At 34.6% G+C, this 72,089-nt stretch overlaps 2 protein-coding genes across 2 annotated transcripts in view; both read left to right on the top strand.

The window, feature by feature from the left end:
• The first annotated feature begins 19,280 nt into the window (after positions 1–19,280).
• LOC149409865 (uncharacterized) lies at positions 19,281–50,595 on the top strand. The gene is made up of 6 exons (XM_089649352.1): positions 19,281–19,384; positions 29,840–30,962; positions 33,544–33,606; positions 33,938–34,081; positions 34,366–34,579; positions 37,499–50,595. Exons 2-6 carry the CDS (start codon positions 30,507–30,509, stop codon positions 37,750–37,752), a joined length of 1,131 nt encoding a protein of 376 aa, XP_089505478.1. The 5' UTR covers positions 19,281–19,384; positions 29,840–30,506; the 3' UTR covers positions 37,753–50,595.
• A 10,123-nt stretch (positions 50,596–60,718) lies between these two features.
• Ca-alpha1D (Ca[2+]-channel protein alpha[[1]] subunit D) overlaps positions 60,719–72,089 on the top strand; it is a 229,062-nt gene continuing 217,691 nt past the window's right edge. Inside the window, exon 1 of the mRNA XM_089649395.1 lies at positions 60,719–60,995. The gene's annotated coding sequence lies outside the window, so the exon portion shown is untranslated. The remainder of the gene's footprint in view (positions 60,996–72,089) is intronic.

Below are 72,089 nucleotides of genomic sequence, written 5' to 3'. Positions count from 1 at the left end.
TTACATCCATGGTCACATAAATTATCTGCCTACCACTCAATGGTACATAGGCTTACTAACATCCCACTCGACAAGAAAGCATACGAGAAGGAAAAAAATACAATCCTAACTATTGCTAAAAATAATGGCTTCAAGGGTAGAGACATCGAAAAAATAATTAATAATAATAAACACAAAAATAACCTTAAATTAATTTACCCAGTGACTAATAATAAGACGAATAATAAATTCGGGTGTTTAGAATTCATCGGACAGACATCTAATAAAATTGCCAAAGTCCTCAAAAAATGTGGCTTAGATATTGCCTTCCGCACAAATAACAACTTAGGATCATCTCTTAAAAACTCAAAAAGTAAGGTACTCAAATTACAAAATAGTGGCATTTATAAACTCCAGTGTGACGAATGCAACGCTGTTTATGTTGGACAAACGGGTCGGTCCTTTAACACTAGGTTCAAAGAACATATAAGATCTTTTAAAAATAATAATAAAATGCAATCTCAATTTGCCAAACATCTCCTAGATGAAAATCACTCACTTAATGATAATAATAAACCAACTCCGTTACACGTACAAAATAAAGGCCGTAAACTGAATCTTTTAGAGCAGTTAGAAATTAACAAAAATTCTAATAATCCGAAAGCTATTCTAATTAATGAACAAACCAATATAATTCGTTCACCCCTACTAGATATCTTCAAACCTAGTGCAAATACGAGTGCACATTGAAGTACTTAATTATACTATTAAAATAACCCTATGAGTCATCGTTTGGGAATAACTAACATTAAGACATTCAGTCAAATTTAAACATTACACTAATTGGGGAAACTTTACTAGGGTAATAACCATCAATAATTTCTAACATTTTTACACATAAATCAATTAAGAAATCAGTAATTTAAATTAAAATACCTACATAGAAATAATATAAATGTATCGTCTGTAAGTGGGCTACCCACAGTTTGATAATGCCTTTAGAGGGCGAAACAGCTGTCACGCGTAATAACAATTACACAGCAGAACTTGTTTAAATATAAACTGTTTTTATAAACCCAATAATAATATTATTGTATATATAAAAAAATAAAAAAATAAAATGGAGTTCTACAAATTAAACTTAATAACAATAAATAAAAAAAATCTATAAATCCTATTGATCCCTCAATATAAATATTTAAAATATCTTTCGTTATCCTACATGTATTTAAAATGACTGATTTTTGCATTTTTATATATAAATTCTTTGACAAATCTAATACGCCTAAATTTTGAAAGAGAGAGCTTAGGTATAATACCAGTAGCCGAAATAACAAATGGTAATATTTTTATAGTCTGAGAATGCCAAATTCTTTTGATTTCATTTCCTAAATCTGTGTATTTTCTTATTTTTTCAGAAAAAGATTTTTGAATATTACAGAAATTTGGAATAGCGACATCAATTATATAAGATATTTTTTTTTTAATTTTGTCTTGTAAAACAATGTCATGTCTATTATGACTAATCGTTCGTTCTGTAAGTATAGTTTTATCATAATACATTTTCTAAAAATTAATTTGGTTCGTATTCATAATATGGTATTATATTACGGCAGTCAATCAAGTTATGTTTAATTACCAAACTTGGGTGAATTATTTTTAAAACTTGATTGTGATTTAATGTATACTCAGACGGCGCTAATACAGAACATCCCGATATAATATGTTCTATTGTTTCCGGAAAAGCTAAAATTTTGTACATAAATATAAATATATATGTATATATATATTAACTATTATTTGTGTTATTTTTCGTCATTTTTAATCCATTAATAATGTCATATTGTGAATATGGTTTAATGTTATCGGAAAAGTGAGGTTATATCGGACATATTAAATGTATTACTGTTTGCAGACGATTTAAAACTATTTAAAAAAGTAAAAACCGTTGAAGATTGTATCAGTCTACAAAATAAAACAGGTTAATTAATTGGTGCACTCTAAATAAACTATATCTCTATATAAATAAGTGCCATTCAATAAGATTTTACAAAATAAGTCAACCAATTATTTATTCATATGAACTTAATAACTCAACCCTTTGTCGAACAAATTAATGACCTGGGCATCATTTTCGACTCTAAATTAAACTTTATATCTCACATAAACTCAATTAAAAAATAAAAAGTAACAATAACATTGTGGTATACAGTAGTGAATGGTGGTAGAAGTCGGTGGCGCCCGAGAAAGATATAAGCAATAGCGAAGCATTGCGAGGGATCCACTAGTATCTTATATATCTTTCCATGAACTATCTTATGTCAGTTTTTATTTTACGTTTCAAATTAGTAAGGTTTTCACATAATAAAATTTTCACCGCGTTTTTTTAGGGCGCATTTTTTTTTCGAGAAAGTTAGCACTTACAATGCCTTTCTCATATAAAATAAAGTTGGTTGTTTTCAGGTGAAAAAATGTAACAAGCAGTAATTGACCGGAAATCGAAAGGACACGGGTTCAAGTCCCGTTGGCGTCATGTATCTTTTATCAGGAGATTTTTCAATGTGGATGAGTGTTTCAGGCTAATAATTATTGCTTATAAAAATAATTGTTACCCTTTGTGCTATGCATAAAAAAAATTGTCTTAAAACATTAGTTTACCAAAAAAATAATAATTATTATTTGACAAGTTCTAGTATTTTCACCAAAAAATGTAGACAATTTGTCTCGACGCCATCTAGTGAGAGAGTTAGCACTTACAATGCCTTTCTCATATAAAATAAAGTTGGTTGTTTTCAGGTGAAAAAATGTAACAAGCAGTAATTGTTGAATGAAACACTAGTATATATTGAATTATTTCGGGGATAAGAGATAAGCCGCCATAGCTCAGTGGTCAGAGCTGTCGACCGGAAATCGAAGGGACACGGGTTCGAGTCCCGTTGGCGTCATGTATCTTTTAACAGGAGATTTTTCAATGTGGATGAGTGGTTCTAATAATTATTGCTTGTAAAATAATTGTTACCCTTTGTGCTATGCATAAAAAATCTTGTCTTAAACATTAGTTTACCAAAAAATAATAATAATAAAAATAATGTATTACGGAATTGTATATCTTGAATAGGCATACAGAAAAGTCTGCCATGGTATATGTCTATCTCCTAAGGATAACGCCCAGTAACTCCAGGTACACGTCACCTAGTCTTATTTAATTAATTAACTGTAAAATAACACAAATTCATCAAATAAATTTTTCAAGCAACCTTCGGATTGCTAGTCAAGAGTTTTACTCCTCGACCACGGAGGCCGTCAAAAAGTTGTAGTTATTTTTGTAACCCAGAAAGATTTGTCTTTCTTTAAAAAAAAGCCTTGGAAGCACAGACATAGGAATTATTAGACGAGAAGATAATGGCGAGGGGTAAAATCAACTGTTGAAGAACGAAGGGAGTGAAGCTGACTGTGATTCGTCAATAAATCAATCTGACAGTAAATAGGCATCTCGCATTATAATATCACCATTTACTTCTTAAAAGTAAAATCTGCTTTGGAATGAATAGACATTTTTACATGGGAGCGCAAATTACTCGCCACGTTATGAACAAATTTGCGAAGTCCAAATTCGGCAAAAAAATTCGGTTCATTTTCAGAGTCGAATATTTCGTTTAAGTATTTAGTTAAGACACTTTTATAAATGTTCATAATTTACTTCCCAGCAACTAACCAGCTTTGTGTTTCGCGTCCAGACGTTTCTCGATGTGATAGTAACAACTGATTCATATTATACGATGTGAATATGCTTAAAATAAAGTAAAATAATGCTTATATATGGAATGTAATACGACAATTGGGTTTATTCTCTTTTTCACATCTATTTTTACAAGTTTTCATAGTACAAGTCAACATTTTGCCGTGTTATTTCGTAAAATGAACCGATGATGCCTCGACCATAGTTCGCACAAGAATGATGACGTCACGTTTTCAAATTTCACTTGAGGCCATAAGCGAGCACAGCCGGCTCCAATGGAACCGGTATGGGGAGTGGGGATAATACGCTTTTAATCACTTAGGGCAGGTCTACTAATATTCATATGTCTATGCTTGGAAGTAATAAATATTTGTATAAAAAGGTAACACGTCTTGAAGTTTATCATTGAAAGGAGAAATTCTGAGAATATTTCAAAATGCTGCGATGCCAAAACAGAAAAACGTTGGCACATCTTTCCGTTGTTTTTACCGAACAAATTTCCTCCAGTTTCTAACCTTGAAGTTTGATAAAACAAGAACACGTTATTTGACGTACCGCCTTTGGCATTCCCACCAGTGCAGTGCGCGGCAATACAATCTAGTTCATGCTTCACCCCCTGCCCTGACCCAACCAAATTGTTTTCTTCTGTCGAACATCTCGCTCCCCTCGATTTTTTAGTTTAAGCATTACTACAGGAAATGCAAACTACTAGACGTAGTTTTGATTTCACTAATAAAAAAGAACAGTTACAAAATAGTTAATTACAAAGCAAAAGAGTTACAAAATAAAACAGTTACAAAATAGAACCGTTATAAAATAGAACAGTTATAAAACATAACAGTGATAAATAGAACAATTACAAAACAGAAAGAAAGGTGAAGAAAAAAAACAACCTTAGATGCATGATTATCGTGATTTATTTTTGGGGTATTATGCCATTTCACGCTACCTTCTTTTAGTTAAGATTTCTGACAGCGTTACATACTTAAATACTAATTATACATCTACCCCGATTGTGGACACTGTAACACTCTCTCAAACCTTACATTTGCCCTGATGATGGACACGAAAGCTGTTCGAAACGTTGGCTAAAGGGGGTAGCGTAACACGAAATAATACCCAAAAATTAATCAAGATAATACTTTTGGCCCTGAAAATCTCAAATCATGTCAAACCTAACCTAACCTAGCCTAAACTAACCTAACCTAACCTAACCTAGCCTAAACTAACCAAACCTAACCTAACCTAGCCTAAACTAACCAAACCTAACCAAAACCAACCTTGCATAACCGATTTCTCCATCCAACCCTGTTGTTACCCTCGTAAACCATATACACCTATCTGACATGTTTTCCACTCTCCAAGATAGATCGGCAATGTTAGGCAGAGTATTGGCACATTGCTAGTCAGTCAAGGGAGCCTGCTATGCCTCAATACAAAGGACTATCCCATCAAATCTGTGGTTTCAACAATTCCCCCATTTTCCAAAAAAGAAATTTCCTCACTGATTCGAATGAGTATTGGACATTGTTCCGTTCATTCTTACCTTTGTAAAATCCACGTGCTTGACTCCTCAGATTGTACATTCTGTGGTCTAGAAGTGGGAACTTTAGATCACATATTTTTGGTTGTCCCTCTCTAAACAAATATCATCTCTTCTTTCAAACCTCATCTAAAATTGCCTCCCCTCCATTCAAGATCTCATCTCTTCTGAAATCGAGTCCAAACATCCATATAATTTTGAAAAATGTTCATTCACCTTCCCTCTCTCTATAATTTAAATTGATAGCCTAGAACACCCTTGAATAGTGAAAACCAGGAACACTAGAAAAAAAACATTACCCAACCTAATCTAACCAAACCTTATCTAAACCAACCTAACCAAAACTATTCTTTTGTCACGATCGGGAGAATGCGGGAGAAAGCTTGTACAAAAAACCACTGGTACACGGGCACAACACAAGATTTACAGAAGGAAAAGGGCTAAAAACTCCTCGAATTTTAAATAAGTATGGAGGCCGTACTCTTGAATACTTGGTACCTGTGATCTTCGACAAACTAAATAAAAATTTACAAATTGTTAATAATGAGAGACCCTGCCCTAAAATCATAAAGCTGTGGTTAATAAATGATCAATCCATGTATCTTTGAACACCTTAATGTAAATTTCCAAACTCTTTGTTTTTAGTGAGGTGCATTAGATATATTATGTATTTACAATTACTCGTTAGAAATATATTTTGCGAATGTCTGCAATAAAATAAAATCTGTGAAATAAAAACCTACTTAGAAATAAGACTTACTCATGTACACATAATCATACAATGTTATAGACATAGACTTAAGATATTTTGATTCGGTGGATTCTGCAGCCAAGCTGGCATGTGACAGCTTTGTTGTTCTACCTATTTTGTTAAGTAAAAAAAAAATATAAAAATATAAAAATTTTAAAAAAATAAAAAAATATAAAAATATAAAAAAAATAAAAAAAAATCTAATTTGTTTCTATATATTTCCGGTCACCTTATTTTTTAACCAACCCGAAGAAAATAATTGTCACTGCAATCATTATTAGTGCCAGAGTGGTTTGAATTTGTAAAAGAAGTCGGGGACACCCGAGGAATACTTGAGGGAAAATCTCTGCACCAGAATGATATACAGAGTCGACTTAAAGTCAATGTAATGTAGTTTTTTAACAGTAACCTACACACAGTATACAGTAGTGAATGGTGGAATAAGTTGGAAACGTCTGAGAAAGTCATTAGCAATAGCGAAAATACAGTGGTTCGAAAAAAGTGAAAATCTTTAATTATTTTTCTTTTAATTTGCAATCTCTTTTAAGGCGATGCCATACGTAGTAAAATGCAAAATCATGTGTTTTTGGTTTGAAAATTTGGTCGCCTAGAAATGTTTCAGATGCTTTAATTAAATACTGCGAGTAGAATACATCTTGGCCTTTGAAATGATTAAGTATTTTTTAGATAAGTCATTTTATAAGCCCAGAAAAAAATAATGTATAAGGCCTATGAAAACTGCTTTAAAGTTCAAAATCTCCTACTTACGAACCCATTTTCGGTTATTATTTTATTGTATAATGTGGCAAATTAAGTTATTTATAAAATGATCGAAAAAAAATTAAATATTTATGCCTGAACATCCACAAAATAAAATAAAAGGCACTTTTTGGCCATGTTTTTATCTTGCATAAATCAAAACAGGCGGATGGTGTTAAGCGGGAATTTAAACCTTATCGCCATCTACGTAAGGGTTGTTATTGATAGCGGCTCAATTTAAAATATTACACGACGTAGTGCATCGCCTTAAGTTAGAATCTTTGAATACATACGTATACACATATACCAGAGCGAATCATATAGGACTTTTACTTTTCTATGGACAAACGTTTCTGTTTTACTATCATGACACTGTGCGGTTCTCGCTGTCGCACTCGCAAAGAAACTTATTTTTAGATTACGTTCAACAAGGTTCTATCTGCGGTATGTAAAAAACTCAGACATTGAAGTAGAAAGTTAAAATAAAGTTATTTATGTTTCAGGACCTCGGCTAAACTTGGTAAAAAATATATAGAACCTTGCTGCTTCGAAAATCAGGAACCGGGTTCTATCCGATTAATGTAATTTTTTTTTGGCTTAACATCATCCTTTTTTTACCTAAATATAATAAAATTACAATACGTTCTGCATGTCCACTCTTTTAAATGTGGCTGATGACCAGTTTGTTGTCTATTGTTCGAAGAACAATGCAATCAAAAAATTATTATCTTCCTTTTAAATAGAGTTTATGATATCCTCACCGGTGAGAATCATTAAAATTCAGTATTATGCATAGCATGAAGTAGTTTTATACATATTTGTAGTGTTTTTTTACAAATATATTACATGGTGTTTTTAGTGCACTTGAGTGTTTTCGGTTTCAGTATGTATTTGGTATTAGTAATTGTTTTGTTATGACGTTTGTCATTTTTCTTGCATTATCAGCTTTGTTCTGCTCCCACCAACCATAGAGCAGGAATTCAAACTCCGCGCTTGATTTTGGTACATGACAGGAAGCACTTGCTCGCCAATTGTGTGCATTGGCTCATGTAAAAAGTGCGCCCCCCGCTGGACATCAAACCAAAAAATAGCCAACCTGGTAAGTACAGAAATCTGGCCATTACTTTATGTGTTGGTTGGGGTAGCGCAATCTCATTTTCAAATTACAAGTCTCCTGGAACCGAGAAAGAATAACACCTTTTTCTGTCCCAAATCGCAGTGACGCAATTCCAGCGTCATCGCACAGAATGTTTAATTTATTTCTGATCTACCTACGTTTTGTATCCAGCTTTTTATTTGAGATTTGTATGTTATAATATTGTTATAAATTTTGAATACGAGAGGGAATTTGTTGAATAGTTTAGTATCAAAGTTTAGAAAGCTTTAAATGGAACCATGTTGCTACAAAAATATTTTATCTATGGCAGATGGAACTAAGATTCGCGTAAAATTTTCAAATGGAACCATGTTGTTCTAAAAACATATATTTAAAATAGAACTTTTTTGCATAATTAACTATCTGCAAATTTACATAGGAGTTGGACATGTTTTAGAAATAGTTTTAAATAGAGAGAGAGAGAGAGAAAAATCTAAGAAACACACAATTTTAGCCTAAATGTCAGATAGAACCCTGTTGTCTCAAGATAAATAAAATAATTTAAGTCAAGAGTGTCATGTTTTGTTCTCGCGATTAAAGCCTGTGAAAGACCACGCTATATTTCCGTGGCTTGGCGTATTTCAGTGTATCGCTCGCAATGTATTCGCATTGGTAGTGTATGGCGAGCGATATGCTGAAATAGACCAAGCTATGTAATGTGTTGCCTACCTGAATTCAACAAACACTATTATTTTTAATAACTACAAACTACTGATTTTTCAAACGATCTTATTTACATTCTTGCTTATAAAAATAAGTATTTTGTGCATACTTATACTGTCGGATACATAATATAATATGCACAATCTTTGCAAATATAGCTTGTGTTTATCGATAAACTTCGCCGGTAAAGGTTTAGTCTGTCAACAAAATTTATAAATTTATTAAAATGGAACTTAAGAAATTTATTTATAATATTTTGGTGATTTGTATAGCGCCGTTTTGTGCAAAATTACCTCAAGGGCGCTTGGATAAAACAGATTTTTTAACAAATTATAGTGGATTCATATGTTAGCTTATGTTTAACATACGAATATGGCAGATTGATTTGGACCAAGGCTCAAATGTGTTAAGTAAATATTTTCTACGAATCTTGGATTTGGACAATATTGCGCATTCAAATAGAAGAAGAAGATGGTTTGAAATGGAGATAATATGTAAATACGAAATACGTTTTTCTAAAAATCTAACACATATGTGTCTTAAGTAGCATTTAAGGCCCTGTAGTAAGCTTTGAAAGACGGTTTGAAAGATATGTAAATACAAATGTTAGAGGGAGCGCGCTAATATTAAAACAGTGGCAAATTAAGTTATTTATAAAATGATCGGAAAAAAATTAAATATTTATCGCTGAACATCCACAAAATAAAATAAAAGGCACTTTTTGCCCATGTTTTTTTCTTGCATAAATCAAAACAGGTGGATGGTGTTAAGCGGGAATTTAAACCTTATCGCCATTTACGTAAGGGCTGTTATTTATAGCGACTCGATTTAAAATATTACACGACGTAGTGCATCGCCTTAAGCGAAAATGGTGAAATCATAAGATTTGTAAGTAGGAACGTAATTACTCAACCACTTATTATATTATTTGTTAATTTTTTTAACATTTCAAATTAGGAACTACACAATTTGTCGAAAGAAACAATCAGTTGTCAGTTTCTCAATTACAATTCTCTTTTCAAACTTACAGGCAGGTAGGTACCGCATGTGACTTCAAGTCACTAGAATGTTTGAACACACTGTACACATCTTTAGTAAGAAGTCAAGTAGAGTATAATTCGCCTATTTGGTCCCCGTTTTATAAAGTACATTCCAACAATATTGAAAGGGTACAACACAAATTTTTAAGATTTATTAACTTTAAACTGAATATTCCAATCCAAAATATAAATTATATCCAACTCATGCATCAACTAAATTTGATTACGCTATCAGATAGGCGAATTATCTCCGACCTTGTTCTACTAAATAAAATTATTAATTATAGAATCGACAGCCCTGAAATTCTTGCCACAATAAAATTATTTGTACCTTCCAAAAATACGAGACAAAATTCCACCTTTTTCTGTGACAATTTCAAATCTAATTATCAAGCGCACATATCGTTAAATCGAATACAAAATTTTGGTAATAAATTTGGTAATGTTGTTGATATATTTAGAGATTCCGTAGCAGTGCTTAAACGAAATCTACATAAACACTTTGCTGAAATGTATGACTTCTCCACTCCATAGTGAAAAACCCATTTTTTAGCTTCTGTTTTTTTCACTCTGTTCTTTTATGACTTTTTAACTTTAATATATATGTTTTAACTTTACAAATTAATATTGTAATTTAAATAACAATTCGAATATGATTTTAAGTCCCTATAAATGCTGATTAATTTCAATCCATTTATTTTTCTAAGTAAGTAAAAAAAAAAAACTGTTCTCCATAATGGTATTCTGTATTATTTGTAAAACATTTATGTACTACAGATATAATAACTATTTTATTTATATATGTACGTAAACTTTTAAATGTCACATAGTTAATGTAATAACACTAATAACAATGTATGTAAAAGCCCAATGGGCGTTTAAATAAATAAATAAATAATACAGGGTTTTCCAATAAGAGGTGTTATTTTGAATAGCCCTCCATTTCGGTAGATGTTACTTTTGAAGCTGTCATTTTTGATATTTGACAAGTAAAAACTACGCCATTAATAAAAATGGAACGATACACGCTTCAACAACGCATTGAAATTATTAAAATTCACATGAGTAAATCAAATGCAAATCATCTTGAGTGATGAGACCCATTTCCACCTCAGTGGCTTCGTCAACAAGCAAAATTATCGCATCTGGTGCTCGGAAAACCCAAGAGTTATTGTTGAAAAGCCTCTTTATCCTAAACAGTCACTGTTTGGTGCGGTTTATGGTTCGGCGGAGTCATTGTATTTTAATTTTTTGAAAATGAGGCTGGAGCAACAGTTACGGTGAATGGATTGCGCTATCGAGAGATGATTAATGATTTTTTTATGGCCGGAATTGAATGGTATTTATTTGGACAACGTTTACTTTCAACAAGACGGCGCTACGTGCCACACAAGCAACGAAACCATTGATCTTTTACAATTGAATATCAAAATAACACCTCTTATTGGAAAACCTTGTATTATTCCGATTTGAAAATTCGTAGAACCATCATTTTATAGACTTTCATGACGGGTCATGGTCAGGTACTTTAAAAAAATAGGTTATGGCTTTGGCAGGATTATCAATCATGTAGGAGAGTAATCAAAAATGACAAATTAAATCGATATTTTTTCTGAGACGCATTTCCACGGACATGAACCTTTTTATTTCGTTACCGGCTTACCAGTCTTACCACACGCGATAGATGAATTAGCCGATAAAAATCGTAACATTTTATTAATATACTAGCTAATGTGTACCCGGCATAGACATATGAATATTAGTAGACCTGCCCTAAGTGATTAAAAGCGTATTATCCCCACTCCCCATACCGGTTCCATTGGAGCCGGCTGGGCTCGCGTATGGCCTCAAGTGAAATTTGAAAACGTGACGTCATCATTCTTGTGCGAACTATGGTCGAGGCATCATCGGTTCATTTTACGAAATAACACGGCAAAATGTTGACTTGTGATATGAAAACTTGTAAAAATAGATGTGAAAAAGAGAATAAACCCAATTGTCGTATTACATTCCATAAGTAAGCATTATTTTACTTTATTTTAAGCTTATTCACACCGTATTATATGGATCAGTTTTAGAAACATATACTATCACATCACAATGTAGCGATTCTCAAGTGTGCTCATCGTTGTTTACTGGGGTAAGTAAATTATGAAACATTTGTAAGTGTCTTAACTAAATACTCTGAAACTAACTACGACTCTGCAAAAAGAAGAAATTTACTTTGCCGAATTTGGACTTCGCAAATTAGTTCATAACGTGGCGAGTATTTTGCGCTCCCATGTAAAAATGTCTATTCATTCAAAAGCAGATTTTACTTTTAAGAACTAAATGGTGATATTATAATGCGAGATGCCTATTTACTGTCAGATTGATTTATTGACGAATCACAGTCAGCTTAACCCCCTTCGTTCTTCAACAGTTGATTTTACCCCTCGCCATTATCTTCTCGTCTATTAATTCCTATGTCTGTGGTACCCGGCTTTCCTGGGGGTTATCCTTAGGAGGTAGACATATACTATCGGGAACTCTTCTGTAGGCCTGTTCAAGACGTACATTTCCGTAGTACATTATTTTTATGTATCTCATAAGGTTTGACCAGCGTTAGCAATGTAAACAGAGATGTGCAAAATGGGTACCCAAAACCATTTGAAATGCAAAATCTAAATGGGTCAAAACTTTTCCATTTGAAAATGCAAAATGCAAAATGGTTTTTAGAAAAGCATTTCAAATGCAAAATACCTATTTTCAAAATGCATTGAAAATGCAAAATGGTTTCTCAGGTCAAACAATTAAAATAATTATAGAATTTTTTCTTTTAACAACAATTTTGTCATTTAATAATGGACATCAATGTATAACAAACATATTACATGATGGTAAATCCAAAAACACCACGACTACAGATTATGAAACCACAAAAAATTTGCGCGGGACTAATGTTGCCAACGTAAAAACATAGAAACTGCTATCTTATATTTAATATTACAGCGTCATGGCCCCATGTTCAGTATTTTTTGTAATGATATCACTCAATTGCCAGGGCTCCTACCAGGGAGCGACTTGACAAATTTAAATTATCCCTCATAGCGAGGTTGAGGACCGACTGATATTTGGGGCTTATGAAAAAAAGATTAGTGGAGATAGTAGGAAGAATGTTGCAAAAAAGCATTTAAAATGGAAAATGCATTGAGAAAAGCATTTAAAATGCAAAATGGAAAATACCCATTTTGCACTTTGCATTTCCATTTGAAATGGATTTATTTGAAATAAAGCACATCTCTGAATGTAAGCTACCGAAAATATTTTTTTACGACTTTATTACAAAACATCAACTTTTATCTACTTTTTATAAATATAGTATGCATGTATTGTATATATAAACCTTCCGGAAAAAATTGTCTAAATGATATTGAAAACCAAAGATATTAGAAGAACGAGATGTGCTATGCGCAGTTCGTACTGAGTGGAATTGTTTTGCCGAGTGTCGCCGGTTTTGTTCACCAATACTACTGCACACCTTCGCTTGCGCTAAGGTATCCGCACTAATCCATAGAACAGATTTCTGTGCGTACACGTCCCGATACCGTTCAAAGTACCCTAATTAGGTAGTACTCCGGCTACGGTCCGGCGGCCAACATAGCATATCTCGTTCTTCTAATATCTTTGTTGAAAACTCTATAAAAATCTATTGCGTAGTTTAGAAGAACTAAGCGCACAAACAGACAGACGCGGAAAGCGACTTTATTTTATACTATTTAGAAATTATTGAAGTAGGCAGTGACAGTTTGTGGGGTTGAAAAGTGGGGAGGCACAAACATATTTTAGTATTATGTTACCATGTCCAATTACAGCACATTACATATTACACGAAATTAATGCAAGGAGAAATGTTGCAATACAGAATAATTTTAAAAATTACTGCTATAACAAAAATATGGGACAAAAACAATAAAGATAATGTCAAGTCAAGACAGGAACAACATTTTGACGGAGTTCACGACTTCTGCCACAACATTATAAAATATTACTTGCATAATGACTGACAAAAATAATTAAGGTTTACACACAGACATATGAATATATAGACTAGAAATTAAAGATGAGGGGTAAAATCAACTGTTGAAGAACGAAGGGGGTAAAGCTGACAAATCAATCTGACAGTATATAGGCATCTCGCATTATAATATCACCATTTAGTTCTTAAAACTAAAATCTGCTTTTGAATGAATAGACATTTTTACGTGGGAGCGCAAATTAATCGCCACGTTATGAACAAATTTGCGAAGTCCAAATTCGGCAAAATAAATTTCTTCTATTTTCAGAGTCGAATATTTCGTTTACGTATTTAGTTAAGACACTATTATAAATGTTCATAATTTACTTCCCAGCAACCAACCAGCTTTGTGTTCAGACGTATCTCGATGTGATAGTATATGTTTCTACAACTGATCCATATTATACGATGTGAATATGCTTAAAAGAAAGTAAAATAATGCTTATATATGGAATGTAATACGACAATTGGGTTTATTCTCTTTTTCACATCTATTTTTACAAGTTTTCATACCACAAGCCACCATTTTGCCGTGTTATTTCGTAAAATGAACCGATGATGCCTCGACCATAGTTCGCACAAGAATGATGACGTCACGTTTTTTAAATTCACTTGAGGCCATACGCGAGCACAGCCGGCTCCAATGGAACCGGTATGGGGAGTGGGGATAATACGCTTTTAATCACTTAGGGCAGGTCTACTAATATTCATATGTCTATGGGTTTACACCAAAAATTCAAGGTCCTGACTTGAGTTGCCATTCTGGACATTGGCTAATGAGTGTTAATTGAGGAAAAGCAAATCATTATTTCTGAGTCTACGGGAAGGGATATTGAAAGGGATGAATTGCAACAAATTATGTGAGTCAATCATACTGTTAATAATTTTGAAAATGCAGATGAGATCAAAGTCCTTCCTACGTTTTTCTAAAGAAGAAATATAGAATTTTACTTCAATTTCATCGTATGAGTAATCGCATCTTTCTAATCCCTAACCTCCAAAAATTCCCTTTAAGAAGCGATGCTGTACTGATTCGATATGATCAATGTGAACATCATAGAGTTGAGACCAAATAATGCAGGCATATTCTACATTAGGGCGAACTAACGAACAGTAAAGACTTTTAAGGGTAATTATATTATCAAAGTCAGAGGTATTCATGAAGTTAGGCTATTGATGAAGCCAATAAGTTTAAGAGATTTATTAACCAAGTTAACGAAAAGATAGCTTGTAATCTAAGGTCCTTGATAGACTGCCCAGTACATAAGCAAAGATCATTTAGTTTATAATAAAAAATAATTGGTTTCTTACACCTACATACCAACATATTTTTATAAGATTTTTTAAAACTTAAAAAACTTTTTCCACTTGAATTACTCTCAAAAATCACCCATTTTCTGAATAAAGTATATTACTTGCCTACTTTAACTATTTTCAACTACCAAACATATAATGTAACTATTGCAATGTACTTATACGTAATACCTATTATATTATAAATTACTTATAAATAACTACAATAATGTACTGTGCACTCCTCTTGCAAAACACTTCTATGGAAGAGTAGTATTCAAATTTCTTAATCTGAATAATCCCAATATAACCTTTATATGAAATTACTTTATAAAATAAATATAAAATTCTTAAGGATACATAAATTGATTTTTTATTTATTTTTACTGCTTGACGTATTTTGTCCTTCCGTTACAGATTTGTATCGATAATTCTAGATATTATGTTTGTTGTTTTTAATATTGTGCAGTTTAAAATACAATGAATTTATTGTTAGTTTTGGAATTGGCATGTAAGATTTTAGGTGTATCGTTTGTTTATATTGCAAATTTAACTATAAATGTTTTTTTCACTACTTGATAGTAAGTTAAATTGGAAGAAATTCGAATGTCGAAGAAAATGTGTTTATGTCTTTATTGGCTTATATTTTTTAATGTTTTTTTAAGTATTTTCGTTTATTATTAGTACACATTGTGTCATCGGCGTATAAAGTAATTTGTCCATGTAGTGATTGAAAGAAAATGTCGTTAACATACCTATATGGTAAAAAGCATTGGTCCAATCACTATACCTTTTGGGATTCTAAATTCTGACATTTATCGCTACTAACCTGGTTGATTTTTACTACTTGCAGGTGATTTTTTAAGCAGATAGAAATCCATTTAACTGTGTTGTCTTTTATGGCAATATGATTCAATTTTCTGAGTAGAATTTCATGAGATATGCAATCAAAAGCTTTTCTGAGATCAATAAATATATCTACACAATTGTTACCCTTATCTTCGTAAATGTCCATCTACTCCATCTACATTAACAATAGCATCTTTTGTGCCGAGTGATTTTATGAAAACAAACTGGTTTTAGTGTGGAATATTATTGTTTTTTTAGAAATAGATCAATTGTTATATATATACTGTTTCACACCATATGCTGCAAAATTCCGCCGAAAACCTTGATCCGCGTGCAACGACTAAACTCATGGACTCTTATGCAGAATCATTATTAAGTTTAAGCCAGTCTTGTGTTATGATTTGTGAAGATGACATTTGGTCACGTATTATCCATTTTATTATTCGAAGAATTCTTTTCAGGTGTGATGCAAAATTATTAAATCAAAAGAGTTAGTGTCGAAATCCCCGTTAATTAATTAATCAGTTCGATATAAATAATAATAACAATCGAATTCTGAAGAAATTGCCGCCATGCTCCAGCGGTAGAATTGCGAACTAAGCTGAAATCACGTGACAGGCAGTTGCGCCAGTCGCAGAATACAAAACTGCAAAACAAAATATGAAACACAGTATTTTTATTTGGTGAATACCGCACAAAAGTCCCAAATGTCCAGGGCTAGTGGGACTATGGTATTCCCAATTAGGGTATGTTGTAAAGCTGAAGGGAGTGGGAAAGTGAAGGAGATGGGGATAAGGAAAATGAATGTAAATTTCAACTTGTAGTTCTGTGAACAGTAGACCTCGCATCAAAAAAGTGTGTTCTTATGTTCGCTTATCAAAACCAAAATGTACCCTGAAATCATAAAATTTGTAAGTTGGAACTTTATTTCTTCAATAGTTCAAAATTACTTTACGTGGTCATTTTCATATAAGGAACTTTAGCACTTAGCCCTTTGCCCACGGGTCGGTAAGCAATCGACATATAAACCGAGTGCTGTAAGACCCTGCGCAGAAAAGAATTTGGCCTATGTCGATTACTTACCGACCACTTACTCGGTGTACGAAATCGACAAAAACCGAAAAGCAGAAAAGTAAAGTTAACCACGGTATGCAGGCCAAATTGCGCAGGGTCTCCGGTTTGTCGATTTCGTACCGATATCGAACCAGTAGGACGAAAGGCTTAATTAAAACAATTACTGTTGCTTAATTTTGATTGTAAAAATGGCCTCAAAAACGTTATTGGGTATTATTTGTTCCGATTTGTTCTAATGACTAAATCATAAATAAACCATTCACGACTAAATAAAATACCCATTCTGTATTCAATGATTTATTCTACGATCCTTATGGCGGGTTCTGATACACACAAGATATTTAAAGTTAAAGTTCCATCCATGATTACACACAATATGAAATTGGTTCCGGGCAGTTGCGACTTTGATTTTTGGATCAAAAAAAAAAATAAATGAAAAAGATTTGGCGAAATGTTTGTTCGGTTGGCTTTTCTGCGTCACATGGCCGACGGCGGCGCGCTCTGTGTCCGGGCGGCGAAGCTCCTCCCGTACTGATATTATGCGTGTCAGCGTTGCCATGTCTGGAAAGAAATCCCCATATCTAGGTAGAAACAGAGAATGCTAGTACAGAAAGGGAGTTTGTCAACAAATACAGGGAGAACTCAGAGTGGGATTTTTTATGGTGGATGGTATGGATTTTTTATTTACTAAATTCTACTCATTCAACCTATATATTTATAAGACAACCATAAGACCTGGTTTTCATTATCTGCACCCATTTGGAGAAAAGTTACTTACGAACAAATACCAACTTTTATGTCTGGCAGAGGAAGGATGAAAATAGACTGAATGTCGTGTAACTGAGATTCTTGAGTAGAATGTGTGATAAAATCATCATTGGCGGATTGTTACGGATGTGGAGATTTGAAAAGAATGCAAGGATTAAGAGAGCGTAGTGAACAAAATTAAGAAAGGCACCGTTGTACGATCTGAATGACGCGAAAGCAAATGAATAATGACATAAACATATATAATATTGTGGCTAAATCAAGCGAATCAAATAGTTGAGTCGGGTAACTTCAAGAATCATAGAAATAGAAGATTGTATATCAGATAAATCTATTGTATTCGAGATACAAAATTTCCTAAAACTGACTAGGAGTAATTCAAAAATTCATAAAAAAACTTGCCAAAGTATGTTTGAATTTGTGATACCTGTCCACAAAATTTACCTACATGATAATCCAATATGGGAATATTGGAAACATAATATAGGAAGCAGCTACAATCAGAAAAAAAGACCAGTGCATTATAGACAGACATTGTCGTGAATTTAAAAATAACCTAATTTAGCAACAAAATAATTATGGGATGTTTCGTTTGTTACATTAAAGAAAAAAGGTAGAACCTGCTGAAAAGCTGCCTTGAGGCAGCTTTGCGTGACATCTACTTTTGATATTTTTCAAATTCTAGAAATGTTATTGTTTTACAATAAAATAAACAAATAGACGATGCATGCATGTTAAAAAGGCAAGGAGTATGTACCAAAACAGTGTAAGATGGCAATCTATTCTCTCTGCCTGCCCTTCCAAAGAAAACGGAATCATTGTCGCTATTCTAACTCTACCTCGAATCTATGAAAAATATGTTTTCACAAGAGATGAAAGACTGTCTGTTTTACTTACACATTAAAATTAATTTTAAACTTTTTTTTGTATTAATTAAATTTAAAAAAAAAATTCTCCCAGAAAGCATGTTTTTGTATAAACGAGGTTTTTAGGTTAGTACCGCAGAAGAGATCCCTGAGACATCTGTTGTAAAACTAAATGTAAAAAAATTTAAAAAATGAAACCACACAAGAGCCAACTGCTCTCAATCGTTTAGAGCCAGTGAGACTATGGCATCCAAAATAATGATACATTGTGAGTCTGAATGTAGTAGGGAGAGGAAGGAGTTAGGAAAGAGGAAAAAAAGTTGCCGAAGTACCTGGCTATTCATATCTGGACAACAAACACGGCTAAAGTCATTTCAAGCAACTTTTCAGCTCTAAATTGTGGTCTTTCACCTGAACAATACTAAAAGTATCTACCACTCTGAAATTCTGTGCCCCAAATATAATTTTAAACAGTAAATTTTGAAACAACACAGATTGAGTCAGAACAGCCACGATATGTAATTTGTCAGTCAAGTTACAACTGGCTCCATAATGAATATAAATGAATTTTCAAACGTCAAAAAATAACAACTTTTCATGGTTTATAAAAAAAACTTCAATTTAAAAAAAAAAAATTCGACTGTCCAAAATCTAGGAAGTTTTACATCTATAGGGATTTTAGCTGCCTTTGCCAGGGAATCTATTTTTCTACCGGGCAACACCGACAGCCTATAATATTTAATATTATTCTGTAAGATACAACTTGACCTAGTTTTTCATTTTTTTCACTAAGTCTTCGGGAGTCTACTCGAGCGCTATTATGTAGAAGTACACTTTAAATATTATTGTAAGTCAATACTCCTTTATTTAATGTTATTTCTCTATTCCTATGTCAGTATTCGCGTGTTATTCTGACGATTTGACCTGACGCTAATTTTACGCGTCCGATCCGGATCGGTTGTACTCGAAATCACACGAAAACATGGGTTCATATTTTACACCTGTTAGTCGAATTTATTTATTTCATTGATAAGTTTTTATTGCTTAAATGTATGTAAAGATTCAGATCGTCATTTTGCACTGTAACATGGCTAATTTGAGGTCATTTTCGGGGAGAATCGAAGCGCCCAAGTCGCGAGTTCGATTTTAGTCTGAAACAAAACCATTTTGTAGTTCCTTGTTCCTTCCAAGTGCGACTGTCTATGTGCAAAACTCGAATACACATTTGCAAATTAACGTGATATTTACACTCTTTATTTCGGTGTATCTAATTCCGTATACTATTATTATGAAATTATTGTAAACTAAATAATTTTTTTTTTCGATTTTTACCCAATATTATTGACGTAAATAACACCAATGATTGAATACGTTTCCATTTCGTTATTTTTACTTTTATGTTAAGTTAAAACGTTGTTTATATTAATGTTTTCTAGTGGTATTGACAGATTAAATCCTGAAGTGTTGTATTATCGATTTTTGGCACGTTTTTGGAATTGAATGCACAAAACTTGTTGACTAAATGTTGTTCATTGCAAAAAACCGGAAGGGTTTAAATTTTGAATACTTTGATGTTTTAAAATTGATATTTGGATTTTGTAATAACTAATAACCATGTTATCAACGTTTTTAGATTTTCAATGAATAAATAACTATTTGTGTTTGCCAAAACAGAGTTGTGTGGCAGTTTATCCTCTCTGCCAACGCCTGGAGAGAAACGGTGTCATGGTTAGTTAGGTATAATGTAAGGAGAATAAGAAATTCCAGGCAATTTTTTTTAACTTAACCTTCTAACATACCAGTATTTCATCAAATTCTGTCAGAACCAGCTAACCAATCACAGGGCGTTTAAATCTCTCACGGTTTTAAATGACAATTTATTGATTCTAAGTATAATTATATCTTTATAAATAAAAATGTAAATGTTCGTTAGTTCAAAATCTTAAATCTCCGAAAGTTCTTCATCTATTGCTTTGAAATTTAGATATCATTACCTTGACAAGTAAAAATATGTTTTTTAACGCGCACGCCTAACATTTAAACACGGTTGATGTTAGTCACATGAGAATGGGTCGCTTCTACGACTCCTTCTTGAGTTCAGCAGCTCGGCTGTAAAACGATTTGCCGGCCTCTGTGTTTCCTCCCTCCTACAATATGGACCAAAGGACCCTGCACACAGCATCCCCAAAGATGACATAGGCCCTAAGAGAAATTATTTTCCTCAGTTCTTCCTGTGTTAAGTTAATGTAAAAAAAAATTTCAAAATATCTATTGGACTAACATTGTTTCTCTATCTCCCCTGCAGGGTACAGCTAGTATATAGTAAAACTTTTTTATTCGAAATCAGTGTTTGTTGATCTATATGAATACATGTTTTTTAAGCCATAATATTTTTCACTCAAGTTCCTTATTGTATTGCAGGTTTTAGACTCAGAATATTATTTTCCTTAATGTTTTACTGAGAGCTAGCAGGTTTAATTTGCACCATCGTACTAACAAGGATTTGTGAGCTGTGTTATTACCGTTACATATTAGGTTACGTTGTTTCAATGTTATATATAATATGTGCCTTGAATTGACAACTAACTAATGGTAAAATTTTACTTATGGCTACATATTGCACAATTACCAGAAACAATGTTTCTCTTTAAGAAACCCAAATTTTGAACCTAAAATCCTGTTTAACCTTTCCCTTACTGTGCTAAAAAAATCCACATTTTCCGGTGCTGTGTAGTCAATACACATCTCAAAATAAGCGATTTAATATGGGAAAAATATGAATATTCATAGCTAATCGATTATGTTTATTATATTTTATATCAAAAGTGATAATAATTGTAATTTAATTGCTGAAAACATGAAGAAACCATCGGCAGATGCTAAAGAAACGTGCGAGGGGTCCACATCTAACGACGGTTCACGGCCGACTGGCTAGCGGCTGGCACAAACACAGCTGTGCGGTCGTAGGTATCGATGGTCTAAATCAAAATACAACTGCAGACGTGTAGATGTCTCATGTTCCCGTATAGCGAATTAAAGCGAGACATCAATAGCGTGTCATTTCCTCACACACTCTTCGCGTATCACACGGTTGATTGTATTTGTTTCAGATTTTTATCAAAAATCTCTGATTTTTAATTGAATTTGAAAACTATCCAAAATATTATTTTTTAATTCAGTGCATAAATGTATAACGGAGGAATACCTAACATCTGAACCCAGAATTTATTATATTTATAGAGTTATTAAAGTTATTAGAAGCAATGTGTAGTAAATACACACCACACATAAGGAAAGGTTAAAAAAAGTAGGTTCTTAGTTTGGATTTAATTAAAATATAAGTTAAACATACAGAATAGGGACACGTTTAATATGCACTATTTTATTTAAAAAAAATAAAACACTTTGTAGCTATTACTTCCGAAACTGCTTACGAATTACAGCTTCAGATGCACATGAAAGCTTATTTACTATAGAGCGGACGTGTTTTAACTGCTCCGGTTTGTTTAATCCTTTCAAAAGGTTTCCCTTGCTAAGAGATTGCTGAAAAATGTTCAGCATACGTGTTTTATACAGTGCTTACCTTCTTCTTTCACGAAATGTGCGTAACTGTTACTGTTTAGCCGGAATTTGCAATTATTATAGCATTTTAAACCGATAAAATTTGGGAAGTGGAGCCAGAGCAAAGATGCTCAATGCAGTTGGAGATTTTATACCTGACCCCTCAAATGTCAAGTGGTGTCTTTAGTTCGGGATTTACGGGACCTCTTCAACCAAGGATATCTACATAGAAAACAGATAAGCCATATTTTATTTAAATTTTTTGTTTTTATTTATGTTTTCGTTTCAGATGACACATACACTTCACTTTGACTTTGGTTCAAGATTTTGTTTATGAAAGCCTGCGATAAGCGAGCCCTATAGGTCTGAGACAGAGGTATGAAATCGTTGGATCACGACACAATAAAAGAAATTGTAATTTTTTTATTTTTATTTTATTTTTTTTATTTAGGTATTAGAGCCAGGAAAGAGTCTAAAAGGGTCGAGAAGATGCAATTAGTGGCATGAATAGCTAAGAAGTGACTAGAAGGGACTAAAATAGACTAGGAGAGATGAGGTGATTTTGCACAAGAGCGGCGCTGTATAAATCGTCCAAATATTATTATTATTATTATTAATAGAGACTAGATATGATGGACTCGCCGAACGTTACAGCGGTGCTGCCCAGGTCTGTTATCTATGTGAGGATATTATTTCAGCGCTCTTTATTAGCAGCAGACACATACCTGAACGGATGACGAACCACGTGCTAGCACTGTTGGTGGACGCGGAGGACTCTCTCCCTGCAGCAGCTGGTCCAGTTTCTTCACCACCTAGGATTCTTGCTGCAGAGTTTCCATTTTTCTATCTTCGTCGAACGTCAAAGCGGTGCTCCCAAGGTCTGTTTTCTATGTGAGGATATTGTGTCAGCGCTTTACTAGCAGCAGACACATACCTGAACAGATGATAAACCTCGTGCTGGTACTGTTGGTGGACGCGGTAGTCTCTCTCGATGCAGCAGCAGGTCCAGTTTCTTCACCACCTAGGATTCTTGCTGCAGAGTCTCCATCTTCTATCTTCGTCTAACGTCACAGCGGTGCTGCCAAGGTCTGTTATCTATGTGAGGATATTGTGTCAGCGCTTTAATAGCAGCAGACACATGTCAGCGCTTTATTAGCAGCAGACACATACCTGAACGGATGACGAACCTCATGCTGGTACTGTTGGTGGACGCGAAGGACTCTCTCCCTGCAACAGCTGGTCCAGTTTCTTCACCACCTAGGATTCTTGCTGCAGAGTCTCCATTCTCTATCTTCTTCGCACGTCACAGCGGTGCTGCCAAGGTCTGTTATCTATGTGAGGATATTGTGTCAGCGCTTTAATAGCAGCAGACACATGTCAGCGCTTTATTAGCAGCAGACACATACCTGAACGGATGACGAACCTCATGCTGGTACTGTTGGTGGACGCGAAGGACTCTCTCCCTGCAACAGCTGGTCCAGTTTCTTCACCACCTAGGATTCTTGCTGCAGAGTCTCCATTCTCTATCTTCTTCGCACGTCACAGCGGTGCTGCCAAGGTCTGTTATCTATGTGAGGATATTGTGTCAGCGCTTTAATAGCAGCAGACACATGTCAGCGCTTTATTAGCAGCAGACACATACCTGAACGGATGACGAACCTCATGCTGGTACTGTTGGTGGACGCGAAGGACTCTCTCCCTGCAACAGCTGGTCCAGTTTCTTCACCACCTAGGATTCTTGCTGCAGAGTCTCCATTCTCTATCTTCTTCGCACGTCACAGCGGTGCTGCCAAGGTCTGTTATCTATGTGAGGATATTGTGTCAGCGCTTTAATAGCAGCAGACACATATCAGCGCTTTATTAGCAGCAGACACATACCTGAACGGATGACGAACCTCGTGCTGGTACTGTTGGTGGACGCGGAGGACTCTCTCGCTGCAGCAGTTGGTCAAGTTTCTTCACCACCTAGGATTCTTGCTGCAGAGTCTCCATTTTCTGTCTTCGTCGAACGTCACAGCGGTGCTGCCAAGGTCTGTTATCTATGTGAGGATATTGTGTCAGCGCTTTAATAGCAGCAGACACATGTCAGCGCTTTATTAGCAGCAGACACATACCTGAACGGATGACGAACTTCGTGCTGGTACTGTTGGTGGACGCGGTAGTCTCTCTCGCTGCGGCAGCTGGTCCAGCCTCTTCACCATCTAGGATTCTTGCTGCAGAGTCTCCATCTTCTGTCTTCATGTCACCTGTTCCTGTTCTTCATTTTACTTTACTTAACTTCACTTTATTTTGGTAATATATATATTTTTTTTTTTTGTAATACCTGCATAACTGTAAAGCGCCCCTGAGGTGATAACTCACGAAAGCGGCGCTATAAAAATTGTCCAATATTATTATTATTATTATTAAAGTGGATTGTAAATAATTCAAATTAAACTAAATGAAATTGGGTGATAGTAGGTATGTGTAGGAATGAACAAGGTTTGGAAAGAAGAAAAACAGGACGACGCTTACCGCTGTATTTCTGCGAAGGAGAACACAACACAATCACAACATAGTGAGTCCCACCGCGAGGTTATTATCGCCACAACAAAATGACAGTAATTAAAACAATATTAAGCATTTCCAAGATTGTCAATTTCTTTCTTTTTACCTTTCAAAGAGATTGTGTACATGAAAAACACCATCAATTTGCTCCTTTTTACTTTCCAAAGAGTCTAGTAAAGAAACTAGTCTATAGAATAAACTTTCAGAGTTTTTCATTGGTGTATAGTATAAGAAGTAGGCTCCAAATAAGAATTGTACTGTCTATGTTTTTTTTAGGATCAATTTGTTTCATACAAAAAGCCCGAAGATGTCGATCTGTTGAGTGGTTTATTTATCGTCCTAATTATTCTTCTGTTTTTAAAACAAATGCACTCGAATTTGTACTATGTTCTTGCCATTGTTCCAAATTTCAAATACCTTCCCACCTAGTATGTTCTTGCCACTGTTTCAAATTTCAAATACCTTCCCACCTAGTATGTTCTTGCCATTGTTTCAAATTTCAAATACCTTCCCACCTAGTATGTTCTTGCCATTGTTCCAAATTTCAAATACCTTCCCACCTAGTATGTTCTTGCCATTGTTCCAAATTTCAAATATCTTCCCACCTAGTATGTTCTTGCCATTGTTCCAAATTTCAAATACCTTCCCACCTAGTATGTTCTTGCCATTGTTTCAAATTTCAAATACCTTCCCACCTAGTATGTTCTTGCCATTGTTTCAAATTTCAAATACCTTCCCACCTAGTATGTTCTTGCCATTGTTCCAAATTTCGAATACCTTCCCACCTAGTATGTTCTTGCCATTGTTCCAAATTTCAAATACCTTCCCACCTAGTATGTTCTTGCCATTGTTCCAAATTTCAAATACCTTCCCACCTAGTATGTTCTTGCCATTGTTCCAAATTTCAAATACCTTCCCACCTAGTATGTTCTTGCCATTGTTTCAAATTTCAAATACCTTCCCACCTAGTATGTTCTTGCCATTGTTCCAAATTTCAAATACCTTCCCACCTAGTATGTTCTTGCCATTGTTCCAAATTTCAAATACCTTCCCACCTAGTATGTTCTTGCCATTGTTCCAAATTTCAAATACCTTCCCACCTAGTATGTTCTTGCCATTGTTTCAAATTTCAAATACCTTCCCACCTAGTATGTTCTTGCTATTGTTTCAAATTTCAAATACCTTCCCACCTAGTATGTTCTTGCCATTGTTCCAAATTTCGAATACCTTCCCACCTAGTATGTTCTTGCCATTGTTCCAAATTTCAAATACCTTCCCACCTAGTATGTTCTTGCCATTGTTCCAAATTTCAAATACCTTCCCACCTAGTATGTTCTTGCCATTGTTCCAAATTTCAAATACCTTCCCACCTAGTATGTTCTTGCCATTGTTCCAAATTTCAAATACCTTCCCACCTAGTATGTTCTTGCCATTGTTTCAAATTTCAAATACCTTCCCACCTAGTATGTTCTTGCCATTGTTCCAAATTTCAAATACCTTCCCACCTAGTATGTTCTTGCCATTGTTCCAAATTTCAAATACCTTCCCACCTAGTATGTTCTTGCCATTGTTTCAAATTTCAAATACCTTCCCACCTAGTATGTTCTTGCCATTGTTTCAAATTTCAAATACCTTCCCAACTAGTATGTTCTTGCCATTGTTCCAAATTTCGAATACCTTCCCACCTAGTATGTTCTTGCCATTGTTCCAAATTTCAAATACCTTCCCACCTAGTATGTTCTTGCCATTGTTCCAAATTTCAAATACCTTCCCACCTAGTATGTTCTTGCCATTGTTCCAAATTTCAAATACCTTCCCACCTAGTATGTTCTTGCCATTGTTCCAAATTTCAAATACCTTCCCACCTAGTATGTTCTTGCCATTGTTTCAAATTTCAAATACCTTCCCACCTAGTATGTTCTTGCCATTGTTCCAAATTTCAAATACCTTCCCACCTAGTATGTTCTTGCCATTGTTCCAAATTTCAAATACCTTCCCACCTAGTATGTTCTTGCCATTGTTCCAAATTTCAAATACCTTCCCACCTAGTATGTTCTTGCCATTGTTTCAAATTTCAAATACCTTCCCACCTAGTATGTTCTTGCCATTGTTCCAAATTTCAAATACCTTCCCACCTAGTATGTTCTTGCCATTGTTCCAAATTTCAAATACCTTCCCACCTAGGTGATAGTTAGGGATAGGTAGGAACTGGATAAATGACATCCCGATAGGATCTAAGCAAATTCTTATTTCAATATTAAGAATTGATAGTTCGCTTATGAGAGTTATGTATTTCAGTCCCTGGAAATGGAAAATAATGCATTTTAATAGTTATTTCATTTAAATTAAAATCGATTGTTAATTTTGCAGCCATCTTGAGAAGCTTTTTTTTCTTCTCTTATTTAAACACTGCATACTCCTTTCCTTCACATATTTATCTAAATTTAACACTTCCTAAATCTGTCAATAGCATTGTAATGAAATATTTTTACTGTACATTCCTGTCACCTACCTCGGAACAGGTTACACCTCGTGAGGTAGGTAATGTAAAGCATACAATTATATTACTGTGTTTTATATTGCAATAACCGCCGATTTATTGGCACTGAGTTGAGCTGAGTGACATAAATATTATGGCAAAAAACATTCATGTTGGTCAACAAACGCTGATTCTGAATATATAAGTTTGATTATATGTAATGATTTGTGGAATCAATAAGTCGTCATTTAAACACGATTAAAACCGTAAGAGACTTTAACGTCCTCTGATTGGTCGGCGGTTTCTAACTTTCACCGCTACTTCACGGATCGGTACGTTAAGAATGCGGACAATTTTTGTTTTTTTTTAAAAGCCAAGAAATAATATTTTATTATTATAAAAAATAGAATTATTTCGATTGTTTCCAGAAGATTTTCAGCGCAATAAGAGAAAGTGAGATAGCGACCATAACAACACATAAGTAATCCGTGTTCGTCTTATAGTGTAAGCGAGTAAGCATATCTTCTTATCTCAGTCACACCCGTGATGTAGAATGTAGTATTCGATGAAAATATGAAATCGCTACCTGCTATATTTTATTTCGTTCACACGCACATATTCTTTGAATATTTATCTTTGTCATACATGAACAATGTTTAAATTAAGTGTTTTCATCTTCAGTTTGTGAGACATTGCATTTGTCCGTTTGTTATATTTATAATCTTTCGTCTCAAAAACAGTAATACATTTTAGGATACGCCAAACATGAATCTATTAGATTAATGTCAAACGGGAATATTTGTAAATAAATCATGCATCTGATGCATCCCTTAGGTCAATTGGTGTTTGATTCCCCAAAATTATAAGACAACAATAATAATACATTATGTGCATCTAAACAACTGGTCTTATTCTTAATTTATTTGAAATTAAACGCAAAACAGCGGCCGCGGCGAGTGACTAGCAGTGACATCTGTTGTCTCTAATAGAAGCTTTCATTCACAAGTCCACACGATTCGCTGAGTCAATTTAAAGAATGTCCCCTTTGGCATCTTCTCTCTCTATGCGCGTCATAGAATAAACGAGATGGCACAATGTCTTTCGTCGAAGTAAAAATTAGGTACTGAAGAAAGCTTAGGGACGCTTAGGTCATGGCCGTGAGGGAGACAGCACGATGAATATTATATGTTTTAAAGAGATGGTGACATAAAAATAAGTCGATTTTTCATTTTACACGCTTGTAGTGTGTGGAACATTGGTTGTTTTTCAACAGCTTCGCACCCAGTATCTTTTTTGGATACTGCGGAAGGGCGATTCAAACTCTTATTTTATTAACTTTAATGTTGTGCACAACTACATTAAGGCGATGCACTACGTCGTGTAATATTTTAAATTGAGCCGCTATCAATAACAGCCCTTACGTAGATGGCGATAAGGTTTAAATTCCCGCTTAACACCATCCGCCTGTTTTGATTTATGCAAGAAAAAAACATGGCCAAAAAGTACCTTTTATTTTATTTTGTGGATGTTCAGGCATAAATATTTTTTAAAAAATCGATCATTTTATAAATAACTTAATTTGCCACATTATACAATAAAATCATAACCGAAAATGGGTTCGTAAGTAGGAGATTTTGAACTTTAAAGCAGTTTTCATAGGCCTTATACATTATTTTTTTCTGGGCTTTTAAAAAGACTTATCTAAAAAATACTCGATTATTTCAAAGGCCAAGATGTATTCTAATCGCAGTATTTAATTAAAGCATCTGAAACATTTTTAGGTGACCAAATTTTCAAACCAAAAACACAAGATTTTGCATTACTACGTATGGCATCGCCTTAAAATGTAATCTCTTAAAAATAATTTTCCGCAAGTACATGGATTGTGTAGTTATTTCCAATTCACTATATTAACATAATATGTATTTAGAGTCGCAGATTTACAAATTAATATAGATAATAATACCTGGGCATTTTTCACAATATCAAATAAAGATTAGTCACTCATTTTTTTTTCAAATCACCTACCAGGCCTGTATCCCTAGAGCCGCCTCTGATTTCTGATGATGGTTCTTTTAAAATAACATTACAACAAAATTTCAAAAGACCCCAGGAGTTAAATTAGAAATTGACAGAGAAAATATTTATGTTAGAGAGTAGCGAAACTGCGCAAGTCCTCATTTGAATCATATCCAGAAAGGGTTGGAAAAAAACCTGGGTTCTTTTCTAAAATGTGTTGCCCAGTGGTGTTTTTTTTTTAGTATTTCAAGCCTAAGAGGAACGGCTGTATAACCTTTTTCATACAAAAGTTAAAATTTGGGTTTGAGGCATTTTATAACAATACTAATTGTTTTAATCAAATGGTGGCAAATATCTAGTACAAATGTCTACATTTCGTTTCAATGGTGAGACTCGTCAAAACGACAATTCAACACACCTATAAAAAGTGTTATAAAGTTATGAAAAATAATGAAACAAAAACTAGCTTACATATGTAACTATTTAACCTAGTTTTTGTTTCATCACTTTTTAATGACTTTATATCATCTTTTAAAGGTGTGTTGAATTGTCATTTTGAGAAATTATCATGGAACCCATTTCAACACTTGAAGTGAATATGGCCGCTAGTGTTGAGGGCCATTATGTCTCTTTCAGTGTGACATGAATAACTTTGCATTAGGTATATTTTAATTTACAACTTATTTTTTGTTTCAGATCCCGATAGAGCTCCGACGGAGTCGCATGTTACAAATTAGAAAATGAATCTATTTTGAAAGAGAAATAATATTTTTGAATATTATACCTGAAATACAAAAAAAAATTGCAGTAAAAATGCAATGCCATATTTAATGACTTAAGCAGCGCTGTTGCAGCTAACGAAAGATCAGATGATCTCGCTGCTGAACGTGCAAACGCGTGTCGACACGTGATGTAGGACACGTGCAAGAGGTTGAATATAATTGTTACATCGTTTTAAGGATCCACAAACCAAAGACAGTAGCCATATAACTAGACAATAATACAAAGTAACCTGTTATTGCTATTGGGCCTGCCCAGCGACTGAACTTATTATCATCGTTTTACGGACACTTCCGTACAGAGGATTTATCAGAATAATTACCTTTTATCAGGGCACAAACTAACTTGTTGATTGTTGAAATACACACAAATACCCCGTTGTTGTAGACTAGACCATGCTAGTGTAGCATCTCACCCACTCACAGACAGACACTTCAATACACATATATCCCCGTTGTTGGGGACTATACCACGCTAGCACAGTATCCCAGAGACACTTTTCATAGTAGTTGTCGTTACTGTACCACGCTAGCGTAACATTCCAGACACCATACCCTCCCAAGAACAAGACAAACACTTCAAAATGATCACAAAAGAGAAGCACTTCACAAAGTGTGAGACCCCCAACAGTTCCCGAATCGTGGAAGACAAGAAACCTCTCACGAGAATACCAAACGGAATCGCCACAATGGACCCAGCCAAAGCAGCGATCAAATCCAATGAGCCCGTCAAGCAGGAAAAGCTCGACGAAAACAAAATCCCGCTGCTCGACAAACCAAATGGTATCGCCGACGATAAAGTGGAGAATTCGGACGATAACATCTTGTACAATGCGCCCAAGTTCGGCACGGTCATCCCTAATCGCATCTTCGTTGGCGGATTCTCCGCAAAGACGGCTGACGAGGAACTCTGGAGATTCTTCTCGTCGTTTTCCCACATCTCGGCGGCAAAAATCATCTACGACCGGGCAGGGGTGTCCAAGTGCTACGGGTTTGTGACGTTCGTCAATCCAAAGGACGCTAAGGCCATCGTAAAACAGGTGAGCATTGTGCCTATTATTACCAACTACCTGCAGTACACACATCATTACTTTTATTTTCAATTCAATTCAATTAGTTTATTCCTTTAAAAACATTACAAAATTACATTTTATTTCGTTTTTAAGTACATTTGTAAAATGGTATTACATAATAAGTAAGCGGTGTATAAACTATACCAGCATCAATAGAGCTTGCCTTTTAAAGGCAGCTTCACCTTCAGCTAAATATGTCGATATCTGAATTAATTCTGTTCAATAGCAAGACTGCTCTCCCCACCGGCATGACCTGCAGGCAAGTTAGTCCTGGGTCAATCCGCACCAAATCATCCAGGCCATGTCACCCACCATCTCAGATTTTGATGAAACTTTAAATTTTTAATCCTTCCATTTAGATAAGAAAATATACCAAATTTTACCTTCTTACCTCAACTCGTTTTTTTTTTATGGGCAGTTGAAGTTTGGGCAAAATAAGCGTATTTACATATTCCGAGCACTCCGGAAGAGCTTGTACCTTCAATGAAAAAAAATTGTATCTTTGTCATTTATAGTGCAAATGCAATGAATGAATAATGTTCTCTGAAAATTCCAAGGATACTGTTCTTAAAGTTTTTGTAATTTTCCTTTTGCGGCTTTGGAACGGGTCAAAACAAGCTTTTTGAAATGTTTCATATTTATTTAAGTTAAATATTCTGTGGTGCTCACAAATGTTGAAAACCAAGTCTGTAGATACAAAACTTCTTTGTTGAATAAGCTTTTTTTCAAATTCACTTAACAAATCCACACTCGTTAATTTCTCTGACTTAGTATAACTTTTTTTGTGACATTCAGTACCATTATGTTGTCCCACACTACATTTAACTAAACTTGTTTCGATTAGAGACATTTTAACAACGTACACCATAACATGAAACAACTACTGTATTTATATAGATGATCACTGCTTTGAAGCTGACTCAGAACTAAGCATGTCAGAGGAAACAAAGCATGTAGTATCCTGCAAACTTAGTGATGAGGCAGATAGTAATTTTCATGTTCTGTCTTGTTCTTGTTGCAGATACATCATTTCCATGTAGTGACTTGTCTCTAGAACTGTTTCTTTGATATTAGTCCATTCATTCAACCTATATTACTAGCTATATACCTAAACTATAACTTGCCCAATTACAAACTAAAAATAGATATAAAAAAAATCACAAAAAGTTTGAAAAAAGTTTAAAATGGATTTTATTTATTTTTGTATCTAGATTTAAAAAAACCTAGAACAATTCTGTATGATAAAGATTTCTTATTTTAAAAACGTTTCTACACTGTGAAGCACACAAAATACCAGGAGTTTTATTTTTTTAGGTTGTACTATGTTTATTGTAGATAAGAATAAAAAAAAATTACAAAAAGTTTGAAAAAAGTTTAAAATGGATTTTATTTATTGAAGCAAGTAAAATGCCATGAATTTTATTTTTGTATGTGATTCTATGCTATTTGTAGATATGAATAAAAAAAAAAATTACTTCATTAACACTGTACCTTCCCGAGATATTGCTTTTTTGTAAAGTACCTTTTCCGTCCCAAAAATTACTTGAAAAATTACTTTTGGTAATTTTTTAAAGTCAAGTAGATAAATGTAAAGGGTTTATTTATTTTTTTCTGCAATCAGCATAGTTTTCTTGATAATATTGAAAATTTTCATTGCATTTGCACTATAAATGACAAAGATACAATTTTTTTTCATTGAAGGTACAAGCTCTTCCGGAGTGCTCGGAATATGTAAAAACGCTTATTTTGCCCAAACTTCAACTGCCCATAAAAAAAAACGAGTTGAGGTAGGAAGGTAAAATTTGGTATATTTTCTTATCTATATGGAAGGATTAAAAATTTAAAGTTTCATCAAAATCTGAGATGGTGGGTGACAAATCCAAAATTTTCTGGATGATTTGGTGCGGATTGACCCTCCTGCAGGCCGGGAGATGGCACAGTCTATGCTGTCGGTGACGGAGATAACCATCAGGAACATAGAGACTAATACTCTCCATGATAGTCGGATTTTCAAACCATCCACGAATCAGTTTGAAGAAGTGTGATACAATATGCACATCTCTTCTGACCCGTAGATGGTTCATACCGAGCATGCCCAAGAGAAAGTCAGTAGGATAGAGCCACGGGTATTGAACCATCACAGATTCCACGCGCATGCGTTACAAATGCATTCAAACGAAATATATACCTTGGGAAGATTCTACGCATCTTTTGTCATTTAAACCTATTTCTTGTAAATAATTTAGTATCTGTATGGGTTCTCTCTCCCTCGGTGAGAGATGTGAACCTCACTAAACCGCCGGTGCAGTCATACCCGCTGTGCATTGTATGTGATACACAAATGGGGCCTAAAGGTTTCTGATTGTGTGAATATTCAAACAACAGAACACATCGTAGAAGAACATCTCCTTCACCAGTTTCCTTAGGTCATCTCTGCTGAACCAAGTGACTCCGGGTGCCATCCAATAGCTGAATAACCCCAGGATCTCAATTTGACCTACACCAACTACTGTTCTAATAATACTAATCTGTTTATTTCTATTTCCAGTATGGTGGTGTGATGTTCTCTCCAATGGGACGGCTCAGAATTGCTCAAGCTGTAAGAAAACAGGTACGAATAACGAATCTATTTGAATATTTAATTCCAGCTTTCTTCGAATTGTGAATGATGAATACTCGGAGCAGGTGGAAGAGTTTGTGTATTTGGGAAGATGATTTTTATGAGAGATGGGAAGGCTGATAGGGATATTGAAAGAAGGGTAAATACAGGAAACTTCAAGAAACTAGTTTACTTTAAGATACACTCATATACAGTTCCAGTGACAACCAGCAAGTCACCGGGACAGGAATATCGCTCATCTCTAGGGGCTACAGACTGGAGGTAGTTGCCATCAGTTGAACTCAACAGTATGTATGTAATATATGATTTGCTAATGTTTCAGGTGCCCCAGTTCTCTCCTGAGCTGTCCCCCGTGATGGGCGGGGAGCCCTACTACCTGCCCCTGCCTCCGCAGGGCCCTCACAAGGGCCCCCTGTGCATAGCGGCCTATCCCATGCAGCCACAGGCGCCCATGCAGCCGCAGCAGGTACACAAACGTCTTCGAGATTTCTTTTTTTCAGCATTAACCTCTTGAACGTGGAAGTAGGAATATCCTCATACCGACTGTCAAAACTTGATGAGTTTTGTTTAAATATCTGGATAAAAACTATGATTTTTTCCCTGTTTGTCTTCTGTTTGTAAATTAAGTTCTCTAGACAATGTCTGGAAAACATTTTAATATTTTTGGCTGAAATACTACACGACATGATGCTTTTCTGCATTTGCTGTTCTTTAAATATAAATTAATTCAATTGTTTTTTTTGTTTCCAGTCCGCCATGAACACGCAGGCCATGCTGCGTCGCGAGTCGCCGCGTGGCAGCGCTGCCACCACCCCCGAGTCGAGCCTGGCCGCGGCGCCCCCACAGCAGGCGCAGGCCGCCCCGGCTCCCCGTTTCCCCCGTCCCCCCGCCATCTACCACCAGGGGCAGGCCATGGTGGCCCCCCAGTACATGCTCTACCCGCAGAGCATGCCCGGATATGACGGTACGTACTAATTTAAAGGGTTTGTGACATGTACATATATCAATGTCACGCTACGACATAACACACAACGAACTGGAAAGTCAAGTAAAAAGGTATTTCAATTATATTGAGTTTTTTTAGTGTATTTTAACCCTTAGAACAAGGCTGCCCAACCCCAGGCCCGCGGGCCACAATGTGGCCCGCGAACGAATTATAAGTGGCCCGCGTGAAACATTTTCAAAAAACCCGCCAATCCGCCAATTTGAAAAAGTGTCGCGGGTCCGCGGTAAAACAAACAATGCAGTTTGCGCGCGGTCACCAGTGTTGCCAACGACGGCGATTTATCGCTATTTAGGCTACTCAGAACGAGAATCAGCGACGAAAAAATCTAACGTTGAACTTACTTTTGAAACAAAAATGCACCGGTTTTCGACATAATATTTTTTGCGTCGAAATGGAATCCTGTAGCCACCCCCCCCCCGCCATGGAATTCGAAAAATTGCTGTGGGGTATCACATGTGATGTTCGGGTGTGCGGAATTTTTTCTCAGCGAAGTTCCGTAACAACCCCCCCCCCCATGGATTTCAAATATTTTGTGGGGAGCACTTATTATTTAGATTTTTTTTTGTGGGGAATTATGTTTTATAGAAATTCTCTAACAACCCCCCCCCCCCCATGGAAATAGGAACCGTCAGGTATTCAGTGGCCCGCCAGTGATTCAAAATCGTCAATTTCGCCCAACTGCTAAAAAGGTTGGGCAGCCTTGCCTTAGAAGAAGGGTTAATATTTTGTAAATCTCAATGCAAAATATAATATTTGAAAGTAGCTGTACCCCACCACGCGTTGATGTGGCTCGGTCTATCTGTGCTGATAGAGAAACAATAGTGCGTGTTGCTTTTACGTCCAATAGATGGCGCAGTTTTTTTTTTTAGCCATTTTACATATAAAAACACACGTGTATCAAAACGTTGTATCAAAATTTCAAAGCAATAGGTGAATAACTTTCGGAGATTTGAGATTTTGAATAAACAAACATTAAGGCGATGCCATACGTAGTAATGCAAAATCATGTGTTTTTGGTTTGAAAATTTGGTCGCCTAGAAATATTTCAGTTGCTTTTAATTAAATACTGCGAGTAGAATACATCTTAGCCTTTGAAATAATCGAGTAATTTTTAGATAAGTCTTTTTATAAGCTGAGAAAAAAATAGTGTAAAGGCCTATGAAAACTGCTTTAAAGTTCAAAATCTCCTACTTACGAACCCATTTTTGGTTATGATTTTATTGTATAATGTGGCAAATTAAGTTATTTATAAAATGATCGAAAAAAAATTAAATATTTATGCCTGAACATCCACAAAATAAAATAAAAGGCACTTTTTGGCCATGTTTTTTTCCTGCATAAATCAAAACAGGCGGATGGTGTTAAGCGGGAATTTAAACCTTATCGCCATCTACGTAAGGGTTGTTATTGATAACGGCTCAATTTAAAATATTACACGACGTAGTGCATCGCCTTAACATTTTTATTTATGTAAATGGATAATTGACAGGTTTCTACAAAGTTAATGTTTTATTTAGGAATTTTTATGGACAGTATTGAAATGTGTTCAAAACTTCTAAATCCTAGCTCTACACACTGCACATTGTAGTGCATCTAAAGGTAGTCATGATTTCACTGAATTGTAGCTGGTCGGATCCTAAGGGTTAATCAATTTATTCATAAGTTTTAAGCGCAATAAATGTGAAGGAAAAAAAAAGTAATTTTTCTATGAATCAATAAACAGTAGAAACTCGTTAATTCGAAATCCACAGAACATCAAAAATCAAATTTCGAATGAACGAATTCCCACGTAATTCTAAATTTTATGAAAAAAAAAGATGCTGAAAATCGAGTTCCTCTTCTGCCCCTTCAAATTCGGGTCTTTGGAGTTAATTCGTAATATTACGAATTATTCCCATTTAAATTGTATTTTCGCAGCCGATTACCGCTGCCGTCGGCCCTTCCAGTTCAGTTATTCAAAGTAAACTCGTAAAAATACCACACATTTCCGCGTAAATCAACATGTTGTTAAATTTGGTTATTCAACGTAAATTCGATAAATAAATAAATATACAAAATATTTCCTGGTAAATTGGGATTTTGCAGCCGATTTACATTGCAGCTGCCCTTTTAAACAAGTAAATTCGTAAAATACAATGTATTTCCACGTAAATTGAAATATCGAGGCCGATTTTCATAGCCGCCGGCCTTTCAAGTTCAGTTATTCTAAGTTAAAGTGTAAATTCGTAAAAATGTGGTATTTTTTAGCGTAAATCGAATTTACTCGGTAGATTTTCACCGTGGCAGGCAAATATTAAATATTCAGATATTTGGTGTAAATTCTTAAAAATACATTATATTTCGGCTTGAATCAAAAATTTGCAGCCGATGTCTTTCGCTCTTTAAACTCAGATATTCAAAGTAAATTTAGTAAAAATATGATATTATATTTCCGCGGAAATTAAAATTACAGGTCCGATTTCAGTCGCAGCCGGCCCTTTGAATTCAGTTATTCGAAATAAATTCATAAAAATACAATATATTTACGCGTAAATCGAAATTTCGTGGCCGACCCTTAGAATTCAGATATTTGGTGTAAATTCATAAAACTAAGATATGTTAAAACTAATTTTCTCGGCCTTTCAAACTTGCAAAGATTGCAATCCGTTTGTTAAGGTAGTCAATATCTATCAAACGGACTTCTGCACAGAGTCATGGTTTTAACGTGAAAACATTTTTAAAAGGCTCCCATACCCCCCCCAGAGTATAAATACAACCAGACAATAAAACACTTTTGTTGTCGCCACATATTTAGATATATCTCATGGCCCAAGGGTCGTGGCGCCAAGTTATAGTATATTCTAAAAATATCTAAATTGGTGGTTTATGTATTTTCAGCGACAGGCTTGTATACCACGTGCCCCGGTTACGCCGCAGCACCGTCCATGCCGGGAGCGTATCCCTACGTCATGCTACACCCGCGCGACTTCTCCCCGGTGCAGTACCACCCACACCACCCCGCCCAGCTGGCGCAGCCCCCGCTCTACCACCCCGCGCCCCCGCAGCCCACCCCCTGCTACCTACCCCCTCACCAGGAAGCACACAACAAGATGCCTATTCCGCTCATCAACATGAACTCGTACATCTACTGAGAGGACAAACAAAACGTCAATCAAACCACCTATGTAATATATACATACAAGGCTTCCATGACAAATCAGAACAGCGACAAATCAGAACACTACCTAAAAACTTAACCTATTTAACCTGTTTTTTTCCATCTTTCATGACATTATATCACTTAACCACTGAACGATTTTTGGCATATTATGGCAAGTTTGCAAAACGTATTGAGCGATCGCTTGCCATAATGTGCCAAATTTATCTACCTTTCGTAAAACATTTTTTAAAATTTTTCAAAACCTTCCTGCGATATGCAGTTTGCCTTAGTAAAAAGCTGAGATAACACTTTCTGTGCTAATAATAAATGCTTGAAATATCCTAATTTAGTGCATTCGATTTTGACAGTCCGCAAACACAAATTCTATAAAATATTTTTTCATACAAAACTTTCGAACAATTGTTTACGATTAAAAATTAAGCGTTCTGATGTATTTGAATCTGTGATTATCAAGTAGGCTATAGACAAATATAAGTACCACATATGGCAATTTCAAAGGAACTAACACACAGAATTGCGCATTTATAAAGCTTACGATTTCTTATAAATCGGTTTGTCTCCATATTAAAATTTGTAGGTATGATTTTTTTTTAATGTAGGCGAATATGTCGCTGGAGTCGTATTTCAATTATTAACGCGATCGCTAGAGTGGTTATAAGTATTCTGATTTGTCACTGTTCCGATTTGTCCGGTTACCATATACAAGACTTTGATTCCATACATTTGTTTTAGCGTTTGACTGAGGTGCACTGTGACATTAACTTTCCATCTGCGATAATGGACTCGCTTAGTTACTTTAGAGCTTATTATTGTGTAACGATGCTTCGTTATAAAAATTTCTGCACTTGAAACAAGCCCATTTCTTCTGTTCTTAACCATTTAATGTTAATTATTTTTAGTTTCGAAATTCGCAGGCGAGTTTTTGTGTAAGCCAACACCATTTTGGAAACTATTTTCTCAAACGTTGATTGAATATTGTGCCAGAGAATTTTTTATTTAGTTTCAACACAGTTAAAACACTCGTCACAAATATGACATAAGCCCTTATAAGAATTTTTTTACCTAGGGGTCTCCTGTGTTGAAACGTAAAACAATAAAATAACGTTGTTTGGGAACCCGTGCTCTGATGGCTAAACTTTAAACAGTTCGATAATAATACTCATTCGATTTAATGTCAGAATGCATCTCAGTTTCAAACTATATATATATTTTAATGCTCAATGATTATAAATCTACAAATAATGTTTGCTTTATGGCAACATTTATACCTAAATCCCAAAAATAATGATTGTTATCTATGTTTATTATTAAAAAAAAAAAACATTCTTAGTGTTGCCATTCATAAATGTAAACATATCATGGACCTAAAAAGCCCTCGACAGTGCGTTAGTGTGATTTTGTATGAATGACATTGAAGCCAAATCTAGGGTGAGGGAAAATTGCCTGGCAGCCATCTTGTATGACTACTTTTGAACTGATTTGTGTGCAAAGTGGTGCATAATGAACTGTTATTATTTTATTTTTGTGTTGTTAATGCAGTTACATAAGCTTATGATTTTTTTGGAGTATTTGATGACACAAGTAACGGGATACGTCGTTAAAAAAAAAAATAGATTTTGGCATTTCTATTCATCTTCCCTCTCACCCCGCGGCTTCAAATTGTTGTCGAATTCTCCGTCCAGGGCCTTTTAGGTCCATGAAACATATGATGATTTGACAGCTGATTGAGGCATCCATTTACAGGAAACTGTTATGTAGGTAAAAAGCTTTGTTAAAAATCAATAGATGTCAGTAGGTTCACTTTCAAAATGTCCGCCTGCTTATCGAACGAGACAAATTCAAGTGTTTTTTTTTCTGATTCATTTTGAGAAATATATTTTATACCCATGCCAAATATTAAAATACAGGAAAGGAAAATGTAAAACTATTAGATCTAGTCCATGAAGCCATTATTTTTAGTGATCTAAATTTTTTTTTTAAAGAAACGGTTGTGTTTTTAAGAGACGTACAACTTTCAGCGTTGGTCGTCGTCAAACTGAATTTATTGTTAGTGAATTTTTCATATTATAATTCCTTCCGTCGTGGAACCTTTTAGACTGCAAAAACTTTTCCTTAGTTGTACTACAAAACCTCTTTTTTTTGTTGAGAATATTAAAATAATTTAATTTAGAAAAAAATATTTAAGAATTAAAAAAAAATTATTTTGAACGTGGACTTTATTTGCAATTTGGAAGAATACTCAAACGATTCTTTGTTTAATTTTAACAATTTTCTTTTTAATATTTAATAACGTATTTCATACTTGAATGTGAAATTTCAAAGACATCCTATCATTCCATTTTTTGTTTGTTATTTATTTCCTATTGAATATAAATTTTATTGGTCGGTATCAAATCCTGAGTTTTGCGGTATCCTGAAGATAAAAGGTACATAAGTAATACGCTGAAGTTAAACGACTAAAAACAGTTTTACGAGTTTTTCACATTGATTGTTTGTGTTAAGCATAATTTGAAAACAATAGCGCAAGAGTGGTTTAACTCTGAATTTGAAGACAATAGCGCAAGAGTGATTTAACTCTGAATTTGAAAACAATAGCGCAAGAGTGGTTTAACTCTGAAATTTGCATGATTTGGGTAAATGAGATAACTTCATGTTATTTGATAAAAAAAATGTCATCATGTCTCAACCTTGTTTCTTTTAGACATGTCTTCCACAGTGGTATTTTGAAGGAATTAAAAATTTAATGTTATTTTGATCTTGGTTAGACCACTATTGCAAAGGCAGTGTTTATGGTACCATCTTGTTTTCCTTATGGAAATGAGGGTTGCTTATTTTTTCTCTTTCCTAATGTCATAAATAGGTGTAAATTAGTCGATTTCTCAAAAGTCTCGGTTAGGTCACTCTTGCGCTAGTGTCTTTGTTTCATATCCTACTGTCCATACATCTTTGCTATCGTAAAATTTACAAAAAAAAGCAGCTTGTTGATTTTGTAATGTCGTTTAATTAACAAAAAACTTTTGTTTAATTTACAAAAAACTTGTTGACTTTGTATGTATTGATATTGTTTACAAAACACTTGTTGATTTTGTAAAATGATGTATTGTTTAATTTACAAAACTATTGATAGATGCTTGATTGGATTGCTGACTGAAACAAATCAATTTGAAACAGCTGTCAATTATGTGTATACAATGTAATGTAATGCCATCCTTTTGTAAAAATAACAATTTCCACTTTTTTTTTATTCATTCAGTGGAAAAAACTCATAACCTTAAAAAACATCCTAATAGAGGCATTTTCTGACTTTTTGCCAAAAGATTCCACACAGAAGTCACACGTTTTTGGCAGTTTCAACATTCATATATATAATACAGTTAATTATTGTATTTCTGCAAAGCAAAATTTTTAGAAAGACTTGTTAGAAACATAATTTAAAATCTATTTTTATTTCTGAATTGTATATTCTCTCTTCAATACTTTTGATAAATTCCAATATACTGGGTGGCATCACATTGATTTCACATATCCTTTGTTAAAATATTAATGAAGAGTATTTTCTTACAAGATGCAATTTTTAATGTGTCAAATGTGGATAAAAAAGCATACAAATACAAAATTATTAAAATTAAAAAAAAAAAATGTTGATAAAGTATACTTATTTACATTGATAGTCGCATGAGTAGGATGTTTGATTTGAATTTTGATGAAACGAGTTCAATACCATGGCTAAAGGATCTGTAAAATAAATATTAAAAGTTTTCACAATTTCGTTTGACATAAAAAAACAACAACATGATACTTATGTAAGAATTTCTGTGTACATTATTGTCAGTCTGGATTTTATAAGTCCCTGTTAAATTCCGCATATCACCCGTGACACATTAAAAATTGTCTATGCATTGAAATTCCATAGAGTTGTCTTTGTATAGAAGAGGAAAGCTGTTCATATTATGAAAGATTTAAAAAAAAGTTTTACTAACATTTGTATTGATTTACCTTGTTGAAATGTGCACAAAATATTATAATATACTCACCAAAGCAATATTGTTCTCAATTATTATTATATTATCTGTGTAAAATTGTTACCGTTGTTGTTTTTAAATATTTACACAATTATTGAGTTTGAAAATAGTTTTTAAATTATGTTTGTTATACCCGTGCGTACAATATACACTGTTATGGATTCAATGTTGCCATGTCATTGCCACATGTATGTCATAAAATTATTTATATAATATATATACGATTTTGATGTTCAGTGCCATCTAGTGGCAAAAGGTGGAAACAATAATAATAGCTTAATTGGTATTGGTGAGAATGGATGATTTTCAGGCAGCTAGACTGCCTCACAGTTGAATTCTGCTCATGTTACAAAAGGTCTTGTATAATAAATAAGTTTATTTAATTTTTTTTTTGTTATTATTTGGCAAAACCATGGACAATCGATACAAGGGAGAAGGGCTAAAAAGATCTATTATTATACATCATCTGCATACAACTGTCAAACGAGTCTTTGCTCAGCCGTATCTCGACGTTGTTTCTACCTACATACCAAATGCACAACTTTCATTGCTTAGTCGCTTTGTCTATGCAGTTTGGTCATAGTACATAGACAGTCAAAACGCTTTCATGCTATGACTCCTTTGTTTCTATTATCTATGGTTAAAACTCATCATTTTTATTGAAATGTCATTAAATGGATATAGAACGATTGCCGAAAACGGTAGATTTGCAATATTTACAAACATTAAGTTCTATCCTTCCAAATTTTGGCTCATGACCCCATCGCAACGAGAAAAGTAAATTAATTGTATATATTTTTAACCTAGTATTGAAATCATCTTGACATTTTGATAAATGATTTACAAAAAAACAACTTCATAAACGACAAATTATTTACCATTCGATAAACCCAATATTTTGTGTAAGCAAACTTAATTTAGAGTTGGTGGACGGTTGGGGTAACTTACTCACCCCTCTGATGATGTGATGTGGCGACAATGTCAATAATAAATCAAAGTTATCGATTTATACATACCGATCTACATTCTAAGAGTTATGTAAGTTTAAAGATGAAAGATAGATTATATGGTCTAGGAAAACTGCCTTTCATAGCAGACATGATCTGACGATAAATAAGTAGGAATATTGTAATGTATTTACCCAACGGTTAGACAGGCCGTAGTCATCAACAGAGGAGATAATATTAATATATTTCACCCTAATAATATACATATTATAAGCTTCTGTCAATGTAATTTAAACTTAAACTCGCGATAATAATTAGTTTGTAAGTTTCGCTTCGTATATAGACTAATTGTAAGCTTTTATAACTTGATTATTTTGTCATTTCATAATGTCTACCACAGTTTATTTCTAATTTTCATTTTTGTCTTAGAACTTGGAAATCTATGCATGATTTAACCTGATATGTGTGTGATCCATCAGCAACTATCTCCGTAAGCAGGTGTCACATATGTGTTCCATCGGCGATTATCCCCGTAAGCAGGTGTCACATATGTGATCCATCCGCAGTTCCCATAAGCAGATGTAGTATGTGATACATCTGTGGATATCCCCGCAAGCAGGTGTTGCACGTGTGATCCATTGGCGGTTATCCCCACAAGCAGCTGTCGCATATTTGTTTCATCCGCCGTTATCCCTGTAAGCAGGTGTCACATATGTAATCGATCCGCAGTTATCCCTGTAAGCAGGTGTCACATATGTAATCGATCCGCAGTTATCCTTGTAAGCAGGTGTCACATATGTGATCCATCGGCGGTTTTCCCCGTAAGCAGGTGTCACAAATGTGATTAACAATGTTTCACGAAAACATTGTGTCAAACATTGAGCGTGATGGGAGAGATTGTGTTGAAAAGGACAGCATTGTAATGATGCGAAATAGCTGCTGATGAATCACATATGCAATGTCCGCATAGATTAGGTTAACATTACATTAACGCAAAAGTTTTTTTTTATGATTTTCAACATAAAATAACGATACATATATCAAAAATATTTCATAGTCATATTAATATATTGTATATTCTATTATACATGTTTCTTCTATCAATACTTTGTCATAAATTCTATTTATTTAAACATTCACAAATCCCGTATATATTATTGTAAGTAAATTGTAAGACATCTCCCATATGTGACGTGATTATTTATATGGATAATATACTATGTAAGCTATCAAAGGGGGCGTTACTCTAAATGTCGGTACGATGTTATTATTCTATAAGTGTGCTTTTGTTGTAGGAAAGAAAAAATATTATTAATATTATAACATTATTATGATAAGGCTAAAAATGGAAAGTGATTATTATCTACATACTATTTATATTGTATTTAATTAGAAATCTTTTAAAAAAATACAAAAAAACACATATTTTTAGGTACGTAATAAATACATTATATCTTTAAACATAAAAAGTATATTTTAAGTCCATATTTAAGTGTACTATTTCATGTGACGATGATATCTTTTGCTAATATATTCTACAGCGAACTTTCTAATGTATACTTAAATAATATTATTCATCGAAGCATATTGCTCTATTTCTAAATGTAATACATTGTATTGTGTACTTAATCGTGCCGGCGCTAATATCAATTTTTTAATTTTATTTTCATTCTCAAAAAATATCAAAATTTTAAATGGGTAATATAGATAATGATTTTGTATTCATATTCTTGTTACATCGAGCAGCGTCACGTAAGGGTAGGCAGAGTTAACCCTCAGGCCTCCGGCATATTCTGTCAAAGTTAATGGAATATTTCTGAACGTATCTGAAAACTAAGAACTGTTTTTGAAAGGTGATGAAAAATGCTTAAATTTTTTAAAAATTAAAATATTTAGTGCAGATGTATAAAAATGGGTCACATTATGTTTTTTCTAAGTAAAATTACTGATAACGAAGAAAAAAAAACACATATTTTATTAGTTTCAACAAGTTTCATAAATTTTTCCCAAATTGCACTCGGAAATTTTGGTTTCCTATATGAAATTCAATTCTTGTAGGGGGCCGTTCAAGTATTACGTAAGCAGATTTATAACAATTATTTACCCCCTCTTCCCCCTTGTCATCAAAAGTAAGCAAAGCTCTTACCCCCCCCCCCCTCCCATGCTTACGTAAAAATTGGTACCTATATGCATTTTTCTGTTAATGTGTTCTGTTTTTTTATTGATTCATAAGCAGCACTTATAAAATAGACTTAGGATAGAGGACTTTAATGCACATAATATTCATTTAAACAAACTTTATTGACACAGTGGGAATCCCCGATTATGTATTCGGTTTTCAAACATAGACAATGTGTGGGTTGCCAATGTATAAAAAAAAATAACTACTGCTGAGCAGTGCTGACGTAATCACCCCCACCCCTCATGTCATCAAAAATAAGCAAAGCAAAGACCCCCCTACACCCCATAGTGCTTACATAATACTTGAACGGCCCCTAGTTGACTTCAAGATTTGAATATAAAGCGTGGTGTTTTCTCTTTCTAACACCATTTAGATCATATTTATCACCATGAGAGTAAGGGAGACATAATGATTTCTATAAGATCCATAGGAGCTGCTCCCAAAAGCGAACAAATTAGCCTGAGGCGTTAATAGAATGCCACTCGTTTCTTTTCCTTTCACCTCGGCACTCTTAACCCACCGAGATCCGGCGTTGCTTTAAAATTCACGTTATTAAATTATTCTGTGAAAAAATGGTAAAATAACAAATAAGCTTTTGGCCCTTTTGTCGTATCTTTCTACGGCAAAATAATTAGAGTACCGAAGCTATTTCAAATTGTGAGATCTTAAAACTGTGTTTTAAGTTTTGCTACTTATGCCAAGCGGGAAAAACTTAAATCAATCTACGATTAGTGGCCGAGTTCATAAATGCATCACGTTCCCAACTATGGGTCGTGGGTTCGATTCCTCTGATAGCCAAGACCTTCCGTCTTTGCACAAGTTAAAATTTACGCTTATAATGATGACAGTAGGAGTTTTCAAATATTGTAAGGTTATTCGTAACCCGGGAATATTTGTCTTTCTTTAAAAAATCGTATTTATTTTAATTTTCTTTCAATTTCAGTTGGAGCGATGTAATTTATCGTAAACAATTTTAAGTGAAATTTTTCCCAGATTTTTGGTTCTCGGTGGGTTAACATCATAAAATGCTCTTTTTAAACATTTTTTAACCAGCAAAGAGTGTCATATTTTTGGAAACCTGTACTCAATATTTAAAAAGTATTATATTTTCTATCCAAGTTGTTATTAAATTATTTTCATATGTCGTATTCCAAAACAAAACACTCAATCGTTAGGTTTTCTTTTCAGTCCAATTTGATAATTTTGCGCTTTTACAGTAATCAAGCAAATCTCAAACACAAAATCACATCCGTTATAGTAGAGTCCTGATTATTCAATAAAACGAGGAATTAGAAGATTCAACAAATTTAAGGACGGGTTGTTTCGGAGAATTTGAACAATTCATCAAATTTCAACATTCATTTTCGGGTTCTGTGAAAGTCCTATTCAAGTTCTGTTATTATATCATTGTATGCTAGTTGCTTGACAAAACTGAAATAAAAACAGAACTTGAAAAAATCTTTCAATCATCAATGAACTTGAAAATGAACGTTGAAATTTTATGAATTGTTCAAATTCTCCGAAACAACCCGTCCTAAGTCTGTGGTGTTATTCGCAGATATTCTGTGAAAGATTTATTCAAGTTCTGTATTTATTTCAGTTTTGTCAAGCGACCAGCCTACAATGATATAATAACAACTTGAATAGGACTTTCACAGAACCCGAAAATGAACGTTGAAATTTTATGAATTGTTCAAATTCTCCGAAACAACCCGTCCTAAGTCTGTAGTGTGTTTCTCAGATATTCAAATATAACATTATCAAATGGTTCAATCAGCACCATTTTGTTTTTTTTGACATGTCCCCTTTAAATGCCGATTCTAGATCTGTTTCAGCTTTCTGTCAAATTATGATCAGCTGACAAACATAACAATACGACAGTTGACCTTTTCTGCAGAACACAATTTGTTCAAAAGCTCAAGCTGACTTAGAACCAGCGTTTAACCGGGGACCTTTCAACTGTCAAAAATTGAACCCAAAATGTTGAATAATCAGTTGTTGGTTAAGGTTAAACGCAACGCTCGTTGTATTCTACGTGTTCACAGATGGCGTTAATTAATTAATTTTGTTTAAATACGCTCTTGCAAGGTATTGCTTTACAGTATTAAGACAAATTATTTGTTTGCGCCCTCATATACGCAATATGAATATGAATAAATAGTTTTGTCCATATAAAAACTCAATTCTATCAAGAAAGGCATACAAATACAATATTGGATTGAATCATCGGTAAAATATTGTATTTGTGTGCCTTTCTCGAAAGAATTAAGTCTTTAAACGAACAAAACTATTGATTCATATTCATATTGCGTATATACGGGCGCAAACAAACCTTGCAAAAGCGTATTTAAACAAAATGAATTAATTAACGCCATCTGTGAACACGTAGAATACAACGAGCGTTGCGTTTGACCTTAATGCAGAATTTGGACTAATCAAAGTTTGGATAAACAGGACTGTACTATATGCAACTTATTACCAAATAACCATCAGTTAAAGTTGGATTTTTTGATATTTCAGTTATTCCTTCTAACCGTAGAGTAAAGTAATGTGTTTCGTAACCCACACGTCCGACCATTCTTTGCTTAAATTTCAAATGCAGAATTTTGTTTCACCATCACTGTAAACTTTTTATTTCAATGAAAAAATGGAATGGTGATATGTATATGATGTCAGACAGTATAAGAGAGACAGAGCGCATGTGCTAAACGGGCTAGAACCAAAATGTATTGAATCGTAGCTGCAGTGGGTATATTTGAAAAGGACATTGAAACATTTCTAGCTTGCATTATTTATTCAGTGCTTTTAACGATATTTAATTTCTTTCCACTGTGCCATAATCAGTATCGTCGCCTTTTCCTGTCCGATATTACTTGGCCGTCTTGGAAGAGGGTTTTTTCTTTGCCGGAAATGAATGTGTCCTTCTCGCCGATGAATCTAAACTATGCTTAAGTAACGTTGTCTAAGGCTATCCATGTGACTTTTTCTCAAACTAGTTTAAGTGCCGAGTTCGATGTTGAGTATTTATATCTAGTCCTAAGCGTCGACTTAATAAAGGCATTACTATATTTTAAGCATTAAGAAAATAATGCTATATAAATGTAACACTGCGAAACATATATTCTAGGAAATCAGGTGAGACAAAATTTAAAACACTGATTTTGCATTCTCTTCCCTCCCGCTCCCTCTCCCCATTTCCTTAAAACATTCCTAAAATACTGATTAAGACGATGCACTACTACGTCGTGTAATATTTTAAATTGAGCCGCTATCAATAACAACCCTTACGTAGATGGCGATAAGGTTTAAATTCCCGCTTAACACCATCCGCCTGTTTTGATTTACGCAAGAAAAAAACATGGCCAAAAATTGCCTTTTATTTTATTTTGTGGATGTTCAGGCATAAATATTTAATTTTTTTTCGATCATTATATAGATAACTTAATTTTCCACATTATACAATAAAATCATAACCGAAAATGGGTTCGTAAGTAGAAGATTTTGAACTTTAAAGCAGTTTTCATAGGCCTTTACATTATTTTTTTCTGGGCTTATAAAAAGACTTCTGTAAAAAATACTCAATCATTTCAATGGTCAAGATGTATTCTACTCGCAGTATTTAATTAAAGCATCTGAAACATTTCTAGGCGACCAAATTTTCAAACCAAAAGCACATGATTTTGCATTACTACGTATGGCATCGCCTTAAATACTCTCAGTATCGCCCAAGTGAAAGGCCACCATTCAGAATCTAAATGTTGCTTGAAATGGCTTTAGCTATGTTTGGTGACCAGATTTATGTAGCCTGATACTTATCCCACTCCCTATTCCCAGTTTCCTTCCTTTCAGCCTCACGGCATACCACAATTGAGAATAACGTTGTCCAACTGGCTTTGTTACGAATATATGTTTTGAGTGTTACATGACCTACATTTAACGCATAACAGACGTGCAGTATAATATTTAAAGCATTTAGGGAAGATAGGAATGATCATATCGTGAAAGGGAAGCGGAGGTCACAGGTAGGAAGAGATAAGACCGGTTGAGCCTCGATTGATTTTATTATAGACGAGTTAAATAGGTTACGAATGTAATTAATGCGTCTTACCTATATAAGTAGATATTATTATAAAGGCTGGAAATGAAGTACTGAGATTGATTTAGTTGTAACACTCATTGCCCTGGCTTTTTTCTCAATGTTATTTATTATAATATAAACAAAAATTTAAGTTCAACTAAATTATTCAAATTTGAATTACATCAAAATTTGTAACAATGATAATTTGAATCATATCAAACATTGAAACTTTATTTGAATTTCGTCAAACGCTGAAACTAAATTTGAATTACACCAAACTTTAAAACTTAAACATATTTCAATTACATCAAAATGAGAGACAAAATTTGAATTACTTCAATTTCCAAACTATATTTGAATGTTTCTATCTTTGAAACTAAATTTGATTTACTTCAAACTTTGAAACTAATTTTGACTATATCAAACTTTGAAATTAAATTTGTATTACATCAATCTTTGAAATTAATCTGGACTATACCAAACTTTGAATTACATCAATCTTTGAAATTAATCTGGACTATACCAAACTTTGAATTACATCAATCTTTGAAATTAATCTGGACTATACCAAACAAAGATATTAGAAGAACGAGATATGCTATGTAGGCGGAGTACTACCTAATTAGGGTACTTTGAATACTATCGGGACGTGTACGCACAGAAATCTGTTCTATGTATTAGTGCGGATACCTTAGCGTAAGCGAAGGCGTGCAGTAGTATTGGTGAACAAAACCAGCGACACTGGGCAAAACAATTCCACACAGTATGAACTGCTCATAGCACATCTCGTTCTTCTAATATCTTTGATACCAAACTTTGAAACTAAATTTGAATTACATCAATCTTTGAAACTAATCTGGACTATAACAAACTTTGAAACTAAATTTGAATTACATCAATCTTTGAAACTAATCTGGACTATACCAAACTTTGAAACTAAATTTAAATAACATCAATCTTTGTAAGTAAATGATTGGAATCGCATCAAACTTGTTATAATAATACAAACTGAAACTAAATGTGGAGTACATAGTTATATGTTACATAGTTACATAGTTATATCAAACTGTAACAGCATTATTGTCTTGAATGAATTTTTTTTAAATTTCAATCTTTGAAACAATTATTGTGTATCACACGAAGGTTGTAGCTAAAATAAAACTTTAATTTTGCCATTCGCCAACGAGCAATGACTTTATTTGATCATAATTTGCAATTTTATTTAATCATTATGCATAAAACGCCTAAGAAAATATAAATATCACTGCATCCAAAATAACAATAATTACATTAATTTACAGTATAAGCAATAATAACTAATTTACCCTCCATGAGAATTTGTGCTGGGAGAGGCTAAAAAGGATGTAAGGAAGTTGGCCTAAAATATATTACATAATAACATATAACTTGTACGAGTCGTAACATACATATAACCCGTACGAGTCATGAGTTTGTTATAAGTTTAAGGTAATTGTTATGTTGTTGGATAAGTATTACCTATGCGATAATGAACGAATTGTTGTTATTCACGTTGAAATGTTATGTGTTCACTCGGAGTCAATGTTGAATAAAATATATTGTTGAATCTCGGAGTTATTATTTATCTTGTTTGGTGATTTTATTTTTTTTTCTTTGTAAAATTTACAGGTTGAACACACATCTTACATACATTATAGAAAAAATGGTTAGATTGCAAACTGAATACTTGACAAAATTAATTTTTAAAATTTAAGACATTCAGCCTGGCAAATGGAAATTATTACAATCAAGGAAATAGGTAACGATTCGAATAATTAAAATTATAAACCACATTCCCCTATCTAGACATTTTTCCATAATAATAATAATAGTATTTGGCTAATTTATATAGCATTGTTTCGTGAAAAATCTCCTCAAGGGTGCTGTACAAATATAATTATTAAATAATAATTACAGCTGACTTACATCTAGGATTCATAATAACTAGTGACTTACGACTGAGGCTAATAACTACTGACTTATATCTTGTGACTTATGATTACTGTCTTAATGACATATATTTACATATAGCCGAACAGGCCTTCCATTGATATGCTTGGTATAACTATAAGTGACCTGCTCAGGTACGGGGGCTCCACCGAAGCCAGAGTGAAGTTGGCCTCTCAGAAGCTGGGCGTACTGTACAGGGCCCGCAGATACTTTAATAGTACACGACTGCTCACCCTGTACAAATCGCAAGTGCGCCCTACTGTCGAATTTGGCAGCCATCTCTGGTCCGGAGCCCCTAAATACCTGAAAAAAACCCTTGACTCTGTGCAGAAACGGGCGGTCCGTTTGATAGATTCCCCAATCTTTAGAGCACAGGCGTCAGGTAGGTATGCTGTCATTGTTCTATCGGTATTACAATGGAAGATGCTCTGAGAAACTAGCGTCGTTGATCCCTTCAGCACCGGTGCGTAGTCGGGATACACGCCAAACGCGCGCCCAACATTTGTACACAGTTGACACTTGTCACATGAGAACGGGTCGCTTCTACGATTCATTCTTAAGTTCAACAGCTCGGCTGTGGAACGAACTGCCGGCCTCTGTGTTTCCTCCCTCCTACAACATGGGACTCTTCAAGACCCATGTTCACTCCTTCCTCTCCACAAAAAGACCCTCCACACAGCATCCCCGAAGATGACATAGGCCCTGAGGGAAATTATTTTCTTCAGGGCCTCCTGTGTGGAGTTAATATAAAAATAAAATATGTAGAGACTTACATACTTACATTTAAAAATACATCAATAAATACTCTTTCTAATTTTAATAGCGCCAGAAGTAGAAGTTCTATAATAATAGGGTTTTTTATAATTAATTTTAGAACAATGGTGCAATATGCGCCCAATGTGCATCCTCAAAGACAGATCCTGCAATGTTTGGGCAGAGTATTGGCGCATTGCTAGTCAATTCAAGGGAGCCTGCTATGCCTCAACACAAAGTGGTTTCAACAATTCGCCCTTTTTTCAAAGAAGAAAAAGAGAATTGGACATTAAGACTGATGGAACCTAAGCGCAAGCTAAATACTATGTTTGGGGATTGCGATTTCGGATTATCTGGGCCTAAGGCTTGGAATAAACTCCCTCTGGAATTAAGATGCATAACAAACTCAACAATGCAGGTCTAAACTAAAAACTTACATTTTTAGGCTCTCTCATCCTGAAATTTAATATACCTGCCTAAGAGTAGCATTCTTGAATTGTCTGTATGTAATCACGACCGTCCCAAAGTCACCGTGTCGCCTGGCGCTAGTAAAATTTTAACGCCCCTTGTCAAAACCACGCCTAGGTAGGTGATCACTGTATTCAATAATATTCGTATGATTTGTATTTTTGTGTAGCACCGTTTCTGTGAAAAATAATCTTAAGGGCGATGTGTTAGGAGAGTTAGGTGTTAGATATTATTAGCGCCTTGACAATTTGGCGTACGGAGCGGATTGCCCACATTGGGCCGGCCCTGCCTCCAATGTATCCTAATCACACCTTTCTTATTGGATTTACATTATTTGAAGCTTTACTCTCAACCTGTCTTATGAGTATTCTGAGCGACGAATTGCATTTAGGAAGAAAACTGCTAATCAAATCCTTGTTTTGTTTTACCGCCCAATGTAAAATTTGTTTTTCCTCTCCTAAACACACTGATTAAAGAACGTATATTATTAAATTTAATCCCAGAATTAAAAATGCCATTTACAATTATGTCCTCTGCTTGCAAACAGTATCTAAAATTCTCTAATAAACAGTAAACAGTGTTAATCTCAAGTAACCTCCTGGGTAAGTATAGTACTGTATATTAATCAGCCTGTACAGAAAATAAATAAATAAATTTTTTTTTTTTTTTTTTTTTTTTAAAAGAAAGACAAACATTCCCGGGTTACGAATAACCCAACAATGTTTGAAAATCTCCTACTACCACCACAGAAAGCCGAAATTGTTGCTTGTGTTGTGATGGAGGACTTAGCCAGCCGAGGAATCGAACACGCGACGCTCGGGTGAGACCCAAGCGCTATGCCCACTCAACCACTGACCGGTCAATAATAATAACATGTATACATTCTAACACAATTCATTGGTCAAATGCATTGTAAAATAGTTTTGCATTAGTGATCGATGATTCGATGGATGCAATCTGTTAGCCATTAGTTTATAATAGTTTGTCTAGTCTATAGTTAGTAACAGAGGCGGCTCTAGGGATTCAGTCGTGGTAGGTCATTTGAAAAAAATGTGTGACTAATCTTTATTTGATATTGTGAAAAATGCCCATATATTATTAACTATATCAATTTGTTATAGAGTTTTAGAGTCGCGGACTCTAAATAAATATTATGTTAATATAATAAATTGGAAATAAATACACAATCCATGTACTTACGGCAAATTATTTTTAAGATATTAAGTTTTAATGTAGTTGTCCACAACATTAAAATAAATAAAATCAGTGTTTGATTCTATTTGACAATGATTTTTTACGTTTTTTGTTTTGTTTCATTCTAAATCGATAACAACATAAATAATTATTCTAATCCTTTCCCGAACTATGCAATTGAAAAACAACCATTGTTCCACACACTACAAGCGTGTAAAATGAAAAAACGACATTTGTTTATGTCACCATCTCTGTAAAACATATAATATTCACCGTGTTGTCTCCCCCACGGTCATGACCTAAGCGTCCCTAAACTTTCTTCGGAAGCTAATTTTTACTTCGACGAAAAATATAGTGCCATCTCGTTTATTCTATGGCGCGCGTAGGGACAGAAGATGCCAAATTGGACATTCTTTAAATTGACCCAGCGAATCGTGTGGACTTGTGAATGAAAGCTTCTATTAGAGACAACAGATGTCACTGCTAGTCACTCGCCGCCGCCGCTGTTTCGCGTTACATTTTAAATGTTTTGATGCACATAATTGATTATTATATTTATTATTGTTGTCTTATAATTTTGGGGGGTCAAACACCAATTGACCTAAGGGAAGAACCGCCACTGGTTAGTAATAAGAAAGAGCACTGTAGACATTTTTTTTTTTTTAATTATATTTATTCAAGAAAATTCTTTACAATGTATGATATACATATTATATATTTCACCAGTGATAAGATAAAAGATATTATGATATGGTTATTATTTATTATTTTCAATGTTCTCCCATAATAAGCAATTGCTTGTGTGTATGGGATGAGGTATTATTTGTTTAGTTTCTTAGATTTATTTTATTTTTTAAATTTATGTTTTTTTTTCTTATATTTACTTAATTTTTATTTTTAAATTTAGTTTAGGTTTTCAGTATATTTTTTTAATTGTGTTTTGAATTCTTTGAATCTATCTGTGATCTTATATTTTCTGGCAATTTATTGAAGAAATTTGTTCCTAAGTATTTGTAGTTTTGTTGACCCAAAGTTTTTTTACAAATCGGAATTGGTAACATGTATTTTTGCCTGAGATTTGCTGTGTTTTTGAATGGTACAGTTGTGTTTAGGATATCATCTTTGTAAACTTGTAAGGTTGAGTGATACAGGAAAAGAGTATATTGTATACTTGTTTTGCAAAAACAGCGCTATACAAATCATCCAAATATTATTATTATCACACATTTTTTGGCTGTCCCTCTCTAAACAAATATCCTCTCTTCTGTCAAGCCTTATCTAAAATTGCCTCCCCTCCATTCAACATCTCTTCTAAGTCTGTACTCGACTCACACATAGAATTTACATAAAATTATATATATATTTATGTGTAAATATATATTAGTATTATTGATAAACTCTTTGTAAACATACTATTACATTATAATAAATAATGACACGTACCTGTAAATTATTTTGGAACACTCTTTTCAAGCAATGGATTTATTACGAAAAAAAAACATAGATGTCACTACTAACTCAATTAGAACTTCTGCCACAAACGGCGCCAAAATATCTTGTACATAACTGGGCTTGGTTTTAATTTCATAGATTACCACTTGAAAAATAATAAATTTAATTTAACGTATTTCAATCATAGGAATGTTTTTTTTCTATATTTCCTCTTTGATACATAGTTTGGGGCAAATTAAGTTAGTGGTATGAAGCTTCCATTCCTGCCCACTGAAAAGAAAAACCGATGGAGTGCGTGTCCGTGTAGGTACCCGAAGTTAGGTCCAATCTCCCTTACTTTGCTGACATTAAAACAATCCCGGATTACGAATAACCTGACAATTTTTGAAAATCTCCTACTACCACCACAGTAAGCGGAAAATGTAGCTTGAGTCATAATAAAGGATTTAGCCAGTCGAGGAATTGAACTCACAACGCCTGGGTGGGACCCCAATGCGATACCAACTCAGCCACTGACAGGTCAGTGGTTGATCAACGATTTTAAAATATCGACATTCTATTTTAAGTGGTTAAAATATAATTTTATTTGCTTATCTAAGACCTAGGAGTAAAAAGGTGTCGGATAAATAAGTTTTCTTTCAAAATAGTACATTTCACACTTCTAGGATTTTTTTATTCAGTGTTTCTGCAGCTGAGAGATCTGTTGCAAGCTCTCTTTCTGATACTGTTAGAATAAATGCATTGTTTGTGAGAAATAGGGAGAGGTTCCGATGGTGCTGTCAGCGGTAGGTATGCGCGAGGTATTAATTGGCATGTGGAGTGGCGCTTGGCCATCACCTACCGGTGGCACCATCCACTTGCACGTCCCAGTGCTCCCAATGGCCGGTGTCAATGCGCGGCGTGCCCGTGCAGCGTGTTTCGCCTCTCCCAAGTATTAATAGCAGGTCTAGCGAACTGCGCGCCCCGATAAGCAGCGCTTCTAAACATGTAAAAAATATCCCTAGCTAAAAATCGGCAATGTTTTCCACGCCGCTGGAACTTGGCAAACCCGGGGTTCTTTAAGCCGCCCTGGTCAAAGACCACCATTCAGAATTGAATAGCCAGGTACTTCTCATCATTGATCTTCCCGTTTCCTTCTCCAGCCTCATAACACACCATTATTGATAATGCCTAGGTCCACACGGGCTACAAACGGTTAGGAGCTGTTACTGAGCAGTTGAAAAAACACTTGTTCATTATTCTCATTTAAAAAATTGACAGTAATTTTGCTTCTGATTGACCAAAATACATTCATACCTAATTACATATTGGGTTTCCTTGTCTTATAGTCTTTTCTATGGTTTGTTCGAAATCGATTATCTTTGGGTTTCTATCAAAGCCTATTCGAGAACAACAGGAAGATGTGAAAAAAATGCGAAAATATTTTTTTATTTTTTAAAAGAAAGACAAACATTCCCGGGTTACGAATAACCTGGCAATATTTTAAAATCTCCTACTACCACCACAGTAAGCTGAAAATGTTGCTTGTGTTGTGATGGAGGACTTAGCTAGCCGAGGAATTGAACACACTACGCCTAGGTGGGACCCAAACGCAATGTCAACTCGGCCACCGACCGGTCGATATACTTAGATGTTTTTTTTATGACATCCTCTTGTCTCATAAAATATATAAAAAATATAAGCCGAAATAACTGCAACAACACAAAAATAAAATAATAATAGTTCATTATGCACCACTTTGCATACAAATCATTTCAAAAGTTTGTAATACAAGATGGCTGCCAGGCAATTAATACAAAATCGCACTAATGATCTGTCCATGGCTTTTTAGGTCCTCGATCACTCACTGATCATATAGATTATATCTATCTATTTATTTATAAATATAAATAAAAATTTAATTGTTCGCTTGTTCAAAATTTTAAGTCTCCGAAAGCTTTGAAATTTTGGCACAACGTTTTCTCTGAATACGCTTGTGTTTTTATTTACCTTTATTATATACTCGTAGGTGTCACCTGTGACAGGTAAAGAACATGTTTTTTTTTAAGAAACAGTGTCATCTGTTAGACGTAAATGCAAAACGCTTTATTGTTTCTATATCAGATAGACTGAGCAACAGCAACGCGTGGCGGGGTACAGCTAGTTCTTCCAAAATATCATATATATTTTAGATTATGGGCCCGATACAGTAGTCAGTTGATTTTAAGCTCGGCTTGGTTGGAATGTCGTGCTTAGCAAGGCTCGGAACATAATCCGTATACGGGTTGTAAGCCTAGATTTCAGCAATATTACACGTATTGTCTATGATTTTAATAAAGAAACGTGTTTGATTTTACTGTCTACGGGAGTGGTATACCAATGCTCTTTAATGTCATTGCGAGATCGCCGACTTTCAAAATGCCAACGACAGCGGTTTCTTTGGCAGGTGTAATTTTCGAGTTGATTTTTGACGAAGTTCAATCAGTGCTATTACCTATATGCTATATAATTTTAAATAATATTTGTTCTGCTGGAGAACTTTGGAAATTACGACGAACTAACTATTCAAAACAAACTATCCTGACGTTGAAACTTTTCAAATCATTCTTATAATACCTTACCAGACTATTTGAATATAATAGTCCATACTGATAAAATTGGGCATTTTACGTAAATATCGGTGAGACGCGAATGTCATATTTGACCTGTGATATTGCTAGCGCCTCGGCGTCTAAAAAATAAACTGTTCTGCCGCTAATCAAGGCTTGAGCAGCAGATTTATCCAGCTTAAATTTGAGCAAGGATTGCCGTACATAGCGAGGATATAGACTGACTGATATACCGGGTCTTAGAATAGATCAGGTTCGTAAAATTAAGATTCGTAAAAAAATAAAAGAATTTTTAAAAGGTTTCGTTTCTCCATATGATTGTAATCTTTTATATTGTTATAATTAAGTAAATAAGCGGAGTTCCACGAATTAACAACAAAAACAATAAATACGACTAGGAATATTAATAATGATTGGATTATTTATATAGCGCCGTTTTCGTGAGAAAATCACCTCAAGGGCGCTTAATAACTTAATTTATGCATTGATCACTTAGACTTATAACTAATTACTTTTGGTTTATAACTAAGTTTCATAGATAGAGACTTATAACTAAGACTAATGTCGAGTGATTTACAACTAAGACTTTTAACTAAAGAGCTAGTTAAAAGTCTATACATATTTTTATGACCAAATGGGCATTTACACAATACCGCTACAAAACGACTTACAACTACGGCTTAAACTAGAGATTTACGACTAACATACATATTTAATTTATATTTACAAATACCGATTGTTATGATTTCTGCCCGTGGTGTCAGTTATAAAATATTATAAAAAAAAAATTACGCGTAATAAACGGTTAATAACGGTGAAAAAAAAAGTCAAGTGGAAAAATCCCCTGGACGGAGCAATGAAATACTACTGATGAAAAAAAAAATAAAAAAGGTCATCATTCTGGATACGACAAGTTGAAAAGGTGAGTCTTTAGTTTTGCTCTGAACTCAGATGAGCTGTCGATCTTTCGCAAATATGAAGGGAGTTTGTTCCAAGCTGTTGGGCCTGCTACTGCAAAAGTTCGGTCTCCACAATTGGTATAGTGATTGCGCATAGGTACTGAAAGTCTACCTATTGCTGTTGAAGATGCTGATCGAAGCGTTGCTTGCCTAACATTAACATCGTTTGGAATGCAGAGTTCCGACAAGTAGGGTGGCGCCATATCATGTACGGCTTTAAAAACCATCCAGCAGAGTTTGAATTGAATTCTCTCAGGGCACTTAAGCCAATGAAGGTTCCGCAAATGTTGTGATATGTGGGAATATTTGGACACGCCAGTTATCAGCCTTGCCAGAGATGTGCAAAATGAGTACCCAAAACCATTCGAAATGCAAAATGGATATGGGTCAAAACTTTTCCATTTGAAAATGTAAAATGCAAAATGCAAAATACCTATTTTCAAAATGCATTGAAAATGCAAAATGGTTTCTCAGGTCAAACAATTAGAATAATTATAGAATTTTTAAACAATTTTGTCATTTAATAATGGACATCAATGTAGAACAAAAATATTACATGATGGTAAATCCAAAAACACCACGACTACAGATTATGAAACCACAAAAAATTTGCGCGGGACTAATGTTGCCAACGTTAAAACATAGAAACTGCTATCTAATATTTAATATTACAGCGTCATGGCCCATGTTCAGTATTTTTTGTAATGTTATCACTCAATTGCCAGGGCTCCTACCAGGGAGCAACTTGACAAATGTAAATTATCTCTCATAGCGAGGTCGAGGACCGACTGATATTTGGGGCTTATGAAAAACAGATGAGTGGAGAAAGTAGGAAGAATGTTGCAAAAAAGCATTTAAAATGGAAAATGCATTGAGAAAAGCATTTAAAATGCAAAATGGTTTTTAGAAAAGCATTTAAAATGCAAAATGGAAAATACCTATTTTGCATTTCCATTTGAAATGGATTTATTTGAAATAAAGAACATCTCTGTTGAAAACTGACTGAAGTCTGTCAGTGTATATTTAAGGGATTGCGTATATGCCATTGCAATAGTCGAGTCGTGATACAACGTAGGAGTTTACCAACATCTTTGTGGCGTTAGCCGGAATATTTTTTTTTATAGATTTGATGTGACGAAGGTGAAAGAAACCTGCGCTTACTGTTTTGTTAATATTTGGGATTTGAGTGAGAGATCTTCATCTAGATGAACACCCCTGAGTTTAATGTCATTTTTAGGGATGATGTTGCAGCCAGAGGTAATGAGAGGAGTTTTGTCTAACATTGACTGGCGCTTTTTTGTTGATGTCCAGAGAAATTCTGTTTTGGATGGATTTAGTCTAAGTTTGTTCGAAGACATCCACTCTCTTATGGTACAAATTTAACAGTGATATCTTTTAATTTGTCTTTCTCATTCGGTGCACAGTAGAAATAGATTTGCTGATCGTCAGCATAGCAATGGGAAAGAAGTCCGAATGAATCTATAAGTTTGGCAACATCGTTGATGAACAGAATAAAAAGTAGGGGCCCCATGACTGAACCCTGGGGGACTCCAGAAGTCAGGGTCACGTAGGGAGAGTTAATCAATATAGGATTACCCCCAGATCACGGTTATCCCCGTTTGTGCGGCAACATCTGGCAATCTCTTATTTTTAACAATACCATAGAAAGAAAAGGAATAAAATTACCAAATCATTTCGTAATAATGTTTCGAACTGTCGTTTGTCAGTGTTATGCCAGAAGATTGATTCTGGATTGCTCAGGATTCCATGGACTGACAGACTCACAAATTTGCCCATTCTGGAAGAGCCAGGCCAAGCCAGGCATTCACAATAGGCTTTCAACTACAGCGTATTTTACTGAGGCCAAACTGGTTACCCCGACTTCGAGAATCTCAGCCACTGGCAAAGTGTTGGCTAGGGGAAGCAGAATAAGGTCACTAATGCGCTGGAGTTACCAAGAGTATCACTGTCATCCGACAGGTTGGTGTTCGCAGCTCTCCAAGGAGCACATAATCGCGAGGAGTGTCCACAATGGAAATTGGTGGACAGACAGTCACGAGTCACGATCTTCAGCAATGAGGAACCGACGAAGAAGATTGAGAAGCAGCGCTCTGATGTTATAACGACATACCAACACCACGCAACCCAGTGGCCGACAAAAACTGCAGAAGAATCTATACTTTACCCGGAGCTACTGAGTTTCCCGCACACATTATTGCCTCTCAATAATGTACGCCAGTCGTGGCACCTCAGCTTCGTCGGACCCGAGCGATCCGAACACACGTCAGAAATAGCCTCAAGTAATGTCGACAAACGAACCCGAATCTTTCGTAAAAGGATTTAGCGAGTTTCAGGCATTGAAAGTAATACAACGCCAAGCTTAAAAATAATCGGTGAAAGCTTCATGTGAAGTGTGACATCTTGGAAAAGTGTGGTAATGAGACTAGTTTTGAAGTGTTATATCTGTATTATAGTTTTCTTCGCAGAAAGTGACAGTGATGTGTTTGTGTGAAAGTGGTTTGTTTCTAGTGTGATATTTGTCATAAAAGTTACAAGTGCATTGGTTATGGAGTAAAAACTGAAGTTTGCTTGAAAAAAAAACGGTGAGTTTTTTTTAGTTAGTGTCGTAAGCTTGCATTATTTTTTAAACGGGTCAGTTTATGAGTTCCTGCTTTTTTATAACCGTAAAAACCAATTGACATAAATACATCTAAGAAAAAACACACGTAGTGTTTAGTGGTTAATTTCTCAGGCTAATTTGTTCGGTTTTGGGAACTAACAGTTATTACAATGTAGAGTCGATTTGATCGCTTTTTCGAACAGCTAATATATTATGGTCTCACTTACCCTCATAGATAGAAATATGATCTAAACGGTATCAGAAAGAGAAAACACCAAGCTTTATATTTAAATATAAAAGTGAAACACAGAATAATTAAAATATTCAGCTCTATGAATTCAAAATTTTAATATTTAAAACATTTTATGTTTATTTCTCATAATAAAATTTGAAAGCGTGTTTGAAAAACAGTTTTTAGTTTTTGAATACGCTCAGAAATATATTTGGATTTTATTGAAAAGCGGAAATACACACAATTTCTCCGACTGTCTGACAGCATCTTTGAAATATACCGGTCAATATGCCAGAGGCCGTGGTACTGCCGTGTTATTATTACACGTTAAAACTTATTTCATTGTTATAAGGTTTTTTTATCTGGGATCGAATTGGTTTCAACTTTCAATGATAAGAAATGCAAAGTTTGTCAGAAATACCATAGAATTCTTAAATTAAATACTGCGAGAATAACACATCTTGGGCTTTTCGTTAAATCAATCAAGCCGCTATCAATAACACCCCTTACGTAGATGGCGATAAGGTTTAAAATCCGCCTGTTTTGATTTATGCAAGAAAAAAAAACATGGCCAAAAAGTGCCTTTTATTTTATTTTGTGGATGTTCAGGCATAAATATTAAATTTTTTCCGATCATTTTATAAATAACTTAATTTGCTACATTATACAATCAAATCATAACCGAAAATGGGTTCGTAAGTTGGAGATTTTGAACTTTAAAGCAGTTTTCATAGGCCTTATACATTATTTTTTTCTGGGCTTATAAAAAGGTTTATCTAAAAAATACTCGATTATTTCAAAGGCCAAGATAAATTCTACTCGCAGTATTTATTTAAAGCATCTGAAACATTTCTAAGCGACCAAATTTTCAAACCAAAACACTACGTAGTGTATCGCCGTTTTTTGGACTTTTTTTACTAGAAAACAGATTAATGCCATTTGTAACTGAGAAAGATGCTACAAGGCTATGTTTTTTTTGCATTATTCAATTTGAATTTTACCAATTGGATCGCCTTAAAAATGGCACTCCGGAAACGGACAGAAAAATTATGAATGTTAATTTTCGCATATTAGTATGCTTTCGATGCCGACTGCAGTACAGGTCTCGGCGAGCGACGGATTTTTAAATGTCACGTGATCAAGTCAGTGCCATCGAGCAATGTCAGTTTGCAGATGGCGGCGATTGTTGTCGAATGTCGGTGAGCCATTTGCGGTTGCTTCGTTCCTTTCTCATAAGTTGAGGTTCAGTTCGGCAGTTCGGCTCGCGTATGTATACGTAGCATTAAATAAACATGGTGGTTAGACTATTTTAAACAGTGAAGTTTACTTGGCGACAGCGGCTTTATATTTTATAAAATGAGATGTTATATAACCTAATTAAAATTTTGTGTTAGATTTTTGTATTTTTTTTACACGTGTTACAATTTTTGAACACTTTTTTATGATCGCCATATTGTTGGATTTAATTTTTTAATATAATTGACTCAAAAACGGATCATTACGTTTCTTCAAAATCAGTGCATTGAATTGAGTCACGGATTCCAACAACTTTTAGGTGGACGCAACTAATCATACAGTTTCACGTTGTAAAATCCATTGTGGTAGATACTTTCAGTGGATTGCGTTGCTAGAAAGGGCTTTAGCCGTGTTTGGTGACCAGATCTGATTAGCTAGGAACTTCCAATTTTCGTCTTCCCCTCTCCTCTCTATCCAGCCTCACAACAAACCTCATTTGGGGAAAGGTAGGAGATGTAGGAGGGAAAGATATGAGTAAGGCAAGAAGATGGGGAAGGGATGGAGATACGAAAAGGAAGGATATATAGGGAAGGGAAGGAGATGGGGAAGCGAAGAAGATGTGGAATGGAAGGGATGGATATGAGTAAAGGAAGAATTTTGTGGAAGAGAAGGATATAGAGAAGGGAAGGATATAAGTAAGGGAAAGACGTGGAAAAAAAATGAGATGAATAAGGGAATGGGAAAAAAATGGGGAAGGGAAGGAGATGTGGGAGGGAAAGAGATGAGTAAGGCTAGGAGATGGGGAAGGGATGGAGATAAGAAAGGGAAGGATATAGAGAAAGGGAGGAGATTGGCAAGGGAAGGAATATGGGAGGATATGGGGAAGGGAAAGAGATGGGGAATGGAAGGACGTGGGGAAGGGATGGATATGAGTAAGGTAAGGATTTTGTGGAAGAGAAGGATATGGAGAAGGGAAGGAGATAAGTAATGGAATGACGTTGGAAGGGATATGAGATGAATAAGGGAAGGATATGGAAAAGGCAAAAATATGGGGAAGGGAAGGAGATGTGGGAGGGAAAGAGATGAATAAGGCTAGGAAATGGAGAAGGGATGGAGATAAGAAAGGGAAGGATATAGGGAAGGGGAGGAGATGGGCAAGGGAAGGAATATGGGAGGATATGGGGAAGGGAAAGAGATGGGGAATGGAAGGACGTGGGGAAGGGATGGATATGAGTAAGGTAAGGATTTTGTGGAAGAGAAGGATATGGAGAAGGAAAGGAGATAAGTAATGGAATGACGTGGGAAAGGATATGAGATGAATAAGGGAAGGATATGGAAAAGGCAAAAATATGGGGAAGGGAAGGAGATGTGGAAGGAAGGAGATGTGGACGGAAGGAGATGAGCAATGCAAATAGTAGGAAGAATAAGGGGAAGAGAAGGATACGGGGAAAAGCAAGATTTGAAAATTCGTAGCTATTCGCATATAGGTCACCAATTAAGACTAAAGTCATTTCAAATAACGTTTCGAATCTGAATGCTGGTATTTTACAAGGGCAATACTAAAAGTATATACCACCAGGGCAAAAATATGCTCTAGTGGCAATATTAAGAGTATCTACCACTAGAGCTTTAATATCGAGGAGGGTATTATTGGGTGTGCCACTTTCGGACTGTTTTAATTGGCTCACGCTTCGAAGCACATTGCGGTGCTTTAACTTCAGAGCTTTTTAAAAGCTGCATAAAACATCGTACGTAAAGCCAAACCAATTTCAATTTACATTTCATTCCCTAAAATAAAAACGACAAGGGTCACATGGTTTCACGGTCATAGATGGTTTTACAATACATGCGGGATTTCGTATATATACAACATTAATCTACTTTCATCCTTCCTTCTAGCTTCCCTTCTATATTGTATCTATATACTTACATATATTATACTAATAGACTTAGACGAGTCTATTATAATATATTAAACACAATCACCACCGGAGAAGACGTTAGTGATTCACGCCAAAGAATTCCGGAAAAATATAGGCACGTCTAAATAAATCCACATTGTATCTCCACAAATAAGTTTAGTATTGTATTTATACTTTGTTCACATGTAGATATATTGTAGATTCTTCTACAGGGTTTTCCAATAAGAGGTGTTATTTTGATATTCAATCGTAAAAGATCAATGGTTTCGTTGCTAGTGTTTCAAGTAGCGCCGTCTTGTTGAAAGTAAACGTTGTACAGATCAATACCATCCAATTCCGGCCATAAAAAATCATTTATCATCTCTCGATAGCGCAATCCATTCACCGTAACTGTTGCTCCAGCCTCATTTTCGAAAAAGTAAGGTCCAATGACTCCACCGGACCATAAACTGCACCAAACAGTCACACGATGAGGATAGAGAGGCTTTTCAACAATAACTCTTGGGTTTTCCGAGCGACAATTTTGCTTGTTGACGAAGCCACCGAGGTGGAAATTGGCCTCATCACTCAAGATGATTTGCATTTGATTCACTCAAGCGAATTTTAATAATTTCAATGCGTTGTTGAAGCGTGTATCGTTCTATTTTTATTAATGGCGTAGTTTTTACTTGTCAAATGTAAAAAAATGACAGCTTCAAAAGTAACATCTACCGAAATAGTGGGCAATTTAAAATAACACCTCTTATTGGAAAACCCTGTAGTAGGCAAACGTAGTAACAAATACGTTGAAATTTTAATTATCATCTTTGTAAAAACGGTTCCTGATATTTCACTCAGCGGCCGAATATATTTATACTTACACACGTATCGTGACTTGGGTATTTATATATTTTTTTCTGAGCGTGTTGTTTCAAAACAACGTTCCTAACCAATTTGGTTGGTAATTAATCCGATGTATTTTTTAATTTGAACACAATACTTATAAAATCAGCAGAATATACTATGTTAGACGGGCTGCAAGATCCTTTCGCTCGCGAAGAGATCGCGGATTCAAAACCGGCGTAGCCAAATAAACATTTTTTATCTAAGTCCCATCTGCTGTCGACTGTCTCTGAAGCCTGTTGGACTACGGCATCCTCTTTTGGCGTACGTTGTCTGGCAGAAGGGATTGGGAGGGAATGAAGGTGGGGAATATGAAGTTTGAGAATTAGATACCTGACTGTGCAGAACTTGTCACCAAATACTTCTGACCGATACAGTTTCTGCAAAACCTGTACTATCTTGAAACTCATGTAGATATATAGTTTATGTTAGGTTAGGTTAGTTCAGGTCAAGTTAGGTTAGGTCAGGTTAGGTTAGGTTAAATTATGTTAGGTTATATTAGGTAAGGTACTATATTTTGTTGAAGAAATGTTATTTTAAGGCGAAGCTTAGTGCCAATTCACTATTTTGATTAATCTTTATAAAGAATTGGTGTACATTATGAATACCAAAAACTATGCTTTAGATAAATTGAAGGTTTTTCTATCGTTTCGCCTGAGTAGAATACAAATAAAATAATAAATTACTCAATAAAAAATATAAATGTAAACTACTAAAGAAAATATTTTTTCAATAGAAATGTATGAACGCGTAAAGGAAACAACTTTTAAAAAATGCAGTATTAAAGCTAAAATTATCTGTGACAGTTTCACTTGAATAACTTTTTTTCTTTCTTATGAAATTATTTACAAAATAAATAAAAACCAGTATTTTGCTTGAAATCGAACGTTTGTCACGCGATTTTCATGTCTATTGCCTACAATATAAGGTATACCAAGAATATACACATTTTTTGCTTGTAGCTTCCTCTTAATCTCAGATATGTTAATTAGCGTGATGCTGAGTTTACAGGTAGTAAGTTAATCTCAGCTTATTCTCAGAATTTGGCAAATGCGTTCTTATTCGGGGTAAAAACAACATGTTGCTTTTCGTGAGTCTGTACGAGTATAAAAATAAAGCTCGGAAGCTCGCCCCGGTTCGGTTCGGTTTGGTTCGAAAGGGATAATAACTTCTGACTTGACTCACTATACTATTTCTGGGGAACCGCTGACATTTTCAACGTAACGCGTGGCCAGAGCATATTGACTCTTAAATAATCACAACCTGGATAATATATCCCCACTTTATAGCGTTGAATAAATATTTAATCAAATAATATTCGGGAATTGTTGTGTTCGTACAAACAGGTCTCCAACTCATCTTGGAAGGAGTTTATAAATAAATGGTTCTTTTAGATTAATCAGTGATTTAATTAATACTCCGCGTATTATAAAGGTGACTCGATAGTCGACCTAACTAGTAGCTGGCTAATTGGAATCTGAAACAGTAAGTTTGTCTGGGAGCCTTCCCACTGGCCCTGGCGACTACTGGCCACTGGCTCCATCTTGCGGACTTCTACGCAAGCTCTATGCACTGCCATCTGTGCGTGCATTTATGAAGCTCTTACTTCTCAACAGCAACAAATTTTCTTTTTGACTTATTTCAAGGTTATACCGATCATTGTAATATATTATTGAAGAAGAACATAATACTGATAATTCTAAACGAAACATGAAACAGAACACAGACAAATGAAAAGATAACGATCGCAACTAGGAATTGAACCCAGGATCTCTCTTGTCTTACCGGGACAGGCGGTATAAACCACTCGACCACTGTGACCTATTTATCGATCTCCTATTTCAAATTCCGAATTAACATTATCATCAGGCTGACAGATATATTGAAAGAAGGGTAAATGCAGGTAACTTCATTAATGGAGGACTGAACGCAGTTGGCGCTTACAAAAGATTGTCCAAAAATCGAAGCTAGTTGTCCACAGTGGAGTGGTGGTACCTACCCTGATGTATGGAAGTGAGACATGGAACTGGCAGAGAAAGGATGAAAGTAGACTGAATGATGTAGAAATGAGATCCCTGAGGCGTATGTGTGGTAAAATCATGTATGATCGTGTGAGAAATATGGAGATCCGAAAAGAGTGCAAGGCTGATGTTAGTGTAATGAGAAAGATCAAGAAAGGGACGCTTATATGGTTTGGGCATGTAGAACGAACGATCGAAGAAAGGAGCGTAAGGAGCCCCGAGGAAGAAATGGCACGACCACGTGAGTCAGATACTAGAGTCGAGCCATGTCAAGTGTCAGAATAACAGAATAGTATCTATGAGACGATGTATGAATGTGAATGAGGCAAGGAGTGTGTGCCAAGACCGAGTTGTTTGGCGGTCCGTCCTCTCTGCCTACCCCTGCGGAGAAACGCCGTGATGGTTAGTTAACAATATCATCTTGCAACTAATTTTTTCCCTATATTTGCATCTTCCTTTTTAAATGGAAAAAATACTGTTATTGAATTAAAATTTCTAAATTGAAATCGTGCCACCCGATACTCGATAATGTCCAAGCAACACTCAACGCTTTAATTATAAACCTAAATTTTAGATGCCACCTGGTGCTTGTGTCATCATTCTCTACAACGATTTAAAACCTATCCTTGTCAAAACCTATACCTGTCTCTTTTTTCTATTGAATTCAATTTATTATTTCAAAAACACGACAAAGTTGTTCATTTTGATGTGCAAATGAGATTTAGGTACACTAACATAAAAAGTAGATATGAAATCAACCAATCAAGATTGCTGATATTGCGATGAAGCCCTTTATTTAAAGAGAAGTAACATTGTACCTACCTAATCAGTGTCTCACCAGTACAGGTGTGACAATAACAAATCGTTTATGAACATATTTGTATTTACCCATTCTTATTTGTTATTTACTTCTGCATATTTAGCTTATTTATTTTGTTACTATTTTTGTTATTATTATGTATTTAAACACCCATGTACCTATGTAAATTTTTGGGCAACATGCCTTTTTTATGTACTTAAATAAAAATAAATAAAATAATGAAAATAAGAGGCATCTCTTCCAACCACTATTAGAATACGCTATTAACGGATGGGGCAGTGAAAATTATAATATTCTTAGTTCACTAATTATATGTATAAACCCAAAAAACAATCATGAACATTATTTTCTAAGAACTAGCACTGAAGAAATCTTTAACAATCTTAACGTTATGTCAACAATTCTAATAATCCTTTAGATTCATAATACAAAACACGAGAAATAACAACTAACACGTATATTAGAAACACTAGATCTCAGAGTCATATACAGGGTTTTCCAATAAGAGGTGTTATTTTGAATAGCCCGCTATTTCGGTAGATGTTACTTTTGAAGCTGTAATTTTTTGACAAGTAGAACTTCAAGCTTCAACAACGCATTGAAATTATTAAAATTCACTCGATTGAATCAAATGCAAATCATCTTGAGTGCCATTTCCACCTCGGTGGCTTCGTCAACAAGCAAAATTGTCGCATCTGGGGCTCGGAAAACCCAAGAGTTATTGTTGAAAAGCTCCTCTATCCTCAACGTGTGACTGTTTGGTGCGGTTCATGGTCCGGCGGAGACATTGGACTTTACTTTTTTCGAAAATGAGGCTGGCGCAACAGTTACGGTGAATGGATTGCGCTATCGAGGGATGATTAATGATTTTTTATGGCCGAAATTGGATGGTATTAATCTGGACAACGTTTACTTTCAACAAGACGGCGCTACGTGCCACACAAGCAACGAAACCATTGATCTTTTACGATTGAATATCAAAATAACACTTCTTATTGGAAAATACATATATCCAATAAGAAATTATGAATACAACATTTGGACAAAAAATCTTCCTATATTTTGGTACTAAACTCTATAGCGAAATCCCACGCTCATTCAAAAATCTCAACAATATAAAATTTGTATATAAAAAAGCTGGACTCAAGTATAGGGAGATCAGAAATAGAAAACACACTGACACCAAATACAGACTGAAATCGAAACTAGTGTTTGTATTTTTTTTTTAATTATTTAATATAGATATAAGTGGGTACAGTGGTGTTATACAAATTACATATTGGTACAACATATATTTTTAATTGCAATCTCTCCAAAGAAGAAACTGGTTCTTGTGCTTGGTGAGTGAGTTACACTAATTATAAGGAAAATAGAATAACATTAAGCAATAAGTGTATATAATAGGAGCAATTAAAATTTCAAGATCAGACATCTGCTCTCCTACATCTCATCCATAATAATCTTCATATTACAAATCAACCAAAAGCCATAATAAAAACCAGGTCATCAACAAATAAAACACTGAACATTCCGATAACACACACCACACACGGACAAAGACACTTTCAATACTACGCAACCAAACTCTTTAACAGTATGCCCATTAATTTGAAACAACGAATGACTACAAATACATCTACAAACTTTATCAAAAAACATATCGTAGCATGGATAAAAAAATCAAGATATTCACTTTATTCAAAATATTATAATTCCAAACCAAACATAACCAAAATATAATAAGTAAAATTAAATATTATACACGTTCTTCAAGAATTATCCAAAAATACACACACTCACATATAAATGTGTGTTTTCATGTTTCAATATGTCTGTGAAAAAAAAAATTTACTTTCTACCACAACACAAAAATACCTGTCACCCTTAATCACAAACACGTTAACACCTCAGCACAGGTTCTCCTAGTGAGGTGTTCACGTAACATACAATATCACCCACAGACAGTTTTACCTATATCAACCTATGTTCTTTATTTTTTATACCTTTTTTTCTGTACTTTTTTATCTGTACTACAATATAAACCACTGTAATCATTTGTAAAATGTGTATTCAAGAGTAGACATAAATAAATAAAAATAAAAAAGCAAACGCTTGCGTTTTGATATATTTTTTCACTATCACTGTAATATCAGTAATTTTAGTTTGAAAAAAAACGTAATGCGAGTTATTTAAAAAAAATATTTACGTTCGCATTAAAAATTTTAACATTTAAAAAATTGTGCGTTTATTTCTAATTATAATTTAAATATTAATTTTATCATCTTTCAACATTTTTTGGATATATTCAGAATTATTGTATTTATTTGGATTTTATTGCAAAGCGGAAATACTCCAACTTCCGTCAGAATATGCCGGAGGACTGAGGGGTTTGGTATTCATAGTTTGTGAAAATATCTCATTAAAGCGGGAAAATATAGCTTATATGTAATGGAAGAAATTAATTCAAGATGCCGAAGGAAGTTTTTACAAAAAATCTTGATGATTTTTTAAAAGTTGGGCAAACTAAACAATAATTCAGTGAAAAACTTTACGTACTATCATGGCGTTTGTTTGGTTAAGACGGTCTTAAACCAGGCTCGGCTAAGACCACACTACACCAACGTTGAACGGGCGTGGAAGAATCTTATTAGTAAGACGTCTCCCTACATCTCTGAACTATGTGTAACACTGGTCTGAGGCAGTCAACGCTTAGATCAGCAACATCAGCAGCTGTAGGCAGACTGATAGAACCTATGCGCAAGCCAAATACTAAGTTTGGTGATCGCGCTTTCGGAGTATCAGGGCCGAAGGCTTGGAATAAACTCCCTCCGGAACTAAGATCCATAACAAGTCCAACAGAATTCAGGTCTAAACTAAAAATTTACCTTTTTAAGCTGTCGTACCCTTAAATTAAATATACCAATCACAAGAGAAAGTCCAGTTATATTCAATTTTTCAATTAAGTCCTAAATCCTGTATCTAAATTTCGCCAATAAACAATTAGATAATGTTAATTAAGTGTTAATATCAAGTGACCTACCAGGTAAGTATTGTACTGTATATTTTCTCCATAAATAGTTAAGTAATAACATAGATCACTGTAGAAATGTATTATAAGTTTGTACAGCGCCCTTGAGGTGTTTTTGCACAAAAACGGCGCTATACAAGTCATCCAAGTATTATTATTATTATTAAGACGGTGAATATTTAAACGTTTCCTATATTTCCCGCATAAAATTTTCTTATACGTGTCGTCCAAGATTCTCGCTTCATCTCAAGGAAGCCCCGGATAAGTGCATTGGGAGATATTTCATCTCCCGGCCACGTGGAAATAACGTATACATACAACTAACCCTAGATCTATAAACTTCTTACACCTCCCAACAACTAACTATGAATGTATATATGGTACACATCACTTTAAAGAACCGTTTAAGGACCAGAGGAGCGATTTCGGTTCTACTTAAGAGGAAGCTACAAGCCAAAAATGTGTATATTCTTGGTACACCTTATATTGTAGGTAATAGTCATTAAAATCGCTTGACAAACGGAGTCTAGAAACGTTCGATTTCTAGCAAAAAACAGGTTTTTATTTATTTTGAAAATAATTTTATAAGAAAGCAATAAAGTTAATCTAGTAAAACTGTCACAGATAATCTTAGCTATAATAATGTATTTTTTTAAAGTTGATTCGTTTATGCGTTCATACATTTCTATTGAAAAAAAAAATTTTTTTAGTAGTTAACATTTATATTTTTTATTTAGTAATTTGTTATTTTATTTGTATTCTTCTCAAATGAAGCGATGAGAAAACCTTCAATTTATCTAAAGCATATTTTTTTATGTTCATAATGTTCCCCAATTCGTTATAAAGATTAATCAAAATAGTGATTTGGCATTAAGCTTCGCCTTAAGGATAAGGAATTGTACTTAGCATTTAAATTAACTACTTTTTGAACTGGAA

Source organism: Hesperophylax consimilis, chromosome 29, assembly GCF_061612785.1.
Source record: "Hesperophylax consimilis isolate HC1 chromosome 29, BYU_Hcon_1.0, whole genome shotgun sequence".
NCBI classification, from domain to species: Eukaryota; Metazoa; Arthropoda; class Insecta; order Trichoptera; family Limnephilidae; genus Hesperophylax; species Hesperophylax consimilis.
The sequence above is the reverse complement of the archived record's forward strand: the minus strand, read 5'-3'. Positions and strand labels throughout refer to the sequence as shown.

Bases quoted from the DNA above. Each gene is read 5' to 3' on its own strand.
- LOC149409865 (XM_089649352.1), top strand. From the start codon at position 30,507: ATGATCACAAAAGAGAAGCACTTCACAAAGTGTGAGACCCCCAACAGT. The intron at 33,607-33,937 runs GTACGAATAACG...CTAATGTTTCAG, and splicing joins CTCAAGCTGTAAGAAAACAG to GTGCCCCAGTTCTCTCCTGA. The intron at 34,082-34,365 runs GTACACAAACGT...TTTTGTTTCCAG, and splicing joins CGCCCATGCAGCCGCAGCAG to TCCGCCATGAACACGCAGGC.